Source organism: Bubalus bubalis, chromosome 5, assembly GCF_019923935.1.
Source record: "Bubalus bubalis isolate 160015118507 breed Murrah chromosome 5, NDDB_SH_1, whole genome shotgun sequence".
Classification (NCBI taxonomy): domain Eukaryota; kingdom Metazoa; phylum Chordata; class Mammalia; order Artiodactyla; family Bovidae; genus Bubalus; species Bubalus bubalis.
The window spans coordinates 74,222,305-74,294,393 of NC_059161.1; the positions used below are offsets into that span (position 1 = coordinate 74,222,305).

At 41.3% G+C, this 72,089-nt stretch overlaps 1 protein-coding gene across 1 annotated transcript; it reads right to left on the bottom strand.

Moving 5' to 3' along the window:
• Window positions 1–14,173: 14,173 nt before the first annotated feature.
• On the bottom strand, window positions 14,174–53,994 carry LOC123327534. The gene is made up of 11 exons (XM_045165894.1): window positions 53,840–53,994; window positions 53,636–53,702; window positions 29,759–29,783; window positions 28,107–28,177; window positions 27,627–27,651; window positions 25,695–25,765; window positions 25,237–25,261; window positions 18,670–18,717; window positions 16,621–16,703; window positions 16,091–16,201; window positions 14,174–14,449 (listed from the first exon to the last, which is right to left on the bottom strand). The coding sequence occupies exons 1-10, from the start codon at window positions 53,992–53,994 to the stop codon at window positions 16,112–16,114; spliced, it is 660 nt and encodes a 219-aa protein (XP_045021829.1). The 3' UTR covers window positions 14,174–14,449; window positions 16,091–16,111.
• Window positions 53,995–72,089: the final 18,095 nt, after the last annotated feature.

The following is a 72,089-nucleotide window of genomic DNA, read 5'->3' on the forward strand; positions in this document are numbered from 1 at the left end:
TTGCTTTTCTTTTTCCTTGGGATAGTTTTGTTTTCTGCTTCCTGTACAATATTACAAATCTCTGTTCATAGTTCTTCAGGCACACAGTTAAGTAGATCTAATCCCTTGAATCTATTTGTTACCTCTGTTGTGAATTCATACAGGATTTGATTTAAGTCATGCCTGACTGACCTAGTATTTTCCCCAGTTTTCTTTAGTTTAAGCCTGAAGTTTTCTACGAACAGCTGATCATCTGAGCCACAGTTAGATCCGGCCCTTGTTTGTGCTCACTGTACAGTTTCTCCATCTTCGGCTACAAAGAATGTAATCAGTTTGATTTTGGTATTGATCATTTGGTGATATCAATGTGTAAAGTCATCTCTTGTGTTGTTTAAAAAGGGTATTTGCTATGTCTAGTGCATTCTCTTGACAGAATTCAAGAGCCTCTTGATGAAGGTGACAGAGAGGAGTGGACGAGCCAGCTTAAGATTAAGTATTTAAGAAACTAAGATCATCACATCTGGGCCCATTACTGCACAGCAAATAGAAGGGGAAAAGGTGGAAGTAGTGATAGATTTCCTCTTCCTGTGCTCCAAAATCACTGCAGATGGTGACTGCAGCCATGACATCATAAGATGATTGCTTCTTGGCAGGAAAGCAATGACAAACCTAGATTCTGTGTTGAATAGCAGACATTACTCTGCTGACAAAATCTGTATAGTCCAGGCTATGGTCTTCCCAGTGGTCATGTACAGTTATGAGAGCTGGACCTTAAGGAAGGCAGAACACCAACGAATTGATGCCTTTGAATGGTGGTGCTGGAAGACACCTGAAAGTCCCTTGAACAGCAAGGAGATCAAACCAGTCAATTTTATGGCAGATCAACCCTGAGCATTCACTAGAAGAACTGAAGCTCCAGTGATTTGGTCATCTAATGCAAACATGACTTGTTGGAAAAGTCCCTGATACTGCGAAAGATTGTGGGTAGAAGGAGAACAGGGCATCAAGGGATGAGATGCCTGCACAGCATCACGGATGCAATGAACATGAACTTGGGCAAACTCTGGGAAATGGTGAGGGACAGGGAGGCCTGTTGTGCTGCAACCCATGGGGTTGCAAAGAGTTGGACACAACTGGAAACAAATTCTATGCTAGTATATATATGTATGTTTGTTTAAACATACATACATTTTCAGACATATTTGCTGCTGCTGCTAAGTCTATTTACATATATATGCTACAGGTCATTCAAATACTGAAGCATTTGAATCTGCCAATCAGAATGTTTGTGATTTTGGAATTGTCATTGGGTATTTTATTCTAAATATAAATAACAAGCTCTTTTTTCCTATATTTAGGCCTTAAGAGACTATTTGAAAAATAGCTCAAGCTAATTAGCAATGACCCAAAAGTAGAGGAAAAAATAAGTCTTAGACTATGTTGGTCACTGCAGTACCTCTGAAGGGTCCAGAGGCATCCATACAAAATATTTAGTACTGGAATTTTTTTTGTTTTTGAGTGCAGCACTTTCACAGCATCATCTTCCAGGATTTTCAATAGCTCAACTGGAATTCCATCACCTCCACTAGCTTTGTGTGTAGTGATGCTTTCTAAGGCCCACTTGACTTCACATTCCAGGATGTCTGGCTCTAGGTGAGTGATCACCCCGTCGTGATTATCTGGGCCGTGAAGCTCTTTTTTGTATAGTTCTTCAGTGTATTCTTGCCACCTCTTCTTAATACCTTCTGCTTCTGTTAGGTCCATACCATTTCTGTCCTTTATCAAGCCCATCTTTGCATGAACTGTTCCCTTGGTATCTCTAATTTTCTTGAAGCGATCTCTAGTCTTTTGCAGTCTGTTGTTTTCCTCTATTTCTTTGTACTGATCGCGGAGGAAGCCTTTCTTATCTCTTCTTGCTATTCTTTGGAACTCTGCATTAAGAAGAGGTGGCAAGAATACACAGAAGAACTGCACAAAAAAGATCTTCACGACCAAGATAATCACGATGGTGTGATCACTCACCTAGGGTCAGACATCCTGGAATGTGAAGTCAAGTGGGCCTTAAAAGCATCACTGCACACAAAGCTAGTGGAGGTGATGGAATTCCAGTTGAGCTATTGAAAATCCTGAAAGATGATGCTGTGAAAGTGCTATCCTCAATACGCCAGCAAATTTGGAAAACTCAGCAGTGGCCACAGGACTGGAAAAGGTCAGTTTTCATCCCAATCTCAAAGAAAGGTAATGCCAAAGAATGCTCAAACTACTGCACAATTGCATTCATCTCACACGCTACCAAAGTAATGCTCAAAATTCTCCAAGCCAGGCTTCAGCAATATGTGAACCGTGAACTTCCAGATGTTCAAGCTGGTTTTAGAAAAGGCAGAGGAACCAGAGGTCAAATTGACAACATCTGCTGGGTCATGGAAAAAGCAAGAGAGTTCCAGAAAAATATATATTTCTGCTTTATTGACTGTGCCAAAGCCTTTCACTGTGTGGATCACAATAAACTGGAAAATTCTGAAAGCGATGGGAATACCAGAGCACCTGACCTGCCTCTTGAGAAACCTATATGCAGGTCAGGAAGCAACAGTTAGAACTGGACATGGAACAACAGACTGCTTCCAAATAGGAAAAGGAATACGTCAACGCTGTATGTTGTCACCCTGCTTATTTAAATTATATGCAGAGTACATCATGAGAAACGTTGGGCTGGAAGAAGCACAAGCTGGAATCAAGATTGCTGGGAGAAATATCAAAAACCTCAGATATGTAGATGACACCACCCTTATGGCAGAAAGTGAAGAGTAACTAAAAAGCCTCTTGATGAAAGTCAAAGAGGAGAGTGAAAACGTTGGCTTAAAGCTCAACATTCAGAAAACGAAGATCATGGCATCTGGTCCCATCACTTCATGTGAAATAGATGGGGAAACAGTAGAAACAGTGTCAGACTTTATTTGGGTTCCAGAATCACTGTAGATGGTGATTGCAGCCATGAAATTAAAAGATGCTTACTCCTTGGAAGGACAGTTATGACCAATCTAGATAGCATATTCAAAAGCAGAGACATTACTTTGCCGACAAAGTCCATCTAGTTAAAGCTATGGTTTTTCGTGGTCATGTATGGATGTGACAGTTGGACTGTGAAGAAAGCTGAGCGCCAAAGAATTTACGACTTTGAACTGTGATGTCGGAGAAGACTCTCGAGAGTCCCTTGGACTGCAAGGAGATCCAACCAGTCCATTCCAAAGGAGATCAGTCCTCGGTGTTCTTTGGAAGGACTGATGCTAAAAGTGAAACTCCAATACTTTGGTCACCTCATGCGAAGAGTTGACTCATTGGAAAAGACTCTGATGCTGGGAGGGATTGGGGGAAGGAGGAGAAGAGAACGACAGAGGATGAGATGGCATCATCCCTCTTGATGGACGTGAGTTTGAGTGATCTCCATTAGGTGGTGATGGACAGGGATTCCTGGCGTGCTGCAATTCACGGGGTCGCAAAGCGTCGGGCATGACTGAGCAACTGAAATGACTGAACTAACCTTCCCTAAGTTTCAAAGAGCAGTCCAGCTGATAAGAGAAGGGAGGGGATGTAAAAACAGAGGAGAAGCATTCAAGTGGTGGTACAGCCTTAGGGCAAAATCTGGTTCCTCCTCAAGGAAGACCCATAACAAATTCTTTGAATTCTTCTATGGAACTGGGATCCCCACCCAGGTGGAAGATGATAACTTCAGGATGAGCACAAGATTCCTGGAACACCACCTTGTTGCCTCACCCCAAATTTCGCCTTCCTTTTCTGGGGACCAGTGATAACCATCTTGTAAGGTATACTGTTTGGCCTCTGTCTGTTTCGTCTCTGACAGGGTCCGAGAGTTTTAGACTAAATTGCTGTTACCACAAGGATGGAAGCCAGTTTCAGATATAGAATACCTCAAGTTAGATCAGGTAGAGAGAGGCTTTTACTCTGCTAGGCAGAACTACATGCATGAACAGCAGGAAGAAGTTACAGAAGAAAGATACCTCTGTCCCAGTTCCCAAGAAATCTCTCAGGGGACAGTTGTTTGGAGAAGCTCACTGACTGAAACGACCTACCCTTCCCAGATACCATAGTAACCATTTGCATGAATTGTTTTATGACAGGAGGTCCTGGTAAGAACATGGAACTAATAAACCACCACCAACTGGAAGAGTTCGAGAAAGGTCAAAAGGAGACACCACATGTTTGACCACCTCCCTGAATCATTCTCACTGGCAGCCATCTTGGCTGAGCAATGCATGCACAACAAGGAAGGACTCTGAGTCAGAATGATTGGTCAGGGACAACCTGGAAATTAATCCCATCACCATAAAACTCAAGACTGGGAGACACGTGGCAGAGCAGTTCTCCTGGGTTCCCTTACCCTACTGCTCTCCACCTGAGCACCCCTTCCCAATAAAGTCTCTTGCTTTCTCAACACATGTGTCTCCTCAGACAATTCATTTTTGAGTGTTAGCCAAGAGCCCCATTTGGGCCCTGGAAACAGAAGTCCTTCCTGCAACAGAAGGACTGATGCTGAAGCTGAAGCTCAATACTTTGGCGACCTGATGCAAAGAGCTGATTCATTAGAAAAGACCCTTATGATGGGAAAGATTGAAGGCAGGAGAAGAGTACAACAAAGAACAAGATGGTTGGATGGAATCACCAACTCAGTGGACATGAGCTTGGGCAAGCTCCAGGAGATGGTGAAGGACAGGAAAGACTTATGTGCTGCAGTCTGCAGTCCATGGGGGTTACACAGAGTTGGACACGACTGAGCGACTGAACAAAAACAACAAAACACACATAAACAGAAACACACACACATGTCCCATAAATATTAGAAAATTTATTAGTTTCATTCTAATAGTATTAGATATATTTTTAATGCCAAATGTATGCAAATGGTTTGTGTTTGATGCCATTGAATACGGTGTAGTGGTAGTTCCAAGAGGTTGTCCCTCTACAAATGCAGTAAAAGTGAATGAAAGTGTCAAATTTAGCGTGTGTGTGTGTGTGTGTGTGTGTTTAACTCTTAATTAAAAAAAAAAACAAAACCAAAAAAGGTCAAATGCTTAGTTTTGATGTTTAGTCACTAAGTCATGTCTGACCCTTTTGCAACCTCATGGACTATAGCCCACCAGGCTTCTCTGTCCATGGGATTTCCTGGGCAAGAATACTGAAGTGCGTTGTCATTTCCTTCACCAGGGGATCTTCCCAACCCAGGGGTCAAACCTGCCTCTCCTGTAATTGTAGGCAAATTCATTACCACTGAGCCACCAAAGGCTTATAGCAACCAAGTAAAAGCCTAATCAAGAAGGCAACTTAAAAATAGTTGGGGAGCTTTGAAGTGTTTTTACTTGCCTTTGTCCTACCTCTCTCCTGGCTCCAAAATGGTCTTGAAATGACAACTGGCATTCCAATATGTCATTCTGGTCCCTGGTTCCAGAGGAAGCAAAGTTGAACTTATTCTCAAATAGTTATTTGTATCTGTTTTAGTCTAATGCCTACCTATAGGACTGACAAAAGCACTCGCCTCTGCTTCACCTGATCCAGAACTTCCTCAGGGCAGAAAAGTGGCTACACAGAGGGCTTTTTTTTTTTTTTTTTTTTTTTCCAGAAAATGTGGAAAGCAAATGAAGAACCCACTGCTGCATAGAGCAAATGATTACAATTTGAGGAACAATAACAAACTGATAGAAGTCTGAGAGGAAAATTTGTGAAGAAGGAGTCTTTGAAGAATTATGGCACTGAAAATCTCACATGAGTATTAGGGAATATAGAAATTTATGTGCACGCTCAGAGAAAGATTTGTGTTAAAAACAAACAAACCAAAGAACCTGAGGCGACTCTAAACTGTTACCTCAGACTGATCTTTAGGCTCTGCACAAATAGGAAGTAAAGACTGAGCAAGGTCGGTAACTGGCCAGCTAAGGATAAAGGAGTGTTGCAACAAAGAGCTGGTGTGCAAAGACTAAGAGAATTTTGGGTTCTGTTTTCGTTTATAAGCATCCAAAGACATCACTCAACATCACCTAACCAAAAGAAGAAAGACTGCAGACCACACATATCAATGAATACATTCTTTACAAACATAGATTAGAAAACTCATTAAAAAACCAAACAATTAAAAGCAGAGAAAGCAACAACAAAAAATTTCAAGGTGGCAGAGAAATCTAATTTCCAGAATTAACAAGTCTAAAATTTAAAATGTTCAGGTTTCAACAAAAAATAATGAAGCATGTAAAAAAAGAAAATGTATGCTCCACTCATAAGAAAATTAACCAAAATTGTCTCTGTGGAAGTATAGACATTGGACTTACTAGAAAAAGACTCTATTGTCTTATAGTCAAAGAGGTAAAGGGAACTATGGACAAAACTAAAGGACATTATGCAAATAATGCCTCAAGAATGATAGATATCAATAAAGAGAGAAACTATAAGAAAGGAACCAAACAAGAATTCTGGAGTTGAAAAGTATAAAAGTTACAAAATACTTGTATAGTTTGTCTCTCTACAAACACAGTAAAAGTAAACAAAAATATCAGCATTGATTTTGCTTAACTCTTGAAAAAAGTCAAAGGCTTATAGCAATCAATAAATATCAAATCAAGAAGGCAACTTAAAAATAGTTGGAGAGCTTTGAACTATTTTTTATAAAATAATAAAAAAAAATCACTAGAGAATTTCAACAAGAGATTTAAGGAAGACAAAAGTGTATATACATAAGACAGATCAGCAGTTATCCAGTCTGAGAGGCAGAAAGAAAAACTAATAGAGACAAAACAAAACAAAACAAAAACCAGCATAAAAGGCTTGTAAGACATCATCACACTTACTGATAATGCAGACTAGGAGGCCCAGTGGGAGAGGAAAAAGTGACACAGTATATGATGATACAATGGCTGAAAGCTTCCTAATTTGATGGAAGATATGATTTTACACAAATTGGATATGTAATGAACTCCAAGAAGAATGAATACAACAGTATCCACATTGAGACACATTATAATCAATCTGTCAAAAGACAAAGAGAGCACCCTGAAATCAAAAGGAGAGGCTACTTACCACAAACAAGTTGTTGACAACATTATGTGTCAGTTTCTTAGCAAAAACGATGGAGGCCAGAAAGCTGTAGGGTGGCATTCCTAAACTGCTGGATAATAGCAACAAAATAATCCACTGAATTCCAAATCTGATTAGCAAAATTTCAAACTCGATAAGAAATTTAAGCAGTTTATAGCATATGGAACTATATTCAATATTTTCAAATAACCCACAGTGAAAAATAATCTGAAAAAGTATATACATATATATAGACACATATATGTAAACACACAACTGAAGCACTTTGCTGTAATCCTATTTCTAACACAGAACTGTAAGTCAACTAGACTTCAATTAAAAAAAAAATCAAGGTAAACAAAAGTCCAAGGAATTTGTTGTTTGTAGACCTGCCCTACAAAAATGCAGAAAGGAGTCTTCTGGATGTAAACACAAGGACACTAGACAGCAACTTGAAGCCATACATCAAAATAAAGAAGACTGGTGGAGATAACTACATAACTAAATGCAAACTCGATTATTATAATATTTCTTGTTTAAAATCTCTCTGCTTGTCCCTGTATGATTTAAAGGACCAAGGCATAGCATAGATATAAATTTATGTTAATGCATATATAATAGATAAATATGTAATTTATGATGACAACAAAACATCAAGCCCTGTCTCCCATCATGATTGCGTTTGGATATAAGGACTTTGAAGAAAGTAATTAAAAGTGAAATGAGGTCAAAGAGCGGGGCCCTAATCTAATAACATTGATGTCCTTGTAAGAAGCAGAATGGACACCAGGAGCACACACAGAGAAAAGGCCATGTGCCAATACAGTAAAAAGGGTCTGCAAGCCAAGGAGAGAGGTCATACCAGAAATCAACTTTGCCAGCACCTTGATCTTGGATTTCCAGCTCCCAGAATTATGAGAAAATACAGCTGTCTTGTGGCTCAGCTGGTAAAGAATCCGCCTGCAGTGTGGGAGACCTGGGTTGGATCCTTGGGTTAGGAAGATCCCCTGGAGAAGGGAAAGGCTACCCACTCCAATATTCTGGCCTGAAGAATTCCATGGACTTATGTCTATGGGGTCACAAAGAGTCAGACACGACTGAGCAACTTTTAATTTCACTTTTCACAATTCTCTTGTGTCCGTCAGTCTGTGGTATTTGTTATAGAAGCCTTAGCAGATAAGCACATGCATTCTGTCCTTAGTCCTAGTATGGGTAATATGTTCTTTTCAAGGTTAATATATATCTCATACATAACTTCTTTATTACTATAATTAAGAATTATTAAGAGGTTGATTGCCTTATTTAATTAAATGAAATTTTGTGTAAAATCTTTTTCATGAAATTTTCAATCTGAATATACAGCTTTAACTTACTGGAATCACATACAGTATTAACATAAAATGTATTCCTTTCTAAAGAAACCATCAATGTAGATCATAATTCTCTTATGGCCATCTGAAACATGCTTACTAATATTTTGTAAGACAATATATATATCCATTCATAAATACCACTTTAGTGCTCAGTCGCTTCAGTCATGTCTGACTCTTTGCGACCCTATAGGCTGTAGCCTGCCAGGCTCTTCTGTCCATGGGATTCTCCAGGAAGAATACTGGAGCGAATTGCCGTGTCGACTTCCAGCAGCTCTTCTGGACACAGGATCAAACCTGTATCTCCAGCAATTATTTTGGAGTGATCCAGTTTAGAATCAAGATTGCTTAAACTTAGTGAAGACTGTATTTTTCCATGCTCAGTAGCTGTTTTATAAAATGAGAATTGTTATTTGTCATAGAAATAGGATATGCCCTATAAAATTAATTTGAACTTGACTAACTTTTAGAAGCCATTATTTGTGTTTTTTTTTTAATTTTTGATTTGATGACTATTTACTCTGAATATTGATTCATTAAATTATTTGTGCTTCATTGGATTAATTTTATGAAATTCTGGCTCTGCTTGAGTATAATTTGTTTCAAGATTTTCAAATTCATTGAATTGCCACCACAATCTAGTCATATATACACAAACGCATGCACACATACAGTTTAGCTATTCCATTTTAGTTACTATTTTTTTAACTCCTTTCATCTTTATTTAGATTTATCAGAAACCATTTCATCTTTTTTTAAAGCCACCAGTTCCTGAACTGTTTAATACATTTTACGGATTCAATTTGCTTTGTTTTTGGTGTATTAATTTCCATCTATAAATTAACTGCATTTCTTTTAATCATTTGAAGTAAATCATTAGTTAAATTTAAAAAATTATTCTGTTTAATGTTTAACAAACTTGGTCTCTTCATCTCTGAGCATAGTTTTAGGTTTCAATTTTGATTTATTATTCATTCTATATATTATTATCTAGGTTTTTTTATTACCTCATTATTGTGGCTTATTTTTATACTTTTATTATTAAATTGTTAGATTTTTAGTTATGTGCACGTTTGTATATTTGATATATATTAATGTAACTGAAAAATAATATTAATTGAACAATGTATTTTATCTATCTATCTACTCGCTCAGTCATATCTGACTCTTTGCGACCCCATGGCCTATACCCTACACCAGGTTCCTCTGTCCATGGGATTCTCCAGGCAAGAATACTGGAGTGGGTTGCCATTTGCTTCTCCAAGGGATCTTCCCGACCCAGGGATCAAACCCGGATCTCCCACACTGCAGGCAGACACTTTACCCTCTGAGCCACCAGGGAAGCCCATGTATTCTATAGGAGCATTCAAGTTTTTTCACTAACCTAAAATATAAAATTATACAAACATATTCATAGATACTGACAACACCCACACATATTTTGTCTCTAATATTATTTGCTATTTTGGTAGCTAAATATTGCAAACAGTTGCCAGGGATCCATTTCTTTTCTGGAGACCATGTTTCAAGACATCACAGTAACGGAGGCTGAAGCAGTCTTAGGGTGGTTAGGGTATCTGGTAGCTAGAACTCTCAGCTTGTAGGCATTATTTCATGAAGTTAATGTGAGTTAAAGGAAAGACTCTTTTTCTACATTATTGCTATGTCTCTTGGCACCAACTATAGGCAAAAAAAGTTAGATAGAATGCCTGTATTTTCTACATCCTGGATTTCTTTAAGTACATTTACACTTTCAAAAAACTTCTAGAATACAATAAATATCAATGAAATATAACAAAATGTTTTAAATGTGCCTTTAGACACAACCTAGTACACAAACAGGTATTTCTACCTTAATAGTCAACTCACCCCCAAATCAGCTCATAATCACATATGACAAGTTGCAAGAACTTAGTCTTTAGCAGCTGAGTCACCAGGGAAGATCAAGAATACTGGAGTGGGTAGTTTCCCTTGTGGCTCAGATGGTAAAGATTCCACCTGCAATGTGGGAGACCTGGGTTTGATCCCTGGGTTGGGAAGATTCCCTGGACAAGGGAACAGCTACCCACTCCAGTATTCTGGCCTGGAGAATTCCATGGACAGAGGAGCCTGGCAGACTACAGTCCACGGGGCTGCTAAGAGTCAGACACAACTGAACAACTTTGCCATTGAGTTGAGTCTAATATTAGTTGATCAATCTGAACTATGCAAAATGAGTCATCTTGTCAAATCAGAAGAGTCCAGACTTGCAAGCTCAGTTTTGCATACCAGTGACCAAAGGAGAGACCATATAGTAACTCAGTACCATTTAAGATATTTACTACTGTGCCAAAGTTACATGTTTTCATGTTATTTGAGATATTTATTACCATATCACAGTTATGTATTTTCATGTTAAAGAATGATAAGGGTCAAAGAAGTCCTAGGAATGCTCTATGCTGGGCGAAAGTGAAAGTGAAGTCGCTCAGTTGTGTTCCACTCTTTGCGACCCCATGGACTGTAGCCTACCAGGCTCCTCAGTCCATGGGATTTTCCAGGCCAGAATGGGCCTGGAAAGTGGGTTGCCATTTCTATGCTGGGTAGTAAACTAAAATTAAGACCAACTTGGAAGGAGTCCAAGTCTTTAAACCACCACGTTTTTAAGGCTTATCAACACCAAGAGAAAGACCGGATTGTGCCAATTTTCTGCTCCACAAGTAGAGGACATTCCAATATGTCTTAAAGCAAATTTTGAGAAGAGCTGCACAGAGCTCAAGTTGTAAAACAAAATCTGTCATCTGTGTCATTTAATAATCATGGATTTACTGCAATGAGGAATGATTGCCTATTGAAGCTGCTAGATAGGTTTTCTTACTCTTTGAATATTAATCAGAAAATTTCAACCTTTGCCCTTTCTTTACCCAAGCTACATCCAAGATAACATTAGCTAATTTTTCTTTACTATGATAGAGCATGTTATAATAAGTAGTCAAGGAAAGCTTAAATGAATACTTGAAATTAGCATCATGCGTTAGAGAGGGGATAAGAATTCTTCCACAGTCTACCATGTATCATTTTACACAATATCGATTGGTGAGGAATATACATAAAAGCAAGATTTTCAATAGTGTTAACATAGAAAAGGGCTTCCATTGTGGCTCAGCTGGTAAAGAATCTGCCCGTAAGGCGGGAGACCTGGGTTCCGTTCCTGGGTTGGGACAATCTCATGGAGAAGGGAAAGGTTACTTTCTTCAGTATTCTGGCCTGAAGAATTCCATGGAGTGGATAGTCCACGGGGATGCAAAGAGTTGGACACAACTGAGCAGCTTTCACTTCAAGGTTAAAGTGCTACACTCAATATGCCAAACAAATTTGGAAAATTCAGCTGTGGACACAGGACTGGAAAAGGTCAATTTTAATTCCAATCCCAAAGAAAGGAAATGCCAAAGAATGCTCAGACTACCACAAAATTGCACTCATCTCACACACTAGTAAAGTAATGCTCAAAATTCTCCAAGCCAGGCTTCAACAGTACGTGAATCATGAACTTCCAGATGTCAAACTGATTTAGAAAAGGCAGAGGAACCAGAGATCAAATTGCCAACATCCATTTAATCATTTAAAAAGTAAGAGAGTTCCAGAAAAAATATCTACTTCTGTTTTATTGACTATGTCAAAGCCTTTGATTCTGGTGGACCATAACAAAGTCTGCAGAATTCTTAAGGAGATGGGAATACAAGAACACCAGACCTGCCTCTTGAGAAATCTGTATGCAGGTCAGGAAGCAACAGTTAGAACTCGACAAGGAACAACAGACTGGTTCCAAATCAGGAAACGAGTACATCAAAAGCTATATATTGTCACCCTGCTTATTTAACTTATATGAAAAGTACATCATGAGAAGCACTGGGCTGGCTGAAGCACAAGCTGGAATCAAGATTGCTGGGAGAAATATCAGTAACCTCAGATATGCAGATGACACCACCCTTATGGCAGAAAGCAAAGAATAACTAAAGAGCCTCTTGATGAAAGTGAAAGAGGAGAGTGAAGGAAACGGTTTAAAGCTCAACATTCAGAAAACAAAGATCATGGCATCTGGTCCAATCACTTCATGCCAAACAGATGGGAAAACAATGGAAGCAGTGGCTGACTTTATTTTGGGGGGGGCTCCAAAATCACTGCAGATGGTGACTGTAGCCATGAATTTAAGACACTTACTCCTTGGAAGAAAAGTTATGACCAAACTAGACAGCATATTAAAAAGCAGAGACATTACTTTGCCAACAAAAGTCTTTCTAGTCAAAGCTATGGTTTTTCCAGTAGTTATGAATATGAATGGATGCGAGATTCGGACCATAAAGAATGTTGAGCACCGAGGAGTGATGCTTTTGAACTGTGGTGTTGGAGAAGACTCTTGAGGGTCCCTTGGACTGAATGGAGATCGAACCAGTCCATCCTAAAAGAAATCAGTCCTGAATATTCATTGGAAGGACTGAGGCTGTAGCTGAAACTCCAATACTTTGGCCACCTGATGGGAAGAACTGACTCACTGAAAAGACCCTGATGCTGGGCAAGACTGAAGGCAGGAGGACAAGGGGATGACAGAGAATGAGTTGGTTGGACGGCATCACCCACTCAATGGACATGAGTTTGAGTAAACTCCGGGAGTGGTGATGGACAGGGAGGCCTGGTGTGCTGCAGTCCATGGGGTCACAAAGAACTGGACACGACTGAGTGACTGAACTGAAGTGAACTGAACTGAATTGTCAGTCTAAATAATTCAGTTATGTAGAAAATACCCACTTTAGATATTAGGGTCAATTATTGGGTAATATCTTAAGTTATATACTCTAAGTATGGAGTTTTCCCAAAAATTAAAACAGAAATACCATATGATTGAGCAATTCCATTTATGGGTATTTTTTCAAAGTGTGTATCAAGAGATGAATGAATAAGCTGTGGTATGCATGGATTATTACTCAGCCGAAAAGAAGAATGAAATCTTGTCATTTGTGAGAAAATGGATGGACCTAGAGGGTTTTATGCTAAGGAAAATAAGTCAGACAGAGTGACAAATACAGTATGATGTCACTTGAATGTGGAAACTGAAAATCAAAACCAGCGAACCAAAATAACCAAACAGTAATGTAGTCATCGAAACAGAGAACAAAGAAGTGATTTACAGAGAGGAGAGGGATGTGGTGATGAGAGAGCTGGGTGAGAGAGATTAAGACTTACAAACTTACCTTATAAAATAAATGAGTTTGGGAGACAAATGTACACCATGAGAATACAGTCAATGAGAATAGTCCTTTGGGCAGCTGGAATAAAAAAGCAGGAGAAATATAAGGAATGACAACTAAAATTTAAAGAGCCTTTTTGGAGAGAAATCCTCTGTGTTAGAAGAAAAGAGAGAAACATGCTTAAGCTACAAACGGAGATCAATGATGGATCATGAACTTTTTACCCTGAAAGCAGACTGAGTTCTGAAAAATCCTGACATACAAGTCTTGAAAGGGTAATATTGATCTCCTATGACTACTGGAATGAGCAGATATGGGAAAACAGAATTCTTAAAGACAATGACAGAAGGATAGATGTTAGAAATAAATTTGCAGTTTCTTAAACAACAAAGACTGAGTTGCGTGAAGGGGGAAATGATCCCGGTTGTAGACACTAAGGTGACTGGCTTATGACAATTTCTTAAGTTCTACCTCTGTTGAGGAGGTTACTTTATACATATGTGTTTTTACAAAAAGTTATTTTGAAAGTAAATAGATAAAAACATTTAATGAAAAAACTTACATATATAAATGGAACAAATAGATATATACAGAACATAAAGATAAAACTGTAGATAAAACTAATACTACATCAACACAGCAAAACAAATGAAGCTGTACTAAATGAGGACTCTCAGGAGAGAGGCAATGAGGCCTCCCCTGATCTGGTCCAGATGAGGCTCCGGGTGCTGTGGGGGCTCCATCCCCTCTAGGGTCCAGCATGATGTCCAGGTCCAGGTCTTCAGGGATTCAGAGCAGAGCCTGCAACACCAACACAGGTGATGGAGTCCTGGGAGGTGCAGAGTCAGACAGAGGAGGGCTCCCTGGGGAGGGTGAGCAGGACCCAGAAGACTTCCCAGCATCTAGCCTTGGCTTTGGGGCTCAGATCTGCAGGGCACTGGGTCTGTTTGCTGCTCTTTGCTGAGGGTGTTGTCTGTTAGTAAGGAGTGTCTGGAAATGTCCCACAGGAGCAAGTACACCTGGGCATCTGGCTGGCAAACCTCAACTGATGGGTCCCCTGGACAGTGAGACTCAGGCAAAGGATCGGGGGACTTGGGATTCAGGATTGAAAGCTTGGGTCCCCTCTTCCCTCTAGGCCCTGGGAGGAGCAGGAGGTCAGATGACACAGAGGGTAGGAGAACCTGCCCACCCATCCTACACAGTACAACTGCTCCTGACACCTGAGCATTGGAAATGGACAGACACCTGGAATCTCTGTTTTCCTGAATAATCATTTCTAAGCCCCAACCAAACTCTTCTGAGGTTTCTGCTTTTAAACTGTTTTTATATTATAAAAGTACATTTTATCTGTTTAGCATATTGCAACATTGAAATTTGAGAGAAGACATTTCTTTTCAAACGATCATAAAACAAGATATGTTATTAATGACAGACTTGGGAACAAAATAAAAGGAACATGAGTAACTTGAATCCTGCCACTCATCCCAAGTGTGCTGCTCAGTCGCTTGAGTCATGTCTGAGTCTGCGCAACCCTATGGATGATAGCCCACCAGGTTCCTCAGTCACTGGGATTCTTCACGCAAGAACAGTGGAGTGGGTTGCCATCTACTTCTCCAGTGTATCTTCCATACACAGGGATCAAACCCTTTTCTTGTGTCTCCTGCATTGGCAGGAGGGTTCTTTACCACTAGCACCACCATCCCAAGTGCACAAAGGACTAAATTGCTTTCTGGTGTGTCTTCAGTTGGACACATACACAGAAGAATCTACAGAACCTCCAAATTCAGGTTGAGAGATGCTGCCCTGAGGTGACCTAGGACCCCAGGGTTCCAGATCCTGAGAGACCCCAGACTCGGGCACCCCCAGGCTGGCTGGGACCCTCAGGACCAGGGAGCACCCACAGGGATGCAGAGCTGCCAGGTGACGCCCTGCCTGCACGACTTCTGGGCACCTGTGTCTCCTTCACTCTGTTCCCAGAGCCCAGGACTGGGGAGGGCAGGGCCGCCCCAACCTCTCTCTACAGCTGGTGATGGACTAGGGATTCCCCCTGCTGCCTTTAGCGGGGTTGGGAGGGCAGAGCTGGATCCTGCAGAGGGAGATGAGGAAACCCCCATGGGGGGATCTTTAAAGAGAGAACTCTGGAACAGCAGCTCCTGGACTCCTGCACACGGTGGCCCCACAGTGCCCCCCAGCCTCCCTGCAAATGTAAGAGCTGCCAGAGGAGCCAGTCCAGCAACCCCGGGGGCGTCTGTGGACGGGACCTGGGCCCTGGGGAGACATGCTCAGGGCATCCTCCACTCGTCTGCACAGATTGTTACCACCCTCTTGTCTCTACGTTTGTGGTGACACTCAGAAGCAGACCCCATGGTTTCTGCTGGTGATTCTGAAGCACCAACAAGCGAGTGGGGTCATGACAGAGACACAGGCCCTCCTCTGCCTCACCTTTCACCCCAGGTCCCATGTTCACTCTTGCTCTTCCAGGTCTTCCTCATCATCGCTGCTGACTTCTTCTGAAGCAGTCTTCAAAAAGATGACCAGATATCTTTTTGGTCTCTGGAAGGAAGAGATCAGTCAAGTAGGTCCAATCCCTCCCAGGGTAGGAAAGCAACTATATGGGGTAGCTCAGGGCAGTGCAGACTTCATGGGGGCCCTTCAGCTGTGTGGGTCCAGACCTGCTGACTCCAGCCTCAACTCCTGCTCAGGCCACTCGTGGTGACAAAACCAGGTTCAAGGGTGCAGACATGAGGTCAGGAGTAGGGAAATGCTCAGAAAATGGGGGAATAGGGCTGAAGATAGATTCATAGATTTTATATAAGCTCCTAGGTCCCCAAGTGCCTACAAGAGACCAGGTCCTGCAGAAGGCTAATCAGAAAAAGAGGGCAAGAGGAGAAAGGGAAGGGTTGCAAAGAAGAGTCTATTGATCAGAATAAGAGAGAACATTTTTAAAAGATACGAAAGAAGAAATAAATGACCTCTATAGTCTTGCTCTCCTCCAAATCCTCAATATGCGCCATGCAGTTTCTTGGTGTCTGAGGGCAGCACTCATCTGGAGTGGCTGTGGGAAAGCAAAGGGGAGATTTAGAGTCAGGATGTGACCAGGGGACCCTGTGCTCCTCACAACCTGGCCTTGGGACCCCTGGTGCCCTTTTCTCCAGGGACCTCCCAGGGCCTCAGTGTTTCACTTCTGCAATGAAAAAGTGGGTCTTTGACATCCAACATCCTGTTGCCACCCTCAGCTTGTCTACGAGTGATGAGGAATGACACCATTTCCACGTGTTCCTCCTCCAGGTGGTCACTGTCTCCATGCATCTCTGCCCACGACCTTGCTTGCCTCCTTCTCCCGCTGTTTCCCCTCTACTTCCTTCATCATTTCTCTCCTCTAGTCATTGTTCTTTTCCTTCCTCCTTGAGCCTCCACCAACCCTAGAGTTCTCCAACATGGAAACATTAGAAGAAGGACCATGTGCGTATGGCCACAGTCTCTAATCAGTCCATTACTTAATTAAACAATCCATCACTCTCAGGAAGGGCCTGACATGGACATGAGAATCTTCTGAGTCCTAGGGGAGGGAAGGACAAAAAGTTCACATCACGGAGACTATCCTGTTGCCTGACGTGACCTCAGTGGCCTGGGAGATACTTAATGCTCTCAGCAACACCTTAAGTTTCCCAGACCCTATGAGAGGAAAGAGGCAAACACTTTCCATTTCATTTAGCCAGAAATGGAAAAAAGAAATCCAAAAATATATATGGAACCCCTAAGGACTCCAAACAGACACAATAATCTGGAGAACTAATTTCAAAATTTCTCACCTCCTGATTTCAAAATACATTACAAACATATAGGGATCAAAGCTGTATGATAGTGACATAGGAACATATGCATAGCCCTAAAGACCAGAATAAAGAGCCCCAAGTAAACTCATGGATATAGGGTCAAATGAAATTCACCAAGTTTCTAAGACAAGAAAAGAGTGAAAGCATAGTCTCTTCAACAGTCAGTAGGATGAAAAGATAACCTACAGAAAAAATTACAAACAATATATCAGAAAGGGAGATCATACTCAAAGTATATAAGAAAATACCACAACTCAAATGTAAAACAAGTGAAAAAATGAAAGGTAGATAAACGAGTTGAGGAGTGTGCAAAGATTGTGATCAAAACCACCGAGAGCTTCTGTCTGGAGGGAGTATTGGGTTCTAAGATGAGCAATCACCCCGAGTCCTGCTGCTCTGAGTCTCTGACCTAGGTCTGGTCAGTCCCAGAAGACCAGGTCAGTAGGGCTTCTAGAACATGTGTAAAGAAAGCCAGCAGCCCCTTCACAGTCTCTAGAATCTGCAGCCATGCTGGTCTCTAGGGACACATGGGCTGCTCTCACGTGGAAGCACCTTCAGCACAGCATCCTTGGGGAGGTGTGGTTCTGAGATGAACTCCAGCAGACTCAGCCCAGGCAGGGACGCAAGAGCACGTGTGCTCTGACTCATTCAACCCTGAGAGCACCCTTTACATGAGGAATAAACAATGAGGACAAATAGGAGGGCAAGCCACACGTCCTGAAAATGCACAGGGAGAGAGTTCATATCTCACCCACAACCTGAAACTCACTGCCAGAACTTGGTCTCCAGTGTCAAGTGACTATGAGACTTTTGTGCCCACTAGGATATGGCCATCATAGGAGAATTTAAACATGAAGCTAAAGTCCTTCATGTATACTACACTGCAGGTAATAACCAGAAGCCAAGATTTCATATTTGGCAGGTGAAAGGGCAAGGAACAAGGAGTCTTGTGAGAAAGGGTATTTCTAAATGGAAAAGCAAGAAGAAATGACTATAAGCACAACAGAATAAACTACACGGACACATAGCTCTATTATATTGTTAAAATATGAAAAGAACAAACTACAAGTCTAGACATATTTCCTTCTTCTTCCTCGGTTTATATTCATCTCTGAAGAAGCAGGTGTAACTCAAATGGTCCAGGAACCCTCTCCCTCTAAATCCCTCCTGAGAGTTGTTCCCTACCTGCATTCTCTTCCGCATCACTGCTGCTAATGTTTTCCAGAAAACATTCTGTAGAAAGACAACCATGAGCAATAATACAGTTATTATACAAGTTGACCTACCCATTTCTCCTCCTCCACTTGGCTCACACAGCATCTCCCCGGTCTTCCCTCCAGGCTCACAGACCTCCCCTGTGCTTTGTGGAGTCAGAGCCCTTCAACAACATGGTGATCACATTTGAACATATTCACATGAGAAAGAGGCTAAGAAAATTACCTTTTAACCTTACACTTCTACAGGCCCAATACAGCTCTTACATTCAAGCTTACAAAGCTGAAATGCCAACGCTTATGGACACTTTTGAAATATGGCTAGTGTGACCAAGCAATGTGTGCTTTTTGTGATTGTTTCAATATAACAAGTTAAGTATTGTTCAAATATGTTAATTATAGATAGGCAGCTCTAGCTAATGGCTACTACACTGGAAAGTTCAGCTCTAAGGGCTCCACAGACAAGGAAAAGGCAACTAGTTGCCTGTTCTGTTTTTCATTTATTCCAGATGATATGATGGCCTGATAAGATGCTTCATATGTAGGTACATCTGGGGCTCTTGAACCCAGTCCAGGCACTGGGAGAGCGCTTGTGAACATCCCAATAGTGCTGGAGTGGGTAGCCATTCCCTTCTCCAGGGCATCTTCCCAGCCCAGGAATTGAACTCAGGTCTCCTACATTTCAGGCAGATTCTTTACCAGCTGAGCCACAAGTGAAGCTCGAGAATACTGGAGTGGGTAGACTATCCCTTCTCTAGCAGATCGCCCTGACTCAGGAATCGAAACAGGATCTCCTGCATTGCAGGCAGATTCTTCAACAATTGAGCTACCAGTGAAGCCCTAGTAAGGTGGACACTCAGATTCAAAGAAAATTCTCAGGAGGGAGCTCATTTGTGGGCAGAGGTAAAGGGCATGGCCCAGCACTCGTGTACTACAAGTAACCAGAAAGTAGGTATGGAGGGAAGGGAGGAATATTCACTCTCTTCCTGAGCCCATCTTTCCCATCCCTGATTCTAGAGGACCCAAGCAAGGCAGTGGAAAGGGCTTATTAGGAAGTGAAAGTTTTGTGCACTGGAAACCATAGAACACTGTTGAAAAAAAGAAGAGACAAGTAATCAGAATACCATACCATATTCATAGACTGGAATATTTAGTGTTGCTGACCTTCCTATACTCCTAAAAGTGATGTACATATATATTGAAACCACTTACAAAATCCCATGTCATTTTAATAAAATGGAAAAAAAAAATCTCCCAAACTACGAAACCCAGAAGAAACCCAAAGACCAAAAACAGTCTTGAGAGCAAAGAACGACAATGGGGCCTTCAGGCTTCCTGAATTCAAAACAGGCAAGAATGCCACAGCAGTCAAAACTGTGTTCTCCCTGCAGCAAAACAGGCAGAGAGACCAAGGAATCATAAGGAGGGAAACTTGAATAAACTGACCCCTGTGGCCAAATGATATTTGCTAAGGTTCTAAAATTATCAAGTGAAGAAAGGATCGTCTCCTCAAAACTCAATAGACAGGCAACCTATAGAATCAAAGGAGTATCTGCAAACTTTGTATCTGAATAAAGGGCCAATATCCAGAATATAAAAGCAACTGCTAAAACACAACTTCACAATAATATCAGGCAAATAACTGACTTTAAAACATGTTCAAAAGCTTCCATAGACATTTCTTCATAGAAGACATAGAAGTGATCAATATACATAGGAAATATGCTTAGCATCACTAAGTAGCAAGTGGGGTACTTAGTGGAAATGGAAACCAAGTCAAAAGGAGATATCACTTTTCAGGAGGTGTATTATATGAAGAAAATAACAGATGTTGGCAAATATGTAGAGAAGTGGAACTTCTGTGCCTGTTGGTAGGAATGATAAACGGCATAGCCATTATAGAACAGTTTGGAAGTCCCTCAAAAAATTATTAAGATTATCATAAGATCCAGCAATCATTTATTTGAGTTTATATCCAAAGGAGATAAAACTAGAATGTTCCAGGAGATATCTATAATCTCATACCCATTGTCGCATCGTACACAACAAGCAAGATAGAAAAACTGCTCAGTGTCCAAGGGCAGATAGATCAAGAAAGACAATGTGGTGCATACATATACTGGAATGTGATTGAGCCTTTAAAAATGAAGGCAATCCTGTCATTTGAAGCAAAGTGGGAAGCTATTGGTAAGGGTGAAATAAGCTAGTCGCAGGAGGACAAATACTGAACAATTCCATTTACCTGCCATATCGAAAGCAAAGTTCAGGGAAGCAGAGAATAAAAGGGTGGATCCGAGACCTGGGAAGAGGTTGACACAGGGAGTGTCTGTTCAATGTCTGTTCAATGAGCAATCAAAATCCTACAAGACCTACTAAGTGATGAGATTTACTATTATATGAAGGTGTGGTTGACCCAGTAAAGGGGATTCTGAAACACAGTTTTGCTCATTAAGAATCTTATAGGACTTCTATGGTGGCTCAGTGGTTAAGAATCTACCTGACAATGCAGGAGATAGGAGTTCAACCCCTGGTCTGGAAAGATTCCACATGCTGTGGAGCAAGTAAACCATGTACCACAACTACTGAGCCCACGTGCCAAACTATGGAAGCCCAAGAGCCCTGGAAGCCATGCTCTGCAACAAAGAAGCCACTAAAGTGAGAGGCCTATGTACCACAGCTAGAGAGTTGCCCTTGCTCTCCATAAGTAGAAAGAAGCCTGGGCAGCAACAAAGGCCAAGAACAGCCAATAAAAATTTTAATAAAAATTAAAAAGAATCCTGTAAACATCTTCCTTGGTAGTGATGGGATTTGTCTTCCTGGGAAAAGGATGTTCACTTGGTATAAAATCAATGGATACAGTGAATGTATATACTTTGTTTTATTTTTATACACATAAACATTCATGGTGCATTGTGATGGGAAATATTTTGGGGCTGACACCACTAACAGTGACGTTTAGGGTGACAGATATTTTGGAAAACACAACCCAAAAATTCAAACACACAAAGAATCACACTATTCATTATACATAAAAACACACCCAGTCCCCTGGACACAAACCTACACTATTAACCATAATACAGCTTCTTCCTGGAACTACAGTAATCATCCCCATTGATCTCTTGTAAATTACTTGCTATCACCAGGGCTCCTATACTCATTCCCAGCAGGAATTTTGAATCAGTTTGGCCTCTACACTAAAACCAGTGAGAAAGCCCCAACTTTCTCATCTACAAAGTTTTTTCTCCCAAAGGGAATGATTCTAGAATACATACCACTTTCACATCCTGAAAGGGCCACCTGCAAGTACAGAAGAGAAGACGCTATGAGGGTAAGATCACATAGATGCACAGTCTTTGGTTCATTTGGTGACAGTTGAAAACCTGATAAGGAGCAGTGTGGAGTCCAGGGAACCCAGCAAGATCAGCACACACATACTCAGGATGAAAGGTAAGACCTGTGCCTGGAGGATGGAACTCCAAGTCCATTTAGGCTGGAAATTGCACAATTCTTTTCCTAGAAGAAATGTTGCTGCAGGAGAGAGAAATCTGTACTCTACAGAGTGTAATGGATGCTAACGATTTTAGTATCTTGTGGACTGAGGAATCATGAGTTGCTAATAAGACTCTCCTCTACATTATCCCAACAAAGGGAATTGTCTGTATATGAAAGAAAACCCCTCAGACTCACAACTTAATTCTACTGAAAGAGAAATGAAACAATATTTCTATCTCATACCAGAAAAAAAAAAAAAAAAAAGCTTGCCTTGGAGAAACACTGAGTCTCTTCTGTGTTGTCACATTGTGGGTTGACTGGCAGGTCCTCAGTGAAGTCTAGAGGGACACAGAGTAGCTGTTAGAACACTGGTGAGGCTGCTCAGGAATCACTCAGGGGGTTTGCTCTTTGTGTGGACATGCGGTGGTGTGTCCAGATGTGGGAGGTTAATAAGCATGAGGTGAACTTGTGTTCATCCATCCTCTTTGGAGGAGGAAGGAAAGTAAAGGAGAGGAAGAAGGAAATGAAAATAGTACTTTGGCTTTCTAGCTAGAGGAACCTAATCAACATGAAATATTCAATCTAAAAAAAGGAAAGCCCTAAAATGTGTGTATTGTTCAATGAAAGAGACCCATGACTCCTCCTGCTTATTGTGAGCTCTTGCTAAATTACCACTGTCCCTTGATTTTTCCCAGATCACTCTTCTCCAGGATCTACAGTTGCCGATATTCTAATCATGTTTTTTATGAGACTTTGGACTTGATTAAAAGTGATCTCTGTTAGAGAACTGAATTCAATATTGGGCAAAGTATGCTATTCTCTTAATTCACTAATCAATTTTCTTAAATGAAATAAAATATGCAGTATTTGGCAATACTGAATTCCTGCCATTTAATAAGAGCCACTATGAATGATATCATATTTTTCTATCAATATTTGTTTTCTATAGTGTGCATGTCCACTGAGTCAGTTCCTGTCCACCTTCACAAGGGCAATATGTATTGTGGGAAAGTTGATTATAGAAAGCACACTTCCTCCACCAGGTCTTCCTGGGGAGCTCGATGGACACAGAGTTGCAGTCAGACATGGGTGACGATGCTTATCAATCACTCAGTGTTTCTTTCTTGTTTTGTTTTTTTTTGTTTGTTTTTTTTTTTTTTCCTTTTATTTGATGGGGACATAGGGTCGAGTGTCTGCATGAGGGAGGTTAGTAGCTATGGACTGAGCTGCTGTTGAATCATCCTTTTTGCTGGGTGAAGGAGAGCAAAGGAGAGGAGAAGGAAAGAAATGAAACAGAGTTTCTGCGTTTTGACTAGGGATAACCTAAATGATGGGGAAAAAAGTAACACTAAAATGTATGCCAGCTTTCAATGACAGAGACCCATGACCCTCCTGCCTGTTTAGAGCATCTGTTAAATGGTCCCTGTCTTCTGGATTTTTTTCTCAGATCATCGCCTCCCCAGGATCCACATTTGTAGCTACTGAATTTAGTATGTTTTCTCTCAGACTTTGTTCTTGATTAAAAGCAAACTCTGTTAGAGGACTGAATTCAATCCTACCTTTCCAGATAGCTACTACTAACCATGTGATATTCTTTCCCAGTCTTCATTTTCCAAACAATGCTTGCATGTCCACTGGAGTCAGTGGCTGTTCACTCACAGAAGTCATACATTTAGTGGGCGAGTTCATTGTAGAGAGGAAACATAGGCTGAACACTGACTTTGTCTAACCCAGGATTACAACAATGTTCAGGAGATTACAACAAAAGTAATGGTCATTAGACTAACTACCAAGTTCCACTGTGAGATCTATTTGACACCTTCCATTGACTGTATGCTACAGGGTCTAATCAATGTGCTGCTGCTGCTAAGTCGCTTCAGTCGTGTCCAACTCTGTGCGACCCCATAGGTGGCAACCCATCAGGCTCTCCTGTCCCTGGGATTCTCAAGGCAAGAACACTGGAGTGAGTTGCCATTTCCTTCTCCAGTGCATGAAAGTGAAGAGTGAAAGTGAAGTCACTCAGTCGTGTCCGACTCTTAGTGACCCCATGGACTGCAGCCCACCAGGCTCCTCCGTCCATGGGATTTTCCAGGCAAGAGTACTGGAGTGGGGTGCCATTGCCTTCTCCGCTAATCAATGTAAGGTTTATGGTAATGTCACCCAGTACAATGAAATGATTCCCTGATGGAATCTGCTCTTGTTCTTGTTTAAGCAATGACACTATCATCAGCACATATGACCAACATTGTCTACACAAGGCCACACAACTTTCAAGATCTGAGAGCTGACCAGGAAGATATGACCACATGGTGCCTTTTACCCTAATGACTGTGCCAAAGTTGGCGGTTAATCCACCTTTGGTTGCCCTGGGTTTCATGACAACTGAGCCCACCTTAAAATGAGTCTGGAACTCTGGAGCTGCTAGTACCTCCAGGCATGGACGTAGATGCAGGGACCCCCTTGCTCCATGACTGAGGATCATGGCTGAGCAATAAGTGCAGGTCAGGGGTCCAGAGCAGACACACTGGGACCACCCATAGGTTCCCAGTTTGCTTGTCCACTTAGGAGGTCAAGAGCTTGGGCTGTTTTTCTCAGCACCATCTCCATTTGAGGGAAATGAATATTAACCAAACTTGAGGAATGGCTGAGTTGAGGAAAGAGTCAGGTAATATATAGACAATGTCCAGTGGTGATGAGAAGTGTTGAGACAGTTCACAGTTGACTTGTGCTGTGTAAGAGGGAAACATCGCCTGAGGAAACACACACACATAGAGCTTCAGAATCACAACACATGGGCCCCCACATGGGCCCCCAAACCTGATTCACAGAAACCCACAGTATCTAAATGATGTAGCTGTTTCCAAGTACCATAGAATACAGACATTGTTCTTTTCTAGGAGATCAGTCTCTTCTCTAGACCTCCAGTCCTCACCCCCCATAGTAATCCAGCATCAGGGTGACTCTGCAAAGCTAGCTGGCAAGAGAGCCCCACAATCATCTGCTAAATTGTTCCTCAGCAGAGGGACGGTCGCTGAATATTTACCATGTTCATTGGCTGCTCCAGCTGCCTGTGATTAGAGAGAAGAGAACAGTGTGAGGGTTGCCAGCACCGTGTGTTCTCTGCAGTAACTTTTATGTTATCTGAGTTTTTGTTTTCCTCAGGTAACTAAACTCTTAAAAAAATCAATCGTTCCAAAAAAAAAAAAAAACAGAGAGGACCCTTGTTGAAAAGGCTGGGCTCTTTCACTTAAGATCTTTCAGTTTCCAGGATGAAAAAATTCTACTGAGGAAAGTACCTACAGTAGTAATTGACGGTATTTTTTAGTGTCCTTTTGAATCAGGTCTCTGTTGATAACAGAATTAACGTCAATATTTCACAAGCAAGGAATTGCATGCATAAGTGCTAATATACATTGTCAGATGACTATAACTGTATTTCGCTGAATGAAACATAAAGAAGTGAAGCAGCAGTCTATGTGAGACACAGACAGTTGAGCTTACCTCCAGGGGTCGGAGAGGCGATTCCTCAGCCCAGGCCTGGGGCAGTTCCACCACGAGGTGCTCCTGGGGAGCTAGAGGGAAACAGAAGGCCATCAGGACAGAGGAGAGGCTGCTTCCAAAGATCTCAGGTTTCTTGTTTGTTTGTTTGATGGGACATGGTGTGGAATGTGTACATGAGAGAGGTTAGTAACTGTGGACTGAGCTGCTCTTGAATCCTCCTCTTTGCTGGATGAAGTACAACAAAGGGGACAAGCAGGAAGGCAATGAAAGAGAGTGCCTGCATTGAACTGGTGATAACCAAAGTAATGGGAAAAGTGAAACATTATAATGCATGCCAGCTTTCAATGACAGAGATGCATGTCCCTCCTGGCTCTTAGAGCTTCTGGTAAATCACACCTATCTTCTGGATTACTACCCAGATCACTGCATCCTCAGGATCCACTGTTTCAGCTATTGTACTTACCAAGTCTGTGAGACTTTATTCTCGATTCAAAGTAAACTCTTGTTAGAGGACTAAATTCAATACTACCTTTCCAAATAGCTATTATTAATCATGCGATGTTATTTTCCAGGCTTGATTTTCCAAACAATGTTTGCAAGTCCACCGAGTCAGTGGCGGTTCACAAGCAAAGAAGTCACACTTTTAGTGAGACAGTTCACTATGGAGAGGAAGCATGGAGTGAACCTGACTGTCTCTGACCCAGCTGTGTATGAGATTTACAACAAGAGTCATGGTCACTAGACTATCATGTTCCACTGTGAGCTTTATTTGACAATTTCCCTTGAGTGTGTACTACAGGGTTTAATCAATGTGAGGTTATGGTAATGTTACCCAGTACAATGAAATACACCTCTGATGATAATATGCTTTTGTCCTTGTGTAAACAAAGACAGGAACACCAACACATATGACTTACACTCTATAAAAGGCCACCCAACATTCAGAATCTGTGACTTTACCAAGAGGATGTGAGTCCCGAGATTCTTTTCCCAATAATGACTGTGCCAAAGTTGGCGTTAATCCACCTATGGTTACCCTGGGTTCTTTGACCACTGTGCCCACCTTATAATTATAATGATGGGCAGGATCTGGACCCCTGGGCCTGCTAGTACCTCCAGGGATGGACATAGATGCCGAGACCCCTTTTCCACATGACCGAGGATCATGTGGCTGACTGGTAGGAGCAGCTTACTCATTCAGAAGAGCCAAATTTGGATCAACCCTAGGTACTCATTTGGCTTTTCCACTAGGAGGTTAAGATTTTGGGCCATTTGTCCAATTGCCATCTTCACCTGAGGAAAATTAATATTAAGCTATTTGGGGGAATGGATTCCCTGATAGCTCAGTTGTTAAAGAATCCGCCTGCAATGCTGGAGATCTGTGTTTGATCCCTCTGTTTGGAAGATGCCCTGGAGAAGGGAAAGACTACCCACTCCAGTATTCTGGCCTGGACAATTCCATGGACTCTGGTGCATGGGGCCACAAAGATTTGAATACAAACTGAATGACTTTCACTTTCGCTTTTGAGGAAAGACTGAGTTGAGGAAAGAATCAGGTAATGTATGGTCAGTGTGCAGTGGTAGTGAGAAGTGTTTAGAAAGTTCACAGTTGACTATTGCTGTGTAACAGGGAAACATCTCCAGAAGCAGCACACACAGACACAAAACTTCAGAATCACACCACGTGGGCTCACACATGGACCCCCAACCCTGATTCACACAAACCCACAACATCTAAATGATGTAGTTGCTTCCAGGTACCATAGAACAAAGACATTGTTCTTTCCTGGGAGATCAGTCTCTCTGCACCTACAGCCCACACCCTAAGTAGGAATCGAGCATCAGGGCCACTCTCCAACCAGAGCGAGTCCGAGAACCCCACCTTAACTGTTGGATTGTCCCTCAGCAGCATCATGATCCCTGAATATTTACCGTGTTCACAGGCTTCCCCGGATTCCTGTGATTCCAGAGAAGAAAACAGAGTGAGTTTCTCAGCATCTTGAATTTTCTGCACTAAGTCTTCTATTATCTGTTTTTTTTGTCCTCAGGTAACTAGCACTCTTTATTTCAGTGGCTCCAAAATAAAACAGACAATCTCCTGTTGGAAAGACTGGTCTGTTTCACATAAGATCTCTCAGTTTTAATTTGACCAACTTTTACAAATTGTTCTTCAAGAAAGAACACTTTCTGCTGAGCAAAGTACCTACAGTAATAAATGATGCTGTCTTATTTAAATGTCCTTTTCAATCAGGACTGTGTTAATAATAGATTTATCCCCTCTACTTTCCCAGCCAAGGATTCGCATGCCTCAGTGGTAACGTAAATTGTCAGACTACTATAACTGTGTTTGACTAAAAGGAAAATAAAGCAGTGAAGCCGCAGGCTTGCCCCGGTTAAGAAAGGTGCACTTACGTCCACAGTCCTCAGAGGCTCGTCTTCAGCCCAGTCCTGGGGCAGCTCCACCACCATGTCCTCTTGAGGAACTGGAGGGACACAGAACAGCACAGGGACACAGGTAAGGTGCTCACTAACCTCTCAGGAGCCATTTTCATTGGAGGGGCATGGGGTGGAGTGTATGCACAAGGCATTAGTAACTATGTGCTGAGTTGCTGTTGAATCATCCTCTTTGTTGTATAAATAAGAGCAAATCAGAGGAGCAGGAAATAACAAAACAAAACTTCTGTATTTTAACTAGTGATAATCTAACAGTTCGGGAAAAAAGAAACACTGAAATGCATGCCACCTTTCACTGACAGAGACTCAGGAAACTCCTGCCTGTTTATATCTTCTGCAAAACCACCCCTATCCAGAAGAATTTCTTCCTAGATCACTGCCTCCCCAGGATTCAGTTTCAGCTGATGCACTTACTAAGTTTTCTGTGACATTTTGTTCTTGATTAAAAGCAGTCTCTGTTAGAGGACTGAATTCACCCCTACCTTGCCAAATAGCTATAATCTATCATGTGATGTTTCTTCCTAGTCTTCACTGTCCACACAATATTTGCACGTCCACTGAGTCAGTGTCTGTTCACACTCATTGAAGCCATACATTTAGTGGGACAGTTCATCATGGAGAGAAAGCATGGGGTAAACTTTGACCTTCTTGGACCCTGGTGTGCAGGAGGTTTACAACAAGAGTCACCAAGCAGAGTGTTAAGTTCCACTGTGAGATCTATTTGACACCTTCCCTTGAGAGTGTGCTACAGGGTTTAACCAATGTAAGGCTTATGGTAATGTCACCCAGTACAATGAAATATCTCCCTGATGACACTCTGCTTTTGTCCTTGGTTAAGCAATGACACTAGCACCGACAGATATGGCCTGTACTGTCTAAACAAGGGAAGACAACTTTCAGATCTATGAATTCACCAAGAGGATATGAATCCCAAGGTGCCTTTCTCAATAATGACTGTGCCAATGTTGGCGGTAATCCCTCTATGTTTGCCCTGGTTTCCATGACCACTGAGCCCATCTTACAATGATGGGCACAATCTGGACCTCTGGAGCTCTAGTATCTCCAGGCATAAATGCAGATGCAGGGAGCCCCTTGCTCCATGACTAAGGATCCCATGGTTGAGTGATAAGTGCAAGTAAAAGGTCTAGAGCAGATACACTGGGACCACCCGAGGTTCTCAGTTTATCCTTTTCCACTTAGGAGGTAAATATCTTGGTCCATTTTTCTCAGCACCATCTGCATTCGAGCAAAATGAATATTAACCAAACTTGAGGAATAACTGAGTTGAGGAAAGAATTAGGTAATCTACAGCCAGTGTAAGAGGGAAACACCTCCTGAGGAAACACACACAGACAGATAGCTTTAGAATCACACTGCATGGGCTCACTCATGGGACCCATACCCATACATCTAAATGATGCAGTTGTTTCCTGGTACCATAGAGCACAGACATTTTCTTTCCTGGAAGATCCGTCTCTTATCTGCACACCCTGCCTTCACCCCCTTTAGGAATCCAGCATCAGGGTGACTCTCCAAACAGAGCTTGCAAGAGATTGTCACCTTCATCAACTAGATCATTTTCATCAGAGGGATGATCCCTGAATATTTACCATGTTCACTGGCTTGTTCACACGCCTGCAATTAGAAAGAAGAAAACAGTGTGAGGGTGTCAGCATCTTGAGTACTGTGCATTCAGGCCTTTTGTTCTCTTTTTCTTTTCAGAAACCAAATGGGAATGTGCTGTTGAGTCCATAGCCCCAAAAGAACACATAGAGGACACCTGTGGGAAAGGCTGGAGCTCCTCCTGGAAGAGTTCTCCAGCTCATTTTCACCAGTAATTAAAACTTTCATTTCAGGAAGGAAGAGTTTCTGCTGAGGAAACTGCTCCCGATTCCAGCTTTTAATTTATGTTGTCATTTTTGAAAAACATCCTTTTGAATAAGTTATCTGCTGGGAGAAATTCATCCATCAAATTAAAAACTGTTTATATGAACTGCCTTGAATATTTTGAACCTTTATCTGAATTCAGCTAGAAAATAAAGTCATGAAGCAACACTTTTATCTCAGATGAATAGGAGGCACTTACTATGGAGTTGGGCAGAGCCTCTTCCTCCAATGTTGAAATGGATAGCTCCTCAAGCTGGTCCTCAGGGACCTCTAGGAAGACATAGAGGAATTGTCAGGACATCTGTGATGCAGATCGGGAAGACCTTGTTAATGCGGACACATCGGGGGAGTGTGTGAACGTGGCTGGTTAATAAGTGTGGGCTGAAATCTGTTGGACAACCTTTCTCATGGGTGGAGGAAGGCAAAGGAGATGAACGTTTCAGAAATGAGTCAGAGAGCCTTAAGCTTTCTGGCTAAGGGGAACCTGATCGACTTGAAACTCGGTCTGACAGAGGGAAGCACTAAAAATCACACTATGCTTCAGTAGTCATGTACACTTGTGAGACTTGGACCATTAAGAAAGCTGAGTGCCAAAGAATTAATGCTTTAGAATAGTGGTGCTGAAGAGACTCTTGTGAGTTCCTTGGACAGCAAGGAGATCAAACCAGTTAATCATAAAGGGAATCAATCATGAATATTCATTGGAAGGACTGATGCTGAAACTTCAATACTTTGGCCGCCTGATGTAAAGATCAGGCTCACTCGAAAAGCCCCTGATGCTGGGAAAGACTGAGGGCAGGAGGAAAAGAAGGGGCCACAGAGGATGAGATGCCTGCATAGCATTATCAACTCAATGGACATGAATTTGAGCAAACTCCAGAAGATAGTGAAAGACAGGGAAGCCTGGTGTGCTTATTTCCATGGGCTCACAGTCATAACTTAGTGACTGAGCATTGTCATCAAAAATAAATTGTATTTATTCTTCTCATAATTTTTAAGAATTAAAAATTTCCATCAGTTCAGTTCAGTTGCTCAATTGTGTCTGAGTCTTTGTGACCCCATGAATCACAGCACACCAGGGCTCCCTGTCTGTCACCAAATCCCAGAGTCCACCCAAACCCATGTCCATTGAGTCGGTGATGACATCCAACCGTCTCATCTTCTGTCATCCCCATCTCCTCCTGCCCTCAATCTTTCCCAGCATCAGGGTCTTTTCAAATGACTCAGCTCTTCACATCAGGTGGCCAAAGTACTGGAGTTTCTGCTTCAACATCAGTCCTTCCAATGAACACCCAGGACTGATCTCTTTTAGGTTGGAATGGTTGGATTTTCTTGTAGTCCAAGAGACTCTCCAGAGTCTTCTCCAACACCGCAGTTCAATTCTTTGGTGCTCCGCGTTCTTTATAGTCCTACTATCACATCCATACATTACTACTAGAAAAACCATAGCCTTGACTAGACAGACCTTTGTTGACAAAGTAATGTCTCTGCTTTTTAATATGCTGTCTAGGTTGGTCATACATTTCCTTCCAAGGAGTAAGCATCTTTTAATTTCATGGCTGCAATCACCATCTGCAGTGATTTTGGAGCCCAGAAAACTAAAGTCTGCCACTGTTTCCACTGTTTCCCCATGTATTTGCCATGAAGTGCTGGGACCAGATGCCATGATCTTCATTTTCTGAATGTTGAGCCTTAAGCCAACTTTTTCACTCTCCTCTTTCACTCTCCTCAAGAGGCTCTTTAGTTCTTCTTCAGTTTCTGCCATAAGGGTGGTCTCATCTGCATATCTGAGGTTATTGGTATTTCTCCTGGTATCTTGATTTTTCTGTATTCACAATTTAGTGCACCTATCAACACCATCTACATCTTTTTCATCAGATCCAATATAACTTCTGTACCCATTAAGTCATAATCCACCTTCTCCGTTGCCTCCTCGCTTTCGTAATTTCTATTTACAACTTCCATGAGTTAGCTTATTCTGTGTACCTTAAACCAGTGGTATCTTACAATATTTGTCTTTCTGTGCCTGCCTTATTTCACTAAGTATAATACATTTTTGTATTAAATCTTCCATCCATTTTATAGCATATTTCAATCCTTAATTCATTTTTATGGTGGGATAGTATTCCATTCTGAGTACATACCACATTTCATTTATCCATTCATCACATAATGGTCTTTAGGTTGTTTCTAGTATTTAAGTACTAATAATACACTGTGAACATTAGTGTGTAGATTTCTGTATGGTACTATAATTTAAACGTGCATATTTAAAATATCACTCAATATAACAATACAAAGTGTGAATGTTAGGTGAACTAACAGTGTTAGACTTTGAATTACTAAAAATATATTTTCTCACTAATTGTAAAAAATGTACCACACATATGTTATCTGTGAGTAGAATTTGATAGCTGAAACTGAAGTGATATGATATTGGAATTTTCTGTATAATCTATACAACTTTTATGTCAATGTAATCCTGCTTTAAATAAAGTGTTAATAAAGAAATCTTGAAACATGCCTTCAGGGGGGAACACATCACACCTATTGTTTAAAAATTAGCTAATGTCCAAACCATAGCTAGAGACCATCTTCACTTTTAAGCATGAACCAAATGCTGAATTTAGAATGCATCTTTCCTTTCATAGTTAAAGCAGTACCAACTGATAAAGTTTCAGTTTGAACATGAAATAAAAGAACATTGCTTAATATTTCTGTTTGTTTTCTTAAATATGAGGCCCTGAACATACTACAAAAATCATTCTTGAATGAACTTAATGAGAAAATTTCCACAGTACCTTCAGTTGAGTCAGTTATAGGGTGCACCCTATTATGTGGCCAACAACAAACTCTCTTCATCCAGCTGGTTCTTGATGTTCTTGACATCCGAGGGATGTTTCTTCTCGCCTTCTGGATGAGACCTCCTGTGAAATGCATTATAATGGTGAGAGCTGTCGACATCTTGTCGGCAGAGGACCACTCGGGAACTAATAATAATTGATCCACAATTCAATCCTCTGGTCCCCTTCCTCACCAGATGCCTAGCAAGGCCTCCTGAATCCAAGGTGGACTTAGGAAGATCTGCAGATTGATGTGCACTGAAAACACCCAACAGACTGTCTGTGTGTGCAAATATCTCTATTTAACTGAGACCTAGAAGCTCAGCAGAGCATGGTGACCATGCCTGATGGACTGGATTCAAATCACATTTAGGAGAAGCAGGTACTTGGGAAAGACATATGGATCCCTCTTTGCCTCAGTTCCCTGTCCTGAGTTGGAGAAATGTTAACATGGCCCATTTTTAGTATTATGAGGCCGAGAATGATTAAATACAGGTAAAATATTAGAAAAATAAAAGAGGGACTTCCCGGGCAGTCCAGTGGGTAAGAATCTGCCTCGCAACGCAGGGGATGGGATTTGATTTCTGGTCGGCAAACTCCGGTCCCACCTGCCTCGGAGCAACTAAGCCCACATGTTGCAACTACTGAGCTCAAGCACCACAACTAGAGAGTCAGTGTCCTGCAATGAAAGATCTGCACAATGTGTTGAAGATCCCACATGCCACAACTAAGACCAGATGCAGCCAAATAAATAAATGTAGATAGACAAATAAATAAATAGAAAAGTAAAGGACTGGTGCTTCATAATTTCTCTGTAAGTGTTCAACTTTGAATGATGACAAGAATAAGATGGACCTTCAGTAGTGATTGAAAGCAGAGAGGGCAATTTGATGGCTCCAATAAGTGGGGATGGAAGCTTATTCTTCAGCTTTTTCACAGAAACAAGGTTTTATAGCTCATGGAGAGTATCTATTATCACTTCTTCTGACACCCAGCCCTGTTCAAGAGGAAGAGTGGATGAAGTGTGGGCTGTAATCCATATGTTACATTAGACAGTGTTGAAATTTAGAGAGATGAAGTGAATTTCCAAGGGTCACACAATGATAAATAGTGGATCTGGGACAGGATTGTACATGGCTCCCTGAGGACACAGATGCCTGCACCCCTGAGACCTGTGCTAAAACCCCTTAACCAGGACCTCAACCCTACCTCCAACTCAAATTATCCTGCCCCTAGTTTTCTGTGGATGAGAGCTGATGCCCTGAAGAAGGTGCCTCAGCCTTAAAAAGAGCTCAAATCCTCCTCCTACCACTCATCTGTTTTTCAGTTCCTGATCCCAAATACAAGTTTCCTCTGAGAAAAACCCCTCAGAAAGACCACAGGATTCCAACTCTGTCCATCTTCCAAAGCTTCTTCACACACTCAACCATCTCATGAGCAGCCTTCCCAAAGCCCAGTTCACCTTGCTAAGTGACCAGTGGTCTGTTTGGCCAACAAGTTGGCTCAGAGCTCAGAACCTTCTAAACCAAAGGGTACATGATGGCTCTACCAAGAATTAGCTTCCCTTTAACTTGAGCAAGTCTGGATGAGCAGTTAATGTGAGTTAACTTGGGAGGTGGGCATCTGTGCTGGCCTTTGGTGGCTTAACTAAGTCTGAGATGCTCAAAGTCTCACAGCTGATCTGAACACTTATTTGAGCAGCCTGGACCAAGTGCTAGTTAAGAATGGGCAGGAGTTCAATCTTTCCCCACTAAAATTCTGACTCTATCAACTTCTCATCATGCTCTAGACCCTGAAGTGGAAGACAGCAGAGCCCCATATTCTTTTTGAAAATCATCTCCATCCTCACAACTGGAGACTCTAACACTAGATTTTCCTTTAGGATCAGCAGACAGGCTCTCCTTCCCTCATTGACCAAATGTTCATCCTACCAACCCAACAGCACTATGCCATCTCACTAAAGTCCTTGGCAACAGCCAAACAATGATCCAGCCCACATCCACCCATGGGAATCCCACCAGTAAATCCCAGTTTCTTTCCTTTTTAAGTCTCTAGATTTACACGCTAGTGTTTGTAGATTTGGGCAGCAGCATTTGAGAAGAGTTGAGATGTAATTCCCTTTTACTATAATGTCCGATGTTGGGGAGACATCATGGTTCTCCTCTGTTAGTTCTTTCCATCTGTTATCTGGTAAGAGTGTGTACAAAACTGGCATTGGGAAATTGGAAATATAGGAAGATGTTTAAGGCAGCCAGCAGACAGGAGAATCAAAATATAATTTAAGGAATAATACAAAATTATAACACACATTTATAACTCCTAGATAAATAAGAGTGATGGAAAAGAAAAATAATAAAAAAAACAGATGAGGAAAATTCATCAGTAAAGGTTAACCGGCCCATTTGAAGAAACAGCCTTCAGAGGATCAGTGGGAACCTACCTCCCAAACAATTCAGGTTACCCATTTCTCTTTGCCACCATACATGAAGCTCTCAGCTTGCAAACGCACTGGATACAGAATGGGGAATGTGTATCACCACATTTCCATGGTGACCACACATCACAGAACCTTCAGAATTAACTGAACTCTGCACAGGACGAGTCCAACTGCCACTGTCCAACTGCTACTGTGATTCTATGGACAAGTTTGGCTTTTCAGAGTAAACATTTTATTTCAAAAATTGAATTTCAGGCTCACACATTCCTCTCTGATTATTAAAATAATTTATATGAGTGAAAATGTTCTGTCCCCAAGTATAGTTGATAGCGAACATTTTGGGGTGAGAAGGGACAAATCTAAAACATTGAGAATAAAAAGAGATTTTATTCTTGATTAGAATATCATCTTGGTACTGATCAGAAGTTTGTGCTCCTAACACACAGTGAGGAGAGAAAGCCTTACTGCAGGGCCACACTAGGAGAAAAGACTGAGCACCCAGAAAACTGTCAGCAAAGTGCTTTTTTAGGAAAGCTGAGGGAGTGGCCTGGTTACTTCTGGGGTCAGGGTCTTTGTTCTTGAGGTCAGATCATGGTCAGGTCACGATGTTCTTGTGGTAGTGGTGGTGGTTTAGGCACTGAGTCAAGTCCGACTCTTGCGGCCCCATGGACTGTAGCCTGCCGCGCTCCTCTGTCCATGGGATTCTCCAGGCAAGAATACTGGAGTGAGTTGCCATTTCCTTCTCCAGGGGACCTTCCCAACCCAAGAATCAAACCCTGGTCCCCTGCACTGCAGACAGGTTCTTTACCGATGGAGCTATGAGGGAAGCCCTAATGTTGCTGTAAACCTCCCCCCAAAACAAATGCTACTCTCAGTTCTGACAAGAGAGCATCAGGTCTCAGGCACCACCCTCTACCTCTGGGGTCCAGGCCCAGGCCAGGAGGAGGGGGTCCTGGGTGGGCAGGGTATCTGGCACCCAGTCGGGGTCCTCCATCTAGTGCCCAGCCCTGCTGAGGGGGCCGGGTCTCAGTGGGCAGCACCTCAGAGCTGGGTCCCAGACCCCATCCAACTTTCATCACTCTTGGTCCCTGGTGCCCAGAACCCAGCCGGGCCTCAGGCTGTTCATTTAAGCTGCAGAGACACACCAGTAGCAACTTCCAACTGGGTTAATCCCCAGTTCACAACAATTACTCTCTTTGAGAGAGGTCCCAACCACAGAGGCAAGCCTGAAATGATGTTATAAGACCCTTGAACACCAACCTAACCTCCTGCCACTTCCTGGGGGTGGACAACTGATCAGTGCTGGACCAAGTGTGGAAATGTGAATGGAGAGACAGGAGCTGGTAAGTTCTTAGTAGCCAGGGTCATATCCTCCAGCTGCCCAAGGCTCTGGGGACCATGCCCAGATCGTCCTCTGCAGCTTATAGGTCATGGAGGCAGGGACTGGGCAGAGGTTCACTGCTTTGTGTTGGGAAGAACCCCTGGAGCAGGGAAAGGCTACCCAGTCCATCATTCTGGCCTGGAGAATGCCATGGACTGTATAGTCCATGGGGTCGCAAAGAGTTGGACACGACTGAGTGACTTTCACTTTCACTTCAGCTGCTTTGTGGCCTGGATCTGGCCTGTGGGCGCCATGGCGAGGGCTCTGGGACTCTGTGGGACATGGTCCCCAAACTGTCCTGGGCCCCCATCTCACCCGCCTGCCCTGAGGTCTGAGGGCCTGGATAGCACATGGAGAGGCCTCTGTCCCGGACTCATCAAACTCTGGCGAGGACTGCTGACAGGTTTCCTGTTGGTGGAGCATGATCTCTAACCCTAGGCTAAGGGTCCCACTGAAGGTCTTACAATATTGACTGTGCCCCCACCCCTCCCCTAGTACAGTCTCCTCCACCCATTTCTATCTACTCTTTCAGAGTCCCCAGACTTCCCTAGAAGAAACAAAGCCTAAGATTTAATCTTATAAACAAAATTAAGTTTCATACCTAATGTATCCACTTGTACTCTTTATTTGGAGCCTTGTAAATTCTTCTCACAAAAGTGAATGTTTTTGTTGTGTGTTGCAAGCATGTTTTCAATTTATCACTATTTTTAAGGTTTTTTTTGTTTGTTTGTTTATTTGTTTTTGTCTGTGCTAGGTCTTCCTTGTCATGCTTGGCTTCTCTCTAGCTGTCCTGAGTAGGGACTTCTCTCGTGTTGTGGAGCACAGGCTCTAGGTGCACAGGCTTCAGTAGCTGTAACTCGCAGGCTCTAGAGCCCTGGGTCAGTAGCTGTGGTGCACAGGCTAGTTGCTCAGCAGCATGTGGGATCTTCCCAGACCAGGGATCAGATCCATATCCCCTGCACTGGCAGGCAGATTATTAAACCCTGGGCCACTAAGGAAGTCCCATCACTGTCTTTTTACTATGGTTACTTTTACTTATATCATGAAGATATTTATTTTCAAAAACATCAGTAATTTAAATATTTTTGTTATTTTCGTTGTGAGAAGGAAAAGGGCTTATATACTTGATAAGGGCCTAGTATTCCTTTCAGTTCAGTTCAGTTCAGTCGCTCAGTCATGTCCGACTCCTTGCTACCCCATGAATTGTAGCACGCCAGGCCTCCCTGTCCATCACCAACTCACGGAGTTCACCCAGACTCACATCCATCAAGTCAGTGATGCCATCCAGCCATCTCATCCTCTGTCGTCCCCTTCTCCTCCTGCCCACAATCCCTCCCAGCATCAGAGTCTTTTCCAATGAGTCAACCCTTTGCATGAGGTGGTCAAAGTACTGGAATTTCAGCTTTAGCATCATTCCTTCCAAAGAAATCCCAGGGCTGATCTCCTTCAGAATGGACTGGTTGAATCTCCTTGTAGTCCAAGGGACTCTCAAGAGTCTTCTTCAACACCACAGTTCAAAACCATCAATTCTTCGGCACTCAGCCTTCTTCACAGTCCAACTCTCACATCCATACATGCCCACTGGAAAAACCATAGCCTTGACTAGACGGACCTTTGTTGGCAAAGTAATGTCTCTGCTTTTGAATATGCTATCTAAGTTGGTCATAACTTTCCTTCCAAGGAGTAAGCGTCTTTTAATTTCATGGCTGCAGTCACCATCTGTAGTGATTTTGGAGCCCAGAAAAATAAAGTCTGACACTGTTTCCACTGTTTCCCCATCTATTTCCCATGAAGTGATGGGACCGGATGATCTTTGTTTTCTGAATGTTGAGCTTTAAGCCAACTTTTTCACTCTCCACTTTCACTTTCATCAACAGGCTTTTGAGTTTCTCTTCACTTTCTGCCATAAGGGTGGTGTCATCTGCATATCTGAGGTTATTGATATTTCTCCCAGCAATCTTGATTTCAGTTTGTATTCCTTTAAAAATATTTGAATAAATAAGAAAATAACAGCAGGTGTTTAAAGACAACATTTCTATTAAACAATCCTAAATATTTCTAAAGATGTTTGTCAAAATAGACTAATTTTTTAGGGTAATGATAGAAATTTTCCCCCAGAAATGATATAGAGTAGAAATATCCTGATACACTCATAAATGGAACTGAGTATTTTGCAAAGCACATGTGATAATTTATGTCTCAAAAACCTTAGAACATTTTGCAAGTGATAATGATGGTATATCAACAATTAAGTCATTTTAACAAATTTCATTCACAATGTGTCTATTCATCAGATAATGAACTTGCAGTTGTTTTATGAGAAAAGGGGGGCATGTTCAATTAATGTTAGTTAAAGAACTTTAAAAGAATTTGTGATTAAATTTGTTATGTCCTATTAATGACTTCAATGGTGGAGAATTCACTGCCAAGTATATTTGTATTTCTTTGACCAAACAACATATTGGACTTTTTGAAAGTTTTCCTATAGTTGATTCAAGAACTATTTATAAAAGTTGGTGAATATTTATAATAATTAAACAGGATAAATTATGTAAAACAAGGAAACGGGACCAACTTAGAGAATATCACTCTGTTAAGTGCATAGTACCTCAAACATCCTAACTAAATTCTGCTGGCTATAAGTAGTGTAAGCTATTATTGTTATGGACTAAATCTCTGTGTCCCCACATAAATTTGTACATTGAAACCCTAACCTCCAGTGAGATGGTCCCAGGAGGTGGGGCCTTTGGGACGTAATTAGATCATGAGGGTGGAGTCCCTATGACATTACCATCTTTCTAAAAAGAGGAATAGAGTTTGTCCTTTCTCTCTTTCTGCCACATGAAGATAAATGAGAAGGTGGCAAAATCTAAGTAAGACACATTCACCAGAACCTGACCTTGCTCAATCCTGACCTTGACTCTCAACCTTTAGACTATGAGAAACAAATAATTAATGTATAAGCACCCTCATCCAAGGTATTCTGTTACTGCACCCCTAACTGACTGAAGCACCTATCATTATGGATTTTGAGAGTACGATTTTTCTTTAGCTATTTAGTTAATAGAAAGGAGCCACAGATCCTCCCACACTGCACTGAAAAGAGTTAAATAGGCAAGCAAAACTTTATTCAAGACATTGTGATAAAGGTCAAGACTATTGCAAGGAGAAAGATTGAATTCAACTCCCCTGAAGCAAGCGACTGGGATAGGGGGATTTGTAAACATCGAGTGAGCTAATGAGAACATAACACAGGCCCTCAGCCTCAAGGTTCCCATCTGTGCTTACTCATTGGCACTTGTGGAAATGAAGCTTCCACCTTTCCACACAGACTGGGATAAAGGGACCCATTTTTCAGATGATCACTTTTAGGAAGGCGGGCTCACATGTTCTTGAGAAAGATATTCCTGGGCTGTAAAATGTTCACATACCATCATGGTAGAGAAGGAATTGACACGCCTTTTAAAGTAGATGGTCAAAGAATAAGGAGATCAAGAAAAAGTGTCTGGAATAAATTGGGAGATTGGGATTTATATTTACACACTGGCAATGGCACCCCACTCCAGTACTCTTGCCTGGAAAATCCCATGGATGGAGGAGCCTGGTGGGCTGCAGTCTATGGGGTCGCGAAGAGTTGGACATGACTGAGCAACTTCACTTTTCCTTTTCACTTTCATGCATTGGAGAAGGAAATGGCAACACACTCCAGTGTTCTTGCCTTGAGAATCCCAGGGAAGGGGGAGCCTGGTGGGCTGCCGTCTATGGGGTCTCACAGAGTCAGACACGACTGAAGCGACTTCGCAGCAGCATATACAAAGTAGACAACTAATAAGGCTGTACTATACAACACAGGGGAGTCTATTCAATACTCTATGTGCTGTGCTTAGTCAATCAGTCGTGCCCAAATCTTTGTGTCCCCAATGAATGTAATCCATCAGGCTCCTCTGTCAATACTCTATAATGGATGTATATATATATATATATATATATATATATATATATATATATAAAGAGTCTAAAATGAGTGTACATATGTAACTGATTCACTTTGCTGTGCAGCAGAAACTAACACAACATTGTAAAGCAACTGTACTCCAAGACAAATTAGTTTTTAAAAATGTCTGAAGTTTATATAAACTGTGGGGACTGTTAAGGTCCTTTTCGTAAAGCCCTAGTTCTTGCTTATTAACTCTTGATAGAAAGGCCAAAAAAAAGAAATCTGTTGATCTGGTAGACATGCACTGCTAATCATTTTACATTGTGGTTTATTCATGAAGAACTTCTGAATAAACGAAACAGTAAAAATAATCCCTCAGCATTCTTGATAATACCTTTTTATTAATACATACTTTACAATTCTACATTTTAATGAAGGACAAATATGATAATGACAACAAATCAAAGCTTTTGGATGTGTTGCCCAATGATATTAGAGTATATATTATAATGACTAATCTTGTAATGGTAACAGTGTGAGGGGATAGAAGTCATGCCAGACTTCTATCTGCTGGGGATCCCCCTGAGACACCCAGACTCATGAACACATACAAATATGTGCTTATTCCTATTTGCAAGCGTGTTGCCCAGGGTAAAATCGAGGAAAACTTATTAAAATACAGTTTCTTGTTGTTGTTCAGGCACTAAGTCATGTCAGACTCTTTGTGACTCCATGGACTGCAGCACGTGAGGTTTCCTAGTCCTTCACTGATTATGGTATTTGTATCATAATTAAATCCATTAGTGAGTACCTGGCATCACTTATTTCTCATTGAAACTATTTCCTATGTAATGCAGTCTGCTGGATGTAAGAGTGTAACTAAATAAGTCTTGATCTTACTTTTAAATCTATAACAGTCCCTGTGTGACACCGCTGTTGTTGTTCAGTCACTAAGTCATGTCCAGTTCTTCACAACCCCATAGACTGCAGTATGCCTGACTTCCCTATCCTTCACTATTCCCTGCGGTTTGCTCAAATTCATGCCCATTGAGTCAGTGATGCTAACTACCTACCTCTAACTACCCCATCCTTTGATGCCCTCTTCTCCTTTTGTCTTCAATGTATACCAGCATCAGGGACTTCTCCAGTGAGTCTAATCTTCAAAACAGGTGGGTAAAATATTGGCACTTCAACTTCAGTCATTCCAATGAGTATTTGATGTTGATTTCCTTTAAGAGTGACCGGCTTGATCCCCTTGCAGTCAAGCAGACTCTAGAGTCTTCTCCAACACCACAGTTCAAAAGCATCAGTTCTTTCACACTCAGCCTTTATAGTCCAACTCTTCCATTTGTGCAACTACTGGCACAACCATACGACCTAGGACCTTTGTCAGCAAAGTGATGTCTCGGCTTTTTAATATGCTGTCTAGGTTGGTCATAACTTTCCTTCCAAGGAGTAAGCATCTTTTAATTTCATGGCTGCAATCACCATCTGCAGAGATTTTGGAGCCCCCCAAATAAAGTCAGCCACTGTTTCCACTGTTTCCCCATCTACTTGCCATGAAGTTGAAAGGCTGTTGCTGAACGATGCAAAGACCTCTGGATTCTTGGCCTCCAGAGGAGAAGAATTCAATCCGGGACCAGAGATGAGGCTTGATCGTGCAGAGCTTTTGTGAAATAAAGTTTTATTAAAGTATAAAGGAGATAGAGAAAGCTTCTGACATAGGCATCAGAAGGGGGCAGAAAGAGTATCCCCCTGCTAGTGTTAGCTATGGAGTTATATACTCTCTAATTAGTTATTACAGTGAATCAAAAGAATGTCTGGAGGTTATAAAGACCTCACTAGACCTACTCCCATAATTTACACCTTAAGATAAGAGGATTGGCCAGCTTTTTTTCCAGACTGTCCTCAAGCAGGATACATTATTGTTATCTAATCCTAAGGAATGTAGAGGGACACAAAAGTTTGTCCTTTCTTCCTCATTGAGAATTCCAGACCCCTCTCTCCTTGGGGACCCCTGGACTTCTTATCAACCTGCCTAGGAAATGACTCTCTCAAAGTGATGGGACCGGATGCCATGATCTTCATTTTCTGAATGTTGAGCTTTAAGCCAACATTTTCACTCTCCTATTTCACTTTCATCAAGAGGCTCTTTAGTTCTTCTTCACTTTCTCACATAAGGGTGGTGTCACCTGCATATGTGAGGTTATAGATATTTCTCCCAGCAATCTTGATTCCAGCTTGTGCTTCCTCCAACCCAGCATTTCTCATGATGTACTTTGCATATAAGTTAAATAAGCAGGGTGACAATATACAACCTTGAGGTACTCTTTTTCCTATTTGGAACCAGTCTGTTGTTCCGTGTCCAGTTCTCACTGTTGCTTCCTGACGTGCATACAGGTTTCTCAAGAGGCAGATCAGGTGGTCTGGTATTCTCATCTCTTTCAGAATTTCCCAGTTTATTGTGATCCACACAGTCAAAGGATTTGGCATAGTCAATAAAGCAGACATAGATTTTTTTGGGAACTCTCTTGCTTTTTGGATGGTGCAGCAGATGTTGGCAGTTTGATCTCTGATTCCTCTGCCTTTTCTAAAACCAGCTTTAACATCTGGAAGTTCACAGTTCATGTATTGCTAAAGCCTCACTTGGAGAATTTTGAGCATTACAGAGTGAAGTAAGTCAGAAAGAGAAAAAAAACAAGTGTTGCATATATAAGGAATATAGAAAATGGTACTACTGTATGTCTTTGCAAGGCAGAAATAGAGATTCAGGCACAAAGAAGAGACTTCTGAACACAGTGGGTGCAGGAGAAGATAGGACAGACTGAGAGAATAGCATTGAAATATATACATCACCATATGTAAATAGATAGCTAATGTTAACTTTATGTATAACACAAGGAGCACAAACTGGTGCTCTGTGACAGCCTAGATGGGTGGCATGGGATGAGAGGTGGGAGGGGGGTTTAGGAAGGAGGGGACATATGTATACTTATGGCTGATTCATGTTGATGTATGGCAGAAACCAACACAACACTGTAAAGCAATTATCCTCCAAATAAAAATGAATAATGTTTTTCATTCAAATTTATTTATTTTAATTGCAGGCTAATTACTTTACAATATTGTATTGGTTTTGCCATACATCAACATGAATCCACGATGGGTGTACACATGTTCCCCATCCTGAACCCCCATCCCACCTCCCTCCCTGTACCATCCCTTTGGGTCATCCCAGTGCACCAGCCCCAAGCATCCTGTATTCTGCAATGAACCTGGACTGGCAATTTGTTTCTTATATGATTTTATACATGCTTCAATGCCATTCTCCCAAATCATCCTACCCTCTCTCTCACCCACAGAGTCCAAAAGACTGTTCTATACATCTGTGTCTCTTTAGCTTTTGCATACAGGATTATTGTTACCATCTTTCTAAATTCCATATATACACATTAGTATACCAATAGACAATTCAGGTATGACCTAAATCAAATCCCTTATGATTATACAGTGGAAGTGAGAAATAGATTTAAGGGCCTAGATCTGGTAGATAGAGTGCTTGATGAACTATGGAATGAGGTTCATGACATTGTACAGGAGACAGGGATCAAGACCATTCCCATAGAAAAGAAATGCAAAAAAGCAAAATGGCTGTCTGGGGAGGCCTTACAAATAGCTGTGAAAAGAAGAGAAGCGAAAAGCAAAGGAGAAAAGGAAAGATATAAACATCTGAATGCAGAGTTCCAAAGAATAGCAAGAAGAGATAAGAAAGCCTTCTTCAGCAATCAATGCAAAGAAATAGAGGAAAACAACAGAATGGGAAAGACTAGAGATCTCTTCAAGAAAATCAGAGATACCAAAGGAACATTTCATGCAAAGATGAGCTTGATAAAGGACAGAAATGGTATGGACCTAACAGAAGGAGAAGATATTAAGAAGAGATGGCAAGAATACACAAAAGAACTGTACAAAAAAGATCTTCATGACCCAGATAATCACGATGGTGTGATCACTGACCTAGAGCCAGACATCCTGGAATGTGAAGTCAAGTGGGCCTTAGAAAGCATCACTACGAACAAAGCTAGTGGAGGTGATAGAATTCCAGTTGAGCTATTCCAAATCCTGAAAGATGATGCTGTGAAAGTGCTGCACTCAATATGCCAGCAAATTTGGAAAACTCAGCAGTGGCCACAGGACTGGAAAAGGTCAGTTTTCATTCCAATCCCAAAGAAAGGCAATGCCAAAGAATGCTCAAACTACCACACAATTGCACTCATCTCACACACTACTAAAGTAATGCTCAAAATTCTCCAAGCCAGGCTTCAGCAATATGTGAACCGTGAACTTCCTGATGTTCAAGCTGGTTTTAGAAAAGGCAGAGGAACCAGAGATCAAATTGCCAACATCCGCTGGATCATGCAAAAAGCAAGAGAGTTCCAGAAAAGCATATATTTCTGCTTTATTGACTATGCCAAAGCCTTTGACTGTGTGGATCACAATAAACTGTGGAAAATTCTGAAAGAGATAGGAATACCAGACCACCTGATCTGCCTCTTGAGAAATTTGTATGCAGGTCAGGAAGCAACAGTTAGAACTGGACATGGAACAACAGACTGGTTCCAAATAGGAAAAGGAGTTCATCAAGGCTGTATATTGTCACCCTGTTTATTTAACTTATATGCAGAGTACATCATGAGAAATGCTGGACTAGAAGAAACACAATCTGGAATCAAGATTGCTGGGAGAAATATCAATAACCTCAGATATGCAGATGACACCACCCTTATGGCAGAAAGTGAAGAGGAACTCAAAAGCCTCTTGATGAAAGTGAAAGTGGAGAGTGAAAAAGTTGGCTTAAAGCTCAACATTCAGAAAACGAAGATCATGGCATCCGGTTCCATCACTTTATGGGAAATAGATGGGGAAACAGTGGAAACAGTGTCAGACTTTATTTTTCTGGGCTCCAAAATCACTACAGATGGTGACTGCAGCCATGAAATTACAAGACGCTTACTCCTTGAAAGGAAAGTTATGACCAACCTAGACAGCATATTGAAAAGCAGAGACATTACTTTGCCAACAATGGTCCATCTAATCAAGGCTATCATTTTTCTTGTGGTCATGTATGGATGTGAGAGTTGGACTGTGAAGAAGGCTGAGTGCCAAAGAATTGATGCTTTTGAACTGTGGTGTTGCAGAAGACTCTTGAGAGTCCCTTGGACTGCAAGGAGATCCAACCAGTCCATTCTGAAGGAGATCAGCCCTGGGATTTCTTTGGAAGGAATGATGCTAAAGCTGAAACTCCAGTACTTTGGTCACCTCATGCGAAGAGTTGATTCATTGGAAAAGACTCTGATGCTGGGAGGGATTGTGGGCAGGAGGAGAAGGGGACGACAGAGGATGAGATAGCTGGATGACATCACTAACTCAATGGACATGAGTCTGGGTGAACTTCGGGAGTTGGTGATGGACAGGGAGGCCTGGAGTGCTGCGATTCATGGGGTCGCAAAGAGTCAGACACGACTGAGTGACTGATCTGATCTGATCTGATACTGTATCGGTGTTTTTCTTTCTGGCTGACTTCACTCTGTATAATAGGCTCCAGTTTCATCCACCTCATTAGAACTGATTCAAATGTATTTTTTTTTAATGGCTGAGTAATACTCCATTGTGTATATGTTCCACAGCTTTCTTATCCGTTCATCTGCTGATGGACATCTAGGTTGCTTCCATGTCCTGGCTATTATAGTGCTGCAATGAACGTTGGGATACACACATTTCTTTCAATTCTGGTTTCCTCGGTGTATATGCCCAGCAGTGGAATTGCTGGGTCATAAGGCAAATTAATATATATTTTTTAATATCCCTTTTAAAATTGCCTGAACAAATATACTTAGGAATAAACCTGACTAAGGAGGCAAAAGAACTATATGCTGACAAATATTAAACATGGATAAAGGATATTGAAGATGATTCAAAGAAACAGAATGATACCCATGATATTTGATTGGAAGAATTATTATTGTTAAAATGCCCACACTATAGAAAGCAATCCACAGATTTAATGCAATCTCTGTCAAGTCATCTATGACATTTTTCACAGAACTGAAACAAATATCCCAAAATTTATTTGGAAACATTAAAAAAAAAAAACCTGCAAAAGCAATCCTAAGGTAAAGGATCAAAGCAGGAGCCATAACCTTCACAGACTTCAGACAATGCTACAAAACTATGGTAATCAGAACAGAATGGTATTGGCACAAAAATAGATATGTGGATCAATGGAACAGAAATAACCCTACATATCTATGGTCTATTAATCTTTAATAAATGAGGCAAGAATACACAATGGAGAAAAGATAGTCTCATCTACAAATGGTGTTGGGAAAGCTGAAAAGTCACATGTAAATTGATGAAGTTAGAGTACACCCTCACACCATACACAAAAGCAAATTTAAAATGGCTTAAAGTCTTAAATATAGGGCATGACATGATAGAACTAGAAGAGAATATAGCAAAATATTCTCTGCCATAAAGCACAGCAATATTTTCATAGTTCAGTCTCCCAAGGCAATAGATATAAAAGCAAAAATAAAAAAGGAACATATTCAAACTCATAAGATATTTCACAGCAAAGGAAGCCAGAAACAAAACGAAAAACAATCTACAGAATGGGAGAAAACATTTGCAAATGGTGTGACTAACAAAGGATTCATCTCCAAAATATAAAAACAGCTCATACAACTCAATAACAAAAAAACAAAGAACCCAATCAAAAACTGAGCAGAAGACCTAAACAAACATCCTTCCAAAGAAAACATAGAGATGGCTCATAAGCATATAAAATGATGTTCAACATCACTAATAATGAGAAATGCAAGTCAAAACTACAATGATGTACCACCTCACAATAGTCAGAATGGTTATCATTAAAATCTCAATAACAAATGCTGGAGAGGGCATGAATAAAATGGAACACCCCCCACCCCCAATACTGTTAATGGGACTATAAATTGGTGAAGCCATTATGGAAAAGAGTAGTTACTTTAAAAACTGAAAATATAACTACTATGCTGCTATTGTTCATTTACTTAGTCATGTCCAACTCTTTGCTACCCCATGGACTGTAACACTCCAGAGTTCTTCATTCTTCACTATCTCCCAGGGTTTGCTCAAACTCATGTTCATTGAGTCGATGATGCCATCCAACCATCTTATCCTCTATTATCCCCTTCTCCTCCCGCCTTCAATCTTTGCCAGCATCATCAAGGTCTTTTCAAATGAGTCAGTTCTTCGAATCAGGTGGCCAAATTATTGAAACTTCAGCTTCAGCATCAGTCATTCCAATCAATATTCAGAGTTGATTGACTGGTTTGATCTCCAAACTGTTCAAGGGACACTCAAGAGTCTTCTCCAATGACACAGTTCAAAAGCATCAACTCTTTGGTGCTCAGCCTTCTTTAGAGTTGAACTCTCACATCCACACATGACTACTGGAAAACCATAGCCTTCACTACACGGAGCTTGGTTGGTAAAGTGATATCTCTGCTTTTCAATACACTGTCTAGGTTTGTCATAGCTTTTCTTTCAAGGAGCAAGTGTCTTAATTTCATGGCTGCAGTCACTGTCTGCAGTCATTTGGAGCCCTCCAAAAAGAAGAGAAATCACTTTGCCAACAAAGGTCTGTCTAGTCAAGGCTATGGTTTTTCCTGTGGTCATGTATGGATGTGAGAGTTGGACTGTGAAGAAAGCTGAGCACCGAAATATTGATGCTTTTGAACTGTGGTGTTGGAGAAGACTCTTGAGAGTCCCTTGGACTGCAAGGAGATCCAAACAGTCTTTTCTAAAGAAGATCAGCCCTGAGTGTTCTTTGGAAGGAATGCTGCTAAAGGTAAAACTCCAGTACTTTGGCCACCTCATGTGAAGAGTTGAGTCATTGGAAAAGACTGATGCTGGGAGGGACTGTGGGGAGGAGGAAAAGGGGACAACAGAGGATGAGATGACTGGATGGCATCACTGACTCGATGGACGTGAGTTTGAGTGAACTCCAGGAGTTGGTGATGGACAGGGAGGCCTGGCATGCTGTGATTCATGGGGTCGCAAAGAGTCAGACACGAGTGAGTGACTGAACTGAACTGAAAATAAAGTCTCATTGTTTCCATTGTTTCCCCATCTATTTCTTATGGGGTGATGGGACCGAATGCCATTCAGTTCAGTTCAGTCACTCAGTCATATCTGACTCTTTGCTACCCCATCGACTGTAACACACCAGGCCTCCTTGTCCCTCACCAACTCCCACAGTTTACTCAAACTCATGCCAATTGAGTCAGTGATGACTTCCAACCATCTCATCTTCTGTCGACCCCTTCTCCTCCTGCCCTCAGTCTTTCCCAGCATCAGGGTCTTTTCAAATAAGTCAGCTCTTTGCATCAGGTGGCCAAAGTACTGGAGTTTCAGCTTTAGCATCACTCCTTCCAAAGAAATCCCAGGGCTGATCTCCTTCAGAATGGACTGGTTAGATCTCCTTGCAGTCCAAGGGACTCTCAAGAGTCTTCTCCAACACCACAGTTCAAAAGCATCAATTCTTCAGTGCTCAGATTTCCTTAGAGTCAAACTCTCACATCCATACATGACTACTAGAAAAACCATAGCCTTGACTAGATGGACCTTTGTTGGCAAAGTAATGTCTCTGCATTTTAATATGCTGTCTATGTTGGTCATTAACTTAATGATAATATCAGATACCATTATCTTAATTTCTTCAATGCTGAGGTTTAAGCTAGCATTTTTTTTTTACTCTCCTCTTTCACCTTTAGTTCCTTTTTACTTTCTGCCATGACAGTGGCGTTGCAGTAGAAATTACAAGGCAGTCAATGTAAAACTCTGAAACCTCATTCTTGTTTTCAGTAAACATCCTGCTGCATCGTCCTGAATTCCTGGAATGTATCTTTAGTCTGATCAATTTTCAGCACTCAGATCCAAAGAAGAGCAGCAATTAAATTCTGTTCCATATGCTTGAGGGAGAAACAATGGTGATCATTAATCTTAAGACCATACATCTGGCCCATGGTAAAACGGACAGAGGGCATGAAAAAAGGCGGTGACTTAATCCAAGGATCAATAGAAGTGATAAAGATGATGTTAAGTATCTTGACCTTTAAATTGAATGTTTAGAAATAATGTGATTTAAAGGAAGGTTATAAAACCACCTTGGGGTGATGCTTTACCCCCTCTCTATGCTGAGTGTCTACACTGAGAGCTTTGCACTTTTCCTCCTCTTTAATAAATCTTATTCAGTTACTACCATGAGCGTTTGCTTGTTCATAGATTCCATTCTTTGGTTGTGTGGACAACAACTCAGATTCCTGTCTCATCTTTTGGGGGCTCGTCTGGAAATCCTGAATGCCTACTCAAGGTAAGCACAGACACTCACTCTCAAATCTGTCATTCACTTCTCATTACCTAGTCTAGCTGCACGGTCTCTTGAGACACTCTATTTCACAAGCCTGCATGAGTTCCAAAGGCAGGCAGCGTTAGTAGACAGTAGCCTCGGGTCCCGGTATTAGCCAGCAGATTGACCTGGGTGCTGAGCAAAATCTCTGCTAGGCTGCTGCCTCAGTGAGAACCGCAGAACATCTACCATTTCTCTTTCCTAACATTTAGAGGTTATGAGATTTTTCACTTAAGGAAGGATCATTTCGGAGTGTGTGTAAATACTAATAACCTTGTGCACTACATAGCTTGCTTTAGGGGAACTCCAGTTCAGGCACACCCAATGTTCAAGAGCACAGCAAGTCCACTAACTTAGGCTCTCACTCTATATCTATCTCTAGGTGAAAAGGAAGACAGAGACAGGGAGAGGACAACAGTCCAGGGTAACCGGATAATGATGCTCAAGACCAGGTGCACTCCAAAGTTGAGGGAAGCATACTTTATTGGTGTTTCTTTGCTCCCACTGTGCAAGGTGGGGACACCCTCTATCAGAAGAACCAGAGAAAAGACAAAGAGCACTGGACGCTGGTCTTCTGTCTTTGAGATGGGAGTCACCTCTTCGTACCCTACACCCAGCTCAAAGCGGATGCCTTTGGCAAGTATACTGAAGAACTAGAAGAAGTTTGACCCTTAGACCTTGTTAAAGAAGAGTATGATCTTTTTCTGCACCAAGGCATAGCCTCAGTAGGATCTATCAGGTGGTAAAAAATGGCCCCCTGAGGGCTCATTTGATTATAATACCATCCTCCAACTAGACCTCTTTTGTAGACAAGAAGGAAAATGGTCAGAAGTGCCATATATACAGGTTTTGTCTTGAGAGAGAAAATCCTCTTATCCAGGAGTTGTGGGCTGGCTACTTCCATGCTGCCTGTAACTTCCTCCAAGTCCTCAGGTCCAAACTGTCGCCCTTAACCAGAGCTGCCCAAACCTAGCCCACAGGAGCCTCCACAATCTCTGGTAATGCCTTGGGCACCAGCAGCAGCTCCTATCCCAGTGGCTCCTAACCCAACACTGGTGATCTCTAGGCTATATCCTCCCCTCCTTCCATTACAAGAAGCTCCTAATGGGGACTTGGGAGCCACAGGAGTCCATGTTCTTTTCCCCCTTCGAGATTTAGAGCAAATTAAATTAGACCTAGGAAGCTTTACTGAAGATCCTGACAATGATATAAGTGTTTTCCAGGGTCTAAACCAATCTTTGAAATGGCATGGAAAGATATTATGCTAATCCTGACTAGCGCCCTTACTAACAATGAAAGAAGTAGTAATTAAAAATTACTCCCCAGGGATGGGGAGATGAATGGTATGCTATTGGCATGCAGGGGAGACCTGACAGTGAATCAGCCTGCTTACCTACCGGGCTCCAGGCAGTGCCCATAGCTGATCCTAATTGAGATGACTGGAAGAGAGTTCACTTTATCACTTACATTAAGGAAGGCTTAAAAGAATCATGAGCTAAGCCCTTAGACTATTCCAAACTATGTGGAGTCAGGAAAAGGAGAAAATTCACACAGCTTTTCTGGAAAGGCTCAGGGACGCACTGAGAAAGCACACTAATTTGGACCCAGATGCCCCAAACTTATTCTTAAAGACAAAGTTATTACTGAGTCAGCTTCAGATATTCAGAGGAAACTCCAAAAACTGGCCTTTGGCCCCAGTCTGGAGTTAAAACTCCCCTCTAGGTCCTCCTCACCATTCTACGCAAAACAAAGAACTCTGACCTGAAGAAAAAAAATGGGCACTAAGGTTGATCATGCCCAGCTCCCAGCTGGTCCCAGCTGGTCTCCAGAATTCCTTGCCCCAGCCGTTTAAGAAATAACTACTCTGAACACTTCCCTGGCTTCCCTGTGGCTCAGACAGTAAAGTGTCTGCCTACAATGCAGGAGACCCGGGTTCAATCCCTGGGTCGGGAAGATCTCCTGGAGAAGGAAATGGCAACCCACTCCAGTATTCTTGCTTGGAAAATCCCATGGACAGAGGAGCCTGGTAGGGCTGCAGTCTATGGGGTCACAAAGAGTTGGACACAACTGAGAGACTTCACTCATTCCAAACAACCTTGGAGAAGAACAGGCCCCCTTAACAGTAGATGTCCACATATATGCCTATATATACTTACTCTTTTCTTGGGTTAGTGCAGCAGCTCACTAATCTGATGCTGCCCCTTCTTGCCTCATTATAGGTGAATCTGTTCCGTAAAGTGCCGGGCTCCTTCTTTTTCCGAACCAAGCCTCCTCTAACTCCCTTACCCTACAGTGGTAAGAGGTGCCACATCAGAATTCTTAAACAGAAATCAGGAAGAACCTAAAGAAAAAAGGAATAGAGATAAGAGAAAGGCCGAAGCTCTCATTATGGCCCTACAGGGAGTTAACTTTAGGGCTACAAAGGTGGGAGGATACAAGCAAAAACCTGGAGTCTGTTTTTGTTGTGGCAAGGATGGACACTTTAAGGGACAATGTCCCCAAGGCAAGCAGAGGCCACCACCAAGGCCTTGCCCCACTTGCAAGAGAGATCACTGGAAGACTAATATCCCCAAGGATGTAGGTTTCAGGGGTCAGAAACTCAGATACAAGATCAAGATTCACGAGGCCCAGGGCTTCCCACTTTGGCTTCTGTCCTCATTACCACACAGGAGCCTCAGGTGACTCTAACTAGAAGAGGCCATCCTGTTAAATTGCTACCGGATACAGGAGCCACTTTCTCAACCCTCCTGTGTAATCTGGGTCCTCCTTCTACTAAGTCAGCTACTAAAGGTGGCATTTCTGGAAAGCCAATTACAAAATTCTTTACAAAACAGTTGAGTTGTAACTGGGATTCTCTTTTTTCTCATGTGTATATGTGCACGTACTCAGTCATGTCCACCTCTCAGACTCTATGACCCCATGGACTGCAGCCAGCCAGGCTCCTCTGTCCAAGGGATTTTCCAGGCAAGAATACAGGAGGGGGTTGCCATTTCCTCCTCCACGGGACCTCCCCAACTCAGGGATCGAATTTGCATCTTTTGCAACTGCCTGCATTAGCAGGCTGATTCTTTTCTACTGTGCCACCTGGGAATCCCAAGTGAGCACAGGGCGCCTGGTGAAGGGCAGTGGCAGTGAAACCCCACAAGGTGAGGAAGGGGGAGGGCAATCACCCCAGGCCAGGGAACCCACTCCTCCCACTGCGAGGCCGAAGAATCCCCCACGCTCAGTCCATGAGGGACTCAGCGTGCTGCCCCAAAGTCCTGATGGGGAGACCCTCCTCGAGGGCCTGGTGGGCCAGAAGTAAGGCCAAGGACACCAGCTGGTCACATCGGGGACAGCCATGGCACCCTCACTTCCACACCCCCAGGGGGTGGCGATACAGGCATGGTAGCCATCTGGTGACCTGCGCACACTCAGATGAGCACACTGCAGGGGTGGCACGCTGGGGGCACAGGGGCTCCTCCTGGTCCAGCACATGAAAACATTGGCAGGCAGAAGGCGTTAAAGGGCAATGGAGTGGGGCCAAGGCAGGCCAGGGAAGTGAGACGCACCAGGGCACAGCCCCAGAGATCAGAGGACAGAACAGATGAGGCACCAACGGAGTGCAGCCACGTAGGCCTGCGTGGCAAAGACACGGCAGAGGCACAGAACCAATGGTGGAGGTTGGGTGGCCGCGAGCGACAGCGAAGGGCCCAGAAGCCATTCAAAATGGCCCGGAAGCAAAGCAGCTACTGCGTCACGCCACGGAATCTCACCTCCAGAAGCCTCCAGCACAGGAGCGGTCCTGGCACCCAGGATGTCTACTGCCCTTCCTGGCCCCCATGGGGCCCCCCTCTTGGGGCTTGCGCTCACCGCCACCAACACCCAGAGCCACAGCTGGCCTGGGAGAACACTCTACCGCCGCCTCCATGGCCCTCATGTGCAACTTGCTGTGCCCAGCTTCCCCCCTTGGGGACCCAGGGCACTTCTCTGCCCGGAGACGCCGCCGGCCATAGAAGCCAGGGAAGGACACCACATGAGGCGAGACCGGTTAGGTCCTAAACAGGGTAAGGGGGCGCTGGGCGGTCACCTGTGTGGGGCGGGCAGGGAGGTGGGGAAAGCTGGAAGGGAAGGGCATGACAGGGAAGGGCAACAAACACGCACAGGGAGGGCCGGGGGACAGGGGCACGTGCGCTGTCTGGTGATCAGAAAGACCGAGTTACTGCTGGCCACCTAGTTTTCAAGTAAGAATATGGCTATTTTTAAACAAAAACACGTCCATCCCTGTTAAATGTTTTGAGAGGCAAATTGGAACCGCTCACCCTTATATATACTATCAGCTGATTGAGTAGAATGATTTGAATTTGTTTGATTTGTTTAATGAATATAAAGATATTTTGCTGTTTTGTTTTCCAAAAGTATACTACAGATGTACACTGCAAACAGTAACAGATGAATTTCAGGTGTTCGATGCATTCATCACATTTTGGTAATTTTTTTTCTTTTTTGTTTTATTCATCCTGTTGAGTATGTAATGGGTCCTAATTTTCTTGAATACATATTTTTTCTGATGACTAATGATATTATGCAAGTAAGCTTTTGGGTCATCCCTTTCTTTTGCCAACTTTTGTTGGGTTATTTGCCTTATTAGTACATTAAACTTCTTTATAATTGTGACTATGAGTCTTCTTAGAATAACATATATTTCAAATAACTTTCTTCATACTTTGGCCTGTGCATTTACTCACAAAATGCATTTGATAAACAGAAGTTCTTATTCATAATATATTTCAGTTCCTTATATTTTCCTGTGTAGCTTTACTTTTCAAATCCTGGTTAAGAAATAATTCCTACTTCAAGATTTTGAAAATGTTTCCTTATGCTTTATCTTCTAAGAGACAATTCTATTTTTATTTGCACTTATATCTATAATCTATCTAGAATATATTTCTGTGTTTAGGGTGAGGTTGCTGTTGTTGTTTAGTCACTAAGTCCAATTCTTTGTGACCCCAAGGACTATAGCCCTCCAACCTCCTCTGTCCATGTAATTTTCCAGGCAAGAATACTGGAATGGGTTGCCATTTCCTCCTCCAAGGGATGTTCCCAACCCAGGAATAAAGAACCTGTGTCCCCTGTCTCCTGCTTGGCAGGTGGATCATTACCACTGAGCCACCTGGGAAGCCCTTAGTATGAGGTAGGTGGTTACATTATTATTTTTTTTTCTGTGTACTTATTTAAACATACTCATTCAATTTCTTAAAAACAGTACAATTTCCTCTCACGTCAGTGCAGTGGAACATTTCTTACACATAACATAACTTTATAAAGTATTAATATATGTTTGTCTGGCTTCTGTTTTATTCTGTTTTACTGGCATTTTTTTTTCTTCTTCTTCTTCCTATTTTTACACTAATGCTTTACAATCTTATTTACCAATGGTTTATAAGAGCATTGATATCTGGTGGTAAAAGATGATGATACCAGCAATTGAGATACAAAATGATTTTGCTTTATAGAATCTTTTCTTATGTTATTAAGTGGAAGAATTACTTGAGTATTAGTTAGTGTTAGTTGCTCAGTCTTGTCTGACTTTGCAACCCCATGAATTGTAACTCACCAGGCTCCTCTGTCCATGGAATTCTCCTGGCGAGAATACTGGAGTGGGCAGATTTTCCTTTCTCCAGAGGATCTTCCTTACCCAGGGTCTCTTACATTGCAAGCAGATTCTTTACTGTCTCAGCCGCCAGGGATTTATCTTCTTGCTAACATTTTGCCATTAAATAGCAGCTGTCTATCTCACTAGTAAGCTTTTTGCTATAAAGTTAATTTTACCTTCACTGATTGTTTCCAAATTTGATACTGTTAGGTAGAAAGTTAGGTGTAGGCAATGAGGGGTGGCCTAGCTAAGAAAGATTCAAGCTGATCTCTATAAAACCCACCCCAGACAAGCTCCAGTGTGGCCTAGGAGTGCTCACAGATATGCTACAAAGTAACCACAGAGACTGCTCCAACTCTATGTATGTGCCCTTGAAACGCAAAGGATACATACTAACCACAAGGACTTTTCCAGCTCCTAGACACTTGCCCTGATGCACAGTTGTGTCCTCAAGTGGCCTTAGGCATCTGGGAGCCTATTAAATATTCATAAATATTCTATACATACATGCATCTGATTAAAACAGACTGAATTATGGAAAGATATGAGCAATACTGTATGCTGTTATGCAACTTGCAACGGTCAATCAAAACTGCCAGTCCATGCCCACCTAGATGAATATGCAAAAGCCCTTTCTTGAAAACCCTTCTTACTTCATCATTCCAGCAGCATTGCCTCTCTTGCACCAGCCCATCTCTCCCTTGAGGTGTTCTTTCTGTTCTTTCTTTAATAAACTTGTTTTTGCCACTAGTAAGACCTCAGTTTATTCTTTGTTTCCTTATCAAGAACCAAGACCCACAAAGGAGGATGCTCTTCGACCCTTCCCAAATCTGGTAATGATACCAATAAGTGATAGACCTCAACTTGAGGGTGAGAGAGTCATTTGCAAAAATTTTATTGAAAATAGGGTGCCATGGGTAACAATATGAAACCAGGTCATTTTCAGGAGGGGTGACGGATTATTCCAGATCTGTCTGCTTACATCTGACATATTATGTTGCTATCTTCAGAACATTTCCTATGGGATATTTGCAATATCTAGTATCTGTAAAAGAAGAACTTGCTACTGTTGTATTGCTTGGTAAAAAAAAAATGCATTATCTCTTTTGAGTCCCATCTTTGAGAAATCACTTCTATTCTTGGGGAGAAAGGTAAAAGAAGGCTCTGAGTTGTTTTTTCCTTACAGCTGTCAAGTATATTGGATATCTGGGTTTCCATCAGGAGCTCTTTAAATATATGCTGAAAACTTGCTCAACATGTTATTAGTAATATGCATATTATATTGGATTTAAAATATCAGCATTACTATAAGTCAAGGAGAAATCATGTTAAGGTTAAATGGGAAAATTGTTCTATATCACTTTTATAAGTAGATAAATTGACAATAAAAATATATAACAATAATTGTGAGTCTCATCTTTCTCATATTAGTCACAAAGTTCTGTGAATTTTGCTTATAAATACACATCTACACAATTCATATAACTTAACTCCCTCTAACTTTTCATCCTCACTTTCACCATGTTTTTGTACATATTATGAACAGAAGTCACTTGTACCACATAGCAAACAAGAATATTTCAAACACATCATATTTATCTAAGACCTGCATATGATGTGCTTTTTGGTTTGCAATGTCTTTCTCACATTTTTACATGGAATTCTCGATGACACTTCAAGAATCGGCTTGTGCTTCACTCTTCTTATTCTCACATGTACCCTCCACCTTGTCCTCCATGGCACAGAAATAATTTCAAAATAAACCGAGTGTCCCTTTACATTAAATTCTAGATTCTGTTGTCAGATTGTGGAGTTTCGCTTAGTCCTTATGTTCTATTATTACTAATGGGGATGATAAATGTATCATGATGATTACATTACCTATTACGAGTATAATAGGCTTAGGAACAGAACAAGGTCCTATGTCTATTGTATGTCTATTTATTTTATTGTAATATGATTGTTGATTTTTCTCATCTTGCATTTCTGAGATATGAGCTCATTAAGGAAGACTCTGACTTTTACATAACTTGTTATTGACAAGTCAGTTTTCATGTACTCTAAACTTAAGGCCATGCCTAGAGCTAAAATTGTGTTTGCCTGCTGCTGCTGCTGCTAAGTCGCTTCAGTTGTGTCCAACTCTGTGCGACCCCATAGATGGCCTCCTACCAGGCTCATCTGTCCCTGGGATTCTCCAGGCAAGAACACTGGAGTGGGTGTCCATTTCCTTCTCTAATGCATGAAAGTGAAAAGTGAAAGTGAAGTCGCTCAATCATGTCTGACTCTTAGTGACCTCATGGACTGCAGCCTACCAGGCTCCTCCATCCATGGGATTTTCCAGGCAAGAGTCCTGGAGTGGGGTGCCATTGCCTTCTCCAAAAATTGTGTTTACTAATCTTTATAATAAACAAACTACTTAATCAGATGGTTGTATTGATGGCTATGATGATGTATGTTAATATTTTTGCAAAATACAATATTCTCTGAAAATGTATGTGTGTATATACCCTCTTGAGAGTCCCTTGAACTGTCAAGGAGATCTTGAGAGCTCAAGGAGATCCAACCAGTCCATCCTAAAGGAAATCAGTCCTGAATATTCATTGGAAGGACTGATGCTGCGGCTGAAGCTCTAATACTTTGGCCACCTGATGCAGAGCACTGACTAATTGGAAAAGACCCTGATATTGAGAAGGATTGAAGGTAGGAGGAGAAGGGGACAACAGAGGATGAGATGGTTGTATGGCATCACTGACTCAATGGACATGAGTTTGAGCAAGCTCCAGGAGTTGGTCATGGACAGGGAAGCCTGATGTGCTGCACTCCATGGGATTGCAAGGAGTTAGACATGACAGAACAATTCTTTGTGACCCCATGAACCACAGCACGCTAGGCCTCCCTGTCCATCACCAACTGCCAGAGTTTACTAAAACTCATGCCCATTACACAGGCCTCTAGGGCTTCCCAGGTGGTTCAGTGGTAAAGAATCAGCCTGCCAAGCAGGCTGACCCACTTCAGTCCCTGGGTTGGGAAGATCCCTGGAGAAGGAAATGGCAACCCTCCCATCTTCTTGCCTGGGAAATCCCATGGACAGAGAAACCTAGGGGGCTATAGTCTATGGGATCACCAGTGAGTTGGACATGACTTAGTCACAAAACAAGGAAGGGAAGGGTCTTCTAATCTCCCCAAAGGAGGGAGAAGGGGTGGAAGAGAGATGGGAGGTAAGCAGGTTGACAGGAGTCTATCAAAGTTACAACTCATTCTCAGGGCCTTCTTTCCCAATCCAAACTAGAAATTTCAAGTCAAAGAACATTTGAAATTACATTATAATATTGCTACTCTCATGATTAAATTGGAGAACGTAAATTCAGATAGATGTGTTTTCTGCATTTCTAAGAAATTAGAAACTCTGAGCGTGCCCACAGAAGAAGTTCTTTGGCCCAAAACCTGTAGCATGATTCCAGAAGAGTACAGGGGATAAGTTTTGGGGTTGTTGCTGTTGCTTGCCACTGAATTACATTGACTTCCACTCTCCCAGTCCTGTGAAGAATAAACCATTGCCATCCTCTAACCTAACCAAATTAGATAGCTTATTCCAGATTCCAGCTTTAAGGGTCTCTTTCCTGGAATCACTTCTGTAGTATATGGTTTCTATTTTGTCTCATTTTATCCTTGATTAACTTTTCAAGAAAACAAATCACTATATACTTGGTCATATTAATTCTCATATAACTTAACACCCAGGTAGTTGTGTAATTTTTCTTCTCATTACTCCTTCAAATATAAATTTAAATGTAAATATTTATGGGGTAACTCTTCTGAAGAGGAGTGTATGAGAAATATATATATATATATATATACATACATACATACACACACACACACACACACACATATATATATACAGATGTGTAAAGTGAAAGAAAGAAAGTGAAGTCGCTCAGTTGTGTCCTACTCTTTGCGACCCTATGGACTGTAGCCTACCAGGTTCCACCATCCATGGGATTTTCCAGGCAAGAATACTGGAGTGGGTTGCCATTTCCTTCTCCAGGAGATCTTCCTGACCCAGACATTAAACCCAGGTCTCCCGCATTGCAGGCAGAAGCTTTATTGTCTGAGCCACCAGGGATAGACAGATGTGTATATATATGTATATATTCACACACACAAATATATGAATTATCCCCTCATATTTGAATGTGATCTAGTTGATAAAATTTTGATCCTAGCATTCTTTTTTTGTAATTTTTTAAAAAGTTAAGTTTTATTGGAATGTGGTTGCTTTTCAATGCTGTGTTAATTTCTAATATATAGCAACATGAATCAGCATACTTATACATACATCCCCTCCCTTTTCTACTTCCTTGTTATTCAGCTCACCACAGAGCATTAAGTAGAGTTCCCTGTGCTGTACATAACATTCTCACTACTGATGTTTTTAAAATACATAAAATATTGCATTATATTACTACTGAGCAGTCTGATGGCTCGCCCAATCCTTGTCAGAGTCTCAGATGCAGTCCTTGGGAATATCAGCCTGTTGTATAAATTTGTGGGTGGGGAAACAGTTGCAGGCAAGACCCTAACTTGTACATATCTTTTCTAGTTTATGTACAAATAAGTGCCCAAATTAAAAGACTGCTACATGATGTCATGAAACTCATAAAGATCATTTTTAAGTACTTCCATGTCCAGCTTCCCCAAAGGGCAATTCCATTCATGGGACTGGAGAGATACTGAATTCATGGTGACTTAGAAGGAAAGGAAGAAGAAAGTTGAATGTCCACAGATGTGTGGTTAGTTTAAACTAATATTTATCTCTTCTGATAATGACCTATGAACACATAGGCTAGGTGTCAAATGTTGTGAAAGAAAAAGAAGATCATAATTATCCTGGGGAACCAGAGAGAAATAAGAAGTCAATGAAAGCATTCCACACTATTCTATTTAATGCATATTCAGTATTCACTGCAACACTGATGAATATTTTTCTGACCTAAGAGATTCTTTTGTGAACATTTTTGTACTTAAGCCTTTACATAAGAGCAATTCTAGGGTATATACGTGAAAGTGGAGTTTTGGGATTATGTACAAGGGCCTCTTAAACTTTCTCAGATATTAGCCAAATGTAGTTTAAAGTACTGTAAAATATTTCTATTTATATGCCAGCAGTGTGTTAGAGTTTCCTTTACATTTTTATAAAAAAATAATATTTTAGACTATTTTAAATCAATATTAAATAGGTGTATAGTAGTATCATTGCTGTTGTTGTTCAGTCGCTCAGTTGTGTCTGACTTTTTGCAACCCCATGGACTGCAGCACGCCAGGCTTCCCTGTCCTTCACCATCTCCCATAGCTTACTAAAACTCATGTCCATTGAGTTGATGATACCATCCAACCATCTCATCCTCTGTCGTCTGCTTCTCTTCCTGCTTTCAGTCTTTCCCAGCATCAGGGTCTTTTCTAAGGAGTAAGCTCTTCACATCATGTGGCCAAAGTATTGGAGCTTCAGCTTCAGCATCAGTCCTTCCAACAAATATTCAAGACTGATTTCCTTTAGGATTGACTGACTTGATATTCTGAAGTCTTCTCCAATGCCACAGTTCAAAAACATCAATTCTTCAGCACTCAGCCTTAAAAATTAGTATTTTAGACTATTTTAAATCCATATTATAGGTGGACAAGGGTATCATATAATCTTTTAATTTGAATATTCCTGATCATCAGTGCAATTGATTATTCTTTTATTTGTTTTCTGACTATTTTGATTATTCTTCTGCAGATTACCTGCCAATCCAAAGTTTTCATCAATTATGCTCTTGGTCTTTTCCCTTTTTGTGTGTGCACATTTAATGTGTATCTTTGAGACTAATATTGGTGATTTAGTTACATTGCGTATTTGTCATAGTATTTAAGATCAATTTTTTAAAAATAAATTCTTTTCTTCTGTGTATGTGTTTAGTCACTCAGTGTGTCTGACTCTTTGTGACCCCATGGACTAGAGGGTCCTCTGTCTATGGGGATTCTCCAGGCAAGAATACTGGAGTGGGTTCCCATGCCCTGCTCCAGGGGATCTTCCCAAACCAGGGATTGAACCCAGGTCTCCCGCACTGCAGGCAGATTCTTTACCATCTGAGCCACGAGGGAAGCCAGTGTTATTTTATATTTTAAATGTATAGTAGGTGGATTCCCCCTTTGTACTTCTTTTTGATTGGAATTATGTTTATTTTGGAGATTACTTAAAAATAATTTCTATCAGTGATATTGTTACTGTACCACTTATCACCATTATTTTTGCATGAGCACATTTTTTTTTAAACTTCAATATTACTTCTGAGCATTTTAAAAGTGGTATCTTAATGTTTTATGTGTTATATTATTCTTATGATTTTTCATTTTCTTATCTCTTTTTTCCAGTTTTCATATTCCGAATTTATAGAGAACTAACTTGGCATGTTTATTTAATTAATTTATTTAATAAATGTTTTTATTCCTTAACATAATCTCTCTCTCTATATATATAAAACCTTTTGGCCATGCCAAGTGGCATGTGGAATTTTGGTTACCCAACGAGAGATCGGACCTGTGCCGCTTCAGTGGAAGCTGAGAGACCAAACCACTGGATCTCCAGGGAAATCCCTAACACCTGGCGTGTTTTTAGTTTGCTTGTTTATTTAATTAATTTATTTTCTAATGAAGGATATTTGCTTTACAGAATGTGTTGGTTTCTGCCAAACATCAGCATGAATCAGCCATAAGTATACATATGTCCTTTCCCTCTTGAACCTCCCTCCAATCTCCCTCGCCACCACATCTCTCTAGATTGATACAGAGCCTCTTTTGAGTTCCCTGAGCCATACAGCAAATTCCCATTGGCTATCTATTTTACATATGGTAATGTAAGTTTCCATGTTACTCTCTCAATACATCCCACCCTCTCCCTCCTCCCTTTTCCCTATGTCCATAAATCTGTTCTCTATGTCTGTGTCTCCACTACTGCCCTGAAAATAATTTCATCAGTACCATCTTTTTAGATTCCATATATATGTGTTCAGTTCAGTTCAGTTCAGTCGCTCAGTCGGGTCTGACTCTTTGCCACCCCATGAATTGCAGCACGCCAGGCCTCCCTGTCCATCACCAATTCCCAGAGTTCACTCAAACTCATGTCCATCGAGTTGGTGATGTCATCCAGCCATCTCATCCTCTGTCGTCCCCTTCTCCTCCTGCACCCAATCCCTCCCAGCATCAGAGTCTTTTCCAATGAGTCAACTCTTTGCATGAGGTGGCCAAAGTACTGGAGTTTCAGCTTTAGCATCATTCCTACCAAAGAACACCCAGGACTGATCTCCTTTAGAGTGGACTGACTGGATCTCCTTGCAGTCCAAGGGCCTCTCAAGAGTCTTCTCCAACACCACCGTTCAAAAGCATCAATTCTTCAGTGCTCAGCCTTCTTCACAGTCCAACTCTCACATCCATACATGACAACAGGAAAAACCATAGCCTTGACTAGACGGACCTTTGTTGGCAAAGTAATGTCTCTGCTTTTCAATATGCTATCTAGGTTGGTCATAACTTTCCTTCCAAGGAGTAAGCGTCTTTTAATTTCATGGCTGGAATCACCATCTGCAGTGATTTTGGAGCCCCCCAAAATAAAGTCTGACTCTGTTTCCACTGTTTCCCTGTCTATTTCCCATGAAATGATGGGACCAGGGGCCATGATCTTCGTTTTCTGAATGTTGAGCTTTAAGCCAACTTTTTCACTCTCCACTTTCACTTTCATCAAGAGGCTTTTGAGTTCCTCATCACTTACTGCCATAAGGGTGGTGTCATATGCATATCTGAGGTTATTGATATTTCTCCCTGCAATCTTGATTCCAGCTTGTGCTTCTTCCAGCCCAGCGTTTCTCATGATGTACTCTGCATATAAGTTAAATAAGCAGGGTGACAATATATAGCCTTGACGAACTCCTTTTCCTATTTGGAACCAGTCTGTTTTTCCATGTCCAGTTCTAACTGTGCCTTCCTGACCTGCATATAGGTTTCTCAAAAGGCAGGTCAAGTGGTCTCGTATTCCCATCTCTTTCAGAATTTTCCACTGTTTATTGTGATCCACACAGTGTTAGTATGCCATATTTATCTTTCTCTTTCTGACTTGTTTCACTCCGTAATAGGCTCTAGATTTATTCACCTTATTAGAAAGGACTCATGTGTTCCTTTTATGACAGAATAATCTTCCATTGTATATATGGTTCTTTATCTATTCATCTGTTGATAGACATCTAGATTGCTTCTATGTTATAGCTATTGTAAATTGTACTGTAATGAACATTGGGGTACATGTGTCTTTTTCAATTTCTCTAACCTGGCATGTTTTCAATAAGTTTTAGTTGTGGTAAATAATAACTGCTGCTGCTAAGTCACTTCAGTCGTGTCCGACTCTGTGGACCCCATAGACGGCAGCCCACCAGGCTCCCCCGTCCCTGGGATTCTCCAGGCAAGAACACTGGAGTGGGTTGCCATTTCCTTCTCCAATGCATGAAAGTGAAAAGTGAAAGTAAAGTCGCTTACTCGTGTCCGACCCTCAGCGACCCCATGGACCACAGCCTTCCAGGCTTCTCCACCCATGGGATTTTCCAGGCAGGAACACTGGAGTGGGGTGCCATTACCTTCTCCCAAATAATAACTATAAAATAATTAATAAAACTTATTCAGAGTTTGTTTCTTTTTACAGCATTTTTAACTCTGATGCTATATATTGAAGCATAGTTAGAAAATGAACATTTACCAGTAATTTCAAGAACTACAAAAGTATTATTAGTATTGATTCTAGTTATCTGATCTAGTGTAGTTTAATATTAGTCTATTTTATTCCATAGTTTATTACTCTTTTAAATGTAAGTTATGCTTTCAGATATACTTTTGAACATCTTTTTCAGACTTATTTCAAGACTTTGAAATGTTGCTCTTTACAGATTAATTTATAAGAAATCATTTTTTAGCTGTGAACTTTATTGGGATCTTCAGGATTGTATTTCTTATTGTTTTGTTTTAACTTTGTTGAGAGTTCATTTTCAGCAAGAGCTTTTGGATTTTTTTATTCTCTTTTCTTCTGTTTGGCATTTTGAAATTATGTAGCTCATAAGGAATTACAGCCTTAAGACATGTTTGAGCAAGTGAGTGCTGAGTTACTCAGTCGTGTCCAACTCTTTGTGTCCCCATGAACTGTGTCCACCAGGCTGCTCTGTCCATGGAATTTTCCAGGCAAGAGTACTGGAGTGGGCTGGCATTTCCTCCTCCAGGGGATCTTCCCAATCCAGGGAGATAAGTTTAGTAGTATTTAATTATTTTCCCTTCTTTTATTCACTGATAGAAGTGGAAATACTGACTTTGAGTATTGAGTTAACCTGAGGTCCCCATAATCCTAACAAGTAAATTAGCATACCAACCAAGAAGGAGCAATACTCATGTGATAGACAAATTCTCTGTTCTCAGGAATTTATTTCATATATGAACCCAACTGTCTTTTTTAGCTTTCTTCATGTTCATAGTTGCTCTGATTTTAAATAAAGGGCAACATCAAAGCTAGAAATAACTTGCTGTACTGTGCCAGTTGTTTGGGCTGAATTTCAAAACTGCTTCAGAATCAGATAGAAAAAACAATTTTCAATTATTGGAAATAAGTACAATATACCTTGACAATATAATAGGTAGCCTAAACTGTATACAAAGGGTCATTCTATGTCATATTGCCTTCAAGTTTATGATTTTGAGGAACCATCGAGAATTTTTATGCAGCATTAATGACATTTTAATCTATGCTGATTTATTTATTTAGATAAGAAAGTGTTATGTTTTCTAGTTTTGTGGATAACTTCTCTATAACATTGCTTATGTAATCATATGTACTAGTACATATAGTATATCAGCAACTTCATTTTTTAGTTTGAACTATTTCTGTTACATATATTTTATTTCTTTTTTTCTTTTGGAAAAGTTACAGTGACATAAAAATTAATTTACTTAAATTTACAAAATGTGTTATAGGAGCCAGAAAACTGGTGCCTCTCACTTTGGCCTGTACAGACACGACTAGAGATTGAAATGCTATGAGGAACTGATATTCTTCGGGAAGACTCAGCTTATGCTTTATCTATCATTAGTGTTTATATGATAAGTGTATTCAGTTATTCATGAATTCTGATGTTTGTTTCACAGTAAGAACTACCTAGTCAAATACCTTACCTTTATGACTAAGAAAAACAAGGATCAGACTAGTGACATTTGTTATAAACTGTCACAAGTTGGAATGCATTCTTAAGATGATAAAAATTTACAAGTAAATGGATACAATTCTTTGACATTAAGCATTGTAAGACTGTACACTTAAGCTTAAACTGTAAAACTCCTACATTAACAGTTAAAAAGTATATTCCAGTTTAAGAACTGTGTTATAATTTTTTAACCTAATTATTTCTTACATAATACAGCAGCCTGTAATTGGATTACTCCCATCAGATAATTCAGGTTTAAGAAAACATAATTTAGCAATGGACTGGAATATATAATGGCTGCTTCTATGTACTATTCTGCTTGAGTGCATGCTGTCATGTTTGATTGTGACACCAAGGACAGCAGCCTTCCAGGCTCCTCTGTCCGTGGATGTTTCCAGCAAGAATACTGAAGTGAGTTACCACTTCCTTCTCCAGGGGATCTTCCTGACCTAGGGATCAAACCCAATTCTCCTGTGTCTCTTGCCTTGGCAGGCAGATTCTTTACCACTGACCCACCTGAGAACTTCATTCATTACTTGCAACAGTGCTGATCTACGCAAAACAAATTACACACCCTCATTATCCTAAACTAATGTCAGCCATGACGTCTCCGGAATAACAACGTTTAACTTTCTTAAGGAAATTAGGTGTGACAGCAATGCAGATTTCCCTTACCAAGCAATAAATAATAGCTTGTTTTATTTTGGTTAGTCTGTGTGACTTCAAAAAACAAAAGTTAAAAATATTGCATAAAATTATTATTTTCTACATTATATAGATGTTCTGAAATAAAAGTTCTAGTCAGTACTTTTTATGCATATCAGAAGATGGAATGTAAACAAAATTTACACTTGAAGGTGGAAGATTAACTATATTAATTTAGATCCACAAAATTTGTTTTCTAAGTATGAATGAGTATTATCCAATTTTTATGTTTCTTTCTATAAAAATGAGCTTTCTTGTTTTAAAATCTTCTGCTCTTGGATACGTGCCTTACTCCTTTTCATAGAATTAATGTGGTTTGCATCATTTCTCAGACAGGACTGTTTGTGTCTCTTTCTTTCATCTGGACTGGAGTGAGTCCTGACCTTTTGTTAGGTCTGTATAGACACAGGAATCTTATAGAAAAATACACTCTAGCTAGCTCTGTAGAGAAACACAAGTGATGTTCTGCTCTTCTTGGTCACATTTCTGCCTTATATCAGAAAGTTTTGGTTCATATTCTGATCAAAAGAAGTGATATTTATTATGTCTTATCAGTTATTTTATTTTTTTACTATAAAAGTACATTTAGTTATACTTACAAAGTTACTTGCTCACCTATTTTCTGTATTGAAATATAATTCTGTAATTTCTTTTCTATATTTTCCCTTGTGTATGGGAATAATAATAATTAAATTTACACTCGTTAGATGTAGCAACTAGTTTAAACACACACATAATTTATTGTTCACAACAGTTTTATGAAATAGATGTTATTATGTCTCAGATTAGGAAGACAAGATAGGAAAAGGATGACTAACCACTCCTAGGATACAGACCAAGTAAATGGTAAACTAAGGATTCATTCTCAAGCAGCCTAATTTCAGAGTTCATACCTTTTAAAATTAATTTTATATCTCACATAGCATTTTTACTACTTTCTTCATTAAAATTATATATAGCATAAAATAAAACAAAGTAATTGTTCCAAACAACTGACGGTGTACTTCAGTTCAGTTCAGTTCAGTCATTCAGTCGTGTCTGACTCTTTATGACCCCATTGACTTGCCAGGCTTCCCTGTCCATCACCACCTCCCAGAGCTTGCTCAAGCTCATGTCCATCGAGTCGGTGATGGCAGTGGCACTGAATAACCTCTCTCTCTGCCAGTAGTGCTTCGAGCCCCATTAGATCTGCTGACCCGTGGGACTTAAGTGGCAGAGCAGTTGCAGCTGGTGCCCCTGGGCGTCCAGTCTGCTGCAGTCTTCCTGTCTGACTGCTGCCTGTAGACATTAAGCTTCAGCTCGGTGCTGAATATTCTCTGACTCTTAATGAGTATTGCTTGTACATGTGAATAGAAATAGGATGTTTAAATTACTTTGCATCTTATTATTATTAATTTTCCTATACCTGTTCATCACGAGGCAAGATATTCTGACCTACCAAGGCACAAAGTCAGGCACGTGTGACAGTGCTCCACTATCAAATGGAAGTGGGAATGAAGGAGACAGGGCTTGAGCAGGGCTGAGGAAAAGTAGCTTGTGTGAAGGAGGGTAGTTCACATGTCCATGGCTCCAACTCATATATCACATTCTTGAGCCCAGGAAAGACAGTACTGTGGGATATAAAGAGACCACCTAAAGCTGACAGCTGTGGCCATCTAGTTTCTGTCTGGGGGTACCTCTAAAGGACAGGGCTGAACGGAGGCTCAACCAGGAGACTTGTCACAGAGCACAGCCAAGAGCAGACCTCAGCACAGCCGTACCTGTGAGCTATTACTCTGCACCCTGTTACCAGGCAGCAAGTCCTGTTCAGCCATTTGCAATGGGCTCCTCCCCCCAAGGAAGCAACTGTCAGTGAGTGACCGTTAGTGGGGACAACCAGGCAAGGTCAGTGGAGCAGGGGTCATCAGGTGGACAGTGAGGTAAGAGTCAATCCCGGCCTTCCCCCCAGGGTGCTCCAGTTCATCCAGCCACAGACCAGCAGTGATCTGGGGGCCCAGGGGACATGTTGGGGGCTGTGTCCTGTTGACCCTCCAGAGCCCTCATAGTGGCCCCTACTGGCCGGGCCCAGGCCTTGAGGAGGCAGTGACCCTCTCCCGCCTCTGCCACCTCCTGGCAGCACAGTCTGCCTGGGATGCCATCTGCAAGACCCGCTTCCACACCCGCCACCACATGGACAGCCTGAGGAGCCTGAGGGCCAGTTGCGTTTGGCACCCGGCTCCCTCAGCGATGACAGCTGAGCAGGGTCTGAGGACCCAGCGCTGAGGGCGCTGCCAGCTGAGCTCTGACTCTTCGAGGACTGGACCCTGGAGGGTAAGTTGTGCCTCAGGACCTGCCCTTTCTTGTCAGAACAGAGACTACCACTCATGAGATAATTTACGGGAACAGTTACCTGACCCTGACCTGGCCCCCAGATCTAGAGCTCTGACACCAAGATGTTTAAACACCTCACCATGTTCCTGCCTCAGCTTTCTAGGAAAGGGCTTCCCTGAGAGCTTTCAGGCAGTTTGGGGTTTTTAAGGCATGAGCCACTCCTCTCCTTGCAGGGCCCTCAATACATCTTTCTGGGCTCCACACCGTGACCTGCTGTTCTTGTTTAGCCTTCCTGTAAGTTGGGCATAGGGACTTGTTTTTCAGTAAAAGGCAGAGCTTCAGTCTGGGTAATTGCCTGTTTGTTTTTGCCTATAAGAGAAATGTCAAATGACCAGCTCGATACCAATTCATGAAATGTGGCCAATGGTTTGGTGGAATGATTAGGGGCACAATTGTAAGATTCATGAAAAAAGAGTCCCGAAGATGGTATGTAGATAGATGTCTTTGGAAACAGGATAGGAAGATATTTGTGTTCCATGTGAATTAGTAAAAAGAAACAAAACAAACAAAAAAAAAAAAGAGGGACTTTAGCAATCAAGTGACTAAGACAGCCTCTACTATGAATGTCTGTCAGCATCCTGCTCAGCCACCTCTGTCTTTGCTCAGTGACTCATGAACAAAGCAGCCCTGGTGACAAGGATGGGATCAGCATGAGCTTAGCAATGCTGAATTCCACCCCCAAGGCTGGCCTGGCTGTAGACTCTGTTGAGTGTCCATATCCCAACAATGGAGACTGACCCTCAGTTCTCTGAGGTGATCAGCCAGCTACCTGGTGGCAGGCTGACTGCATTAAATCCCTTTCTTTATCGAATTGGGTAACATCTTGCTTTTCCTGGAAAATACACTTACTCAGAAAATGAATTTGCTTTCCTTGTCCACCGTGCTTCCCCCCAGACTACCAGGACTGCTATATCCACCGTCATGGTTTCCCACACAGCTTTGCTTCTGAAGTAAATCCTGCAGAATTCCCTTTCTAGTGTGTTTCTACATCAGGTAGGCTGTAAGAGCTACACTCCTGTGAAACTTCAAGGAGGCTTTGAAATAACTATTTTATAGTGCACACAAACACACACCTCCTAATGACCTAGTTCCACACTCATCTTTGCACTGCTGTGTAGGAATTTTGAACCTGCAATGAAATTGATTTAATGAATCAGGCCTAAGAAGTCAATTTTATTAAAAGATATATCATCTTGGGTGGGCCAAATTTAATTAATCAAAAGGCCTTTAAAAGAGGGTGTGTGCGTGTTAGTCACTAAGACGTGTCTGAGTCTTTTGTGACCCCATGGATGGAAGCCCACCAGGCTCCTCTGTTCATGGGGTTTCCCAGGCAAGAATCCTGAATCAGATTGCTATTTCCTTTTCCAGGGGATCTTCCTGATGCAGGGATCAAACCCAGGTCTCCTGCATTAGCAGGTGGCTTCCTTAGCATTGAGCCACATGGGAATTTCTGTTAAAAAAGAAGATAGACCCTTTCTATATCCAGAGATTCCAGGCTTTAATTCATATAGTTCCCAGTCATGATCTTTAGCTCCTGACTGTATGCCTTGCCAAAGTTCTCTTCTTTAATCAGCCACCAGGAATGGGTGAACCAATCCCTTGTAATAAGTACTGCTTCTTTTATTGAATTTCTGTGCACAAAAGTAATTAATGTTATTAGAGATTATTTTTAACACCACAAGAAGCACTTTTATTAATTACATTTCTTTATTGTTGGTTATAATTTTTACAACTGATGGACCAATGTTGTCACATGATGATTAAGTAAGCACCATAATTTATGTTAGGCATCACTCTTCCTGTTGCACAGTTTTATGGGTTTTGACAAATGCATTGTGCCATGTGTCCACCATTGTAATATTGTATAGATAGTTTTAGGACCCTAAAGACCCCTGGGCTCCACTTATTCATCCCTCTTTCTCCTCCCCTTCCAGCAAACTCTTCCACCAAACTTCTGGCAATCCCTGATCTTTTCAACACCTGTAGAGCTTTGCCTTTTCCAGAATGTCATATAGGTGAAACCATCCCTTTTGATTCAGGATTTTGAGAATGACTTCTTTCACTTAGTAATAGCTCTTTAAACCTTCTCCATTTCTTTCAAGGCTCAGTAACCCATTTCCTTTACTTACCAAATAATAATCTATTGTATGAATGCATCACAGTTTATTCACTTACTGAAGGACAACTTGATTACTTCCAATTTTTGGCAATTATGAATAAAGTTGCTCTGAACATCTGTATGGAAGCTTTCATGTTTTCAGTGCATTTGGATAATGAACTAGGAGTGTGATTGCTGTATTACATGATAGTAGCCTATATTTAGCTTCATAAGAAGTGCATAAAGTGCTTGTACCATTTTACATTCCAACAACAGTTAGTAAATTGAGTTCCTGTTGCTCTGTATGTTCACCAATATATGGGATTTTCTGTTTATTGGAGTTTAGCCACTGTGATAATTGTGTAGTGGTATCTGCTTTTAAAGAAATGAATTTTTCATTCTTTCTTACTTTAGACCTTATTCTTGTATTTATCTATTTAGTAGTGTAGCTATAGTGTAGTACCTGTAAACTTTAATCCCTAGAACCAGGTTTCTTAGATTCAAATTCTAACTCTACCTTTTACTCCTTGGTGACATAGGTTAGCTATTTAACATGTGCTTCAGTAACCTATGGGTTTCCGCAGTGAAGAGCTTAGATGCTAAGGAATCCACCTGCAGTACATGAGACCTGGGTTTGTACCCTGGATCTGGAAGATCCCCTGGAGAAGGGAATGGCAACCCACTCCAGTATTCTTTGGTGAATCCAGTGTACAAAGGTTTTAGTCCATGGGGTCACAAGGAGTTGGACAGGAATAAGTGACTTTCACTTTTTTCAGTAGCCTTAATAATAAGATATACCTCACAGAGTTGTTAAAGTAATTAGGTTTAGATTATTCTGGAACATATAAATAGCAATGAGTATCTGGCCTGTACTAAACTCTTTTATTATTTAATTGTATAAAATCACTTTTTGTCAAGAGGAAGCCATT

Coding starts and splice junctions, on each gene's coding strand:
- LOC123327534 (XM_045165894.1), bottom strand. CDS start 53,994: ATGGAGGCGGCGGTAGAGTGTTCTCCCAGGCCAGCTGTGGCTCTGGGT. Junction 18,718..25,236: donor TGGAGCAGCCAATGAACATG/GTAAATATTCAG, acceptor GTCTTTCTACAG/AATGTTTTCTGGAAAACATT. Junction 16,704..18,669: donor TGATGCGGAAGAGAATGCAG/GTAGGGAACAAC, acceptor GCTTTCCCACAG/CCACTCCAGATGAGTGCTGC.